Source organism: Dendrobates tinctorius, unplaced genomic scaffold (genome assembly GCF_039654945.1).
Source record: "Dendrobates tinctorius isolate UK_male_01 unplaced genomic scaffold, ASM3965494v1 ptg000158l, whole genome shotgun sequence".
In the NCBI taxonomy this organism is placed as follows: domain Eukaryota; kingdom Metazoa; phylum Chordata; class Amphibia; order Anura; family Dendrobatidae; genus Dendrobates; species Dendrobates tinctorius.
The window spans coordinates 14978575-15050663 of record NW_027361825.1 but is presented as its reverse complement, the minus strand read 5'-3'; the positions used below and the strand labels follow the sequence as shown (position 1 = coordinate 15050663).

The 72089-nt window shown below is 45.0% G+C and overlaps 3 protein-coding genes and 1 long non-coding RNA gene across 4 annotated transcripts in view; 3 read left to right on the top strand and 1 right to left on the bottom strand.

Moving 5' to 3' along the window:
• Positions 1-5404: 5404 nt before the first annotated feature.
• LOC141052198 (olfactory receptor 6Q1-like) lies at positions 5405-6346 on the top strand. The gene has a single exon (XM_073549416.1). It carries the CDS (start codon positions 5405-5407, stop codon positions 6344-6346), a length of 942 nt encoding a protein of 313 aa, XP_073405517.1.
• Positions 6347-30704: 24358 nt separating this feature from the next.
• Positions 30705-31631, top strand: LOC141051679 (olfactory receptor 8I2-like). The gene has a single exon (XM_073548675.1). It carries the CDS (start codon positions 30705-30707, stop codon positions 31629-31631), a length of 927 nt encoding a protein of 308 aa, XP_073404776.1.
• Positions 31632-41928: 10297 nt separating this feature from the next.
• Positions 41929-48923, top strand: LOC141051680 (uncharacterized). The gene is made up of 3 exons (XR_012220676.1): positions 41929-42756; positions 47970-48677; positions 48778-48923. It is a non-coding gene; the product is annotated as an uncharacterized lncRNA (long non-coding RNA).
• A 22734-nt stretch (positions 48924-71657) lies between these two features.
• Positions 71658-72089, bottom strand: part of LOC141052197 (uncharacterized) — a 9266-nt gene continuing 8834 nt past the window's right edge. The window contains exon 3 of the mRNA XM_073549415.1: positions 71658-72089. This exon is cut by the window's right edge and continues 658 nt beyond it. The gene's annotated coding sequence lies outside the window, so the exon portion shown is untranslated.

Sequence of the window (72089 nt, the reverse complement as noted above, 5' to 3'; positions counted from 1 at the left end):
TTTCCTTCTTTAGGCCTATGTATCTCTCCGGCTGTGATCGAGGGGTCTAGGTCATCGTAGGAACCCCCCACGGCTACTGCTAGTTGTGTTGATAGGTTCAGGGGTCTGCAATCTGATAGTTGCCAACTTCTCTGGTTTTCAGGACTTAGCTAGCATTTCTGTTTTTGCCTCCTACGGTGACTCAATCATAACAGCGTTGGCTGATATCTTACTTGCCGAGTAACACAGTGGTGTCACAAATCTTTTATAAACTTTATACCGCTTTTCATCAATTGTATTGTGTATTGGGTGTACACTCTGCACCCCATCTTGACTGAGAAAAAAACAGAAATGTAGAAATTTTTGCAAATTTATTAAAAAGGAAAACTGAAATATCACACGACCAAAAGTATTCAGACCCTTTGCTCACACACTCATATTTAAGTCACATGCTGTCCATTTCCTTGTGATACTCCTGGAGATGGTTCTACTCCTTCATTGGAGAACAGCTTTGTTGAACTAAAGTGGTAGGACTTGATTTGTAAAGGCACAAACCTGTATATATAAGACCTCACAGCTCACAGTGCATGTCAGACCAAAAGAGAATCATAAGGTCAAAGGAACTGGCCAAGGAGCTCAGAGACAGAATTGTGGCAAGGCACAAATCTGGCCAAGGTTACAAAAGAATTTCAGCAGTACTCAAGGTTCCTAAGAGCACAGTGACCTCCAAAATCCTTAAATGGAAGACGTTTGGGACCACCAGAAGTCTTCCTAGACCTGGCCGTCCAGCCAAACTGAGCAATCGTGGGAGAAGAGCCTCGGTGAGATAGGTAAAGAAGAACCCCAAGATCACTGTAGCTGTGCTTCAAAGATGCAGTAGGGAGATGGGAGAAAGTTCCACAAAGTCAACTATCACTGCAGCCCTCCACCAGTCGGGCTTTTATGGCAGAGTGGCCCGACGGAAGCCTCTCCTCAGTGCAAGACATATGAAAGCCCCCCATAGAGTTTGCTAAAAAACACAAGATGGACTCCCAGACTATGAAAAATAAGATTCTCTGGTCTGATGAGACAAAGAAAGAACTTTTTGGTGATAATTCTAAACAGGCACTGCTCATCACCTGCCCAATACTATCCCAACAGTGAAACATGGTGGTGGCAGCATCATGCTATGGGAGTGTTTTTCAGCTGCAGGGACAGGACGACTGGTTGCAATTGAAGGAAACATGAATGAGGCCAAGTACAGAGATATCCTGGATGAAAACCTCTTCCAGAGTGTTCTGTACCTCAGACTTGGCCGAAGGTTCACCTTCCAACAAGATAATGACCCTAAGCACACAGCTAAAATAACAAAGGAGTGGCTTCAGAACAACTTTGTGACCATTCTTGACTGGCCCAGCCAGAGCCCTGACCTAAACCCAATTGAGCATCTCTGGAGAGACCTGAAAATGGCTGTCCACCAACATTCACCATCCAAGCTGACAGAACTGGAGAGTATCTGCAAGGAAGAGAAGCCAAAATCCCCAAATCCAGGTGTGAAAAACTTGTTGCATCATTCCTAAGGAGACTCATGGCTGTACTAGCTCAAAAGGGTGCTTCTACTCAATACTGAGCAAAGGGTCTGAATACTTATGACCATGTGATATTTCAGTTTTTCTTTTTTAATCAATTTGAAAAAATTTCAACATTTCTGTTTTTTTTCAGTCAAGATGGGGTGCAGAGTGTACACTAATGAGGAAAAAAATGAACTTTTTTAAATTTACCAAATAGCTGCAATGAATCAAAGCGTGAAAAAATTAAAGGCTTCTGAATACTTTCCGTACCCACTGTTTATATCTATAGCCCCTTATGAATCTCTGTCAACGAATGTCTGAAGTACCAAACTTCCGACTAAATATATTCCATGATTGATCAGATCCAATGGGAAATAATAGCAATGGCACACTACCAATTATAAAGGCATTTGTTCTCTTTATATTCTATGATATTCCACCTGGAGCATTTCTCCTGAGTTTTACATATCTATAAATACTGATCAGTGGCAGTACTTTGGTGCACATTCTATTCTTGCTGTTACTTTAAGACTTGTACTGGTTCTCGCTAGCCATAGTTGGAAAAGCGTCAATCATCTGGCATTGTTCATCATCATCTAACTCCCAGGGATCTTCATCAATGCCCGGCCATACCAGGCTGAACATCACAACTGGCGTCACAAACCTTTTAATTATTTTTATTATTCCCACAATTGACAAAGACTGGAGCGCGCCCGGACTCGACCAGCACTCGGACTGCCATGACCCAGTACCATTACCACAGTGGCCTGGCCGGGTCGGCACACATTCAGAGGGGCAGAACATTCCTCAGGCGACCATTAATATTCTCATTGATAGCAGCCTAGACTGTAAGTGTGGGGATTTCTTCAAGTAGCACTCATGGCGGATAGTGAATAAATTAGTAGTTTGAAAATCATTAACACATACATCTATCCTGTGACTTACATAATTTTCCTTCTTGATGTTGAAATTTCAATGTTGAGGAGAATATTTCCAGACTGAGTGGGTGATTAATGATAGTTTCCCTGATAATATTGCTGAAGGTCTAGTGACTAACAGCAATATCCATTATATGTAGTCTAGGATGTTTATTGGATAATACATTGCAGTGTAAATGTTTGGGCACCCTGGTCAAAATTACTGTTATTGTAAACAGTTATGCAAGTTGAAGATGAAATGATCTCTAAAAGGGCTAAAGTTAAACATGACACATTTACTTTGTATTTTAGGCAAAAAATATATATACAAATATATATTTCCATCTTTTACATTTTAAAATTACAAAACGGAAAATGGACTGATGCAAAACTTTAAGCACCCTGCATGGCTAGTAGCCCGTTTGAAAGTATCACAGCTTGTAAATGCTTTTTGTAGCCAGCCAAGAGTCTTTCAATTCTTGTTTGAGGGATTTTCATCCATTCTTCCTTGGAAAATTCTTCCAGTTCTGTGAGATTCCTGGGTCATCTTGCATTCACTACTATTTTGCTGTCTAGCCTCAGATTTTCAACGATGTTCAGATCAGGGGACTGTGAGGGCCATTGTAAACCTCCAGCTTGTGCCTTTTGAGGTCATCTATTGTGGATTTTGACGTGTGTTTAGGATCATTATCCATTTGCAGAAGCCATCCTCTTAACAACTTCAGCTTTGTTAAATTTCATTGAATCCATTCTTCCTTCTACCCATGAAATGTTCCCCGTGCCATTGGCTGCAACACAATGCCAAAGCATGATTGATCCATCCCCATGCTTAATGGTTGGCGAGATGTTCTTTTCCTGAAATTCTATGCCCTTTTTTCTCCACACATACCTTTGATCATTGTGGCCAAAGAGTTCTATTTTAACCTCATCAGTTCACATGACTGGTTTCCAAAATGCATCAGCCTTATTTACATGTTCTTTTGAATACTTCTTATGCTGAATTTTATGGTGAGGACACAGGAGAGGTTTTATTTTTATGACTCTTCTATGAAGGCCATATTTGTGCAGATGTCTCTGAACACTAGAATAATGCTGCAGAATTCCAGAGTCTGCAAAATCTTTCTGAAGATCTTTTGCAGTCCAGCGGGGAGTTCTTATTTGCCTCTCTAGCAATCCTACGAGCCGCTCTCACTGAAATTATGTTTGAGCTTCCAGACTTTATCTTAACCTTAATTGTTCTTGTTAACTGCCATTTCTTAATTACATTTCAAACTAAGAAATAGGCAACTTGAAAACGCATTTTCATTTTCTGAGTGCTAGGCAGCTGCTTAGAAAAAAACATGGCTGCTGTTTTTTTTGCACAAAGTTACAGGAGGCTGGGGTTTTTTATTGCATCACCTGGCTTTGCATAACAATGATAGTGAGAAAGACAAACCCTAACAGAATAATTAAGGTCTGAAACCTTTGTCAAAATTATCTGAGTGCACAAATCTCCAAGGGTACCAAGACATTTGCATTGGCCCATTTTGCTTTTTGTAATTTTTAAAATGAAAAGAAAATAACAATTTTTTTGCCTAAAATACAAAGGAAATGTGTCATCTTTAACTTTAGGTCTTTTAGAGATCATGTCATCTTCAACTTGTTTAACTGTTCACAATAACAGTAAATTTGACCATCGGTGCCCAAACTTTTACGTGCCACTGTATACCAGAAAGTCAAGGGTGGGTTAAAGGTTTTCACCCAATCTGACCACTGCTCTAGGGATGTGAAGGGATTTATTGTATAAGTCCATCATGGTCTGATACTCAGCACGTCAGACAATGAGATATTATCAACTCCGGTGGTAGCCGGATGAAAACATTGTGCAGAAAGGAAGTAGCTCAGTGCCAAACACAGTGTAGTGGTCATGGTTGAGTACTGTATTCAATTCAGTAGGAGCCAAGTTGACATTTTTGGCAACAGCAGCTAAACATTGTGTGGAGCTGTTGTGTTCCAGTCCCATTCACTGTTTACATTCATGCTCAGGCATAACAGATAATAGCCGAGAAGTCGAGTTGTCTGATGTTTGCCCCTTACCGATACGGTATTGATAACCCATCATATATTAAATCTATTCATGCTCGCATACAATGTACTCATTTAGAATTAGGGTGTTTTTGACCATAGAAAGACTAATTATATTTGTGTAGGCACAAGATAAATAGCCTTTTAAATAATCACATAATTCAAACAGCAGCCAAGCCTAGTCTTGAGTCAGGACAGGTTGCAGACTGAAGAGACCTGTGTCTCAAGGACAGAAGAGCTGTCTCATAAGAAGACCTTCAAGAGCTTCCAGATAAGGGCTTTGACAGAAGAAGAAATCAATCTCTTCGGCTGACTGTGTACAAATAATTTTTTTCTTCAGTCTCAGTCCTCCATGCTGAGTCAACCAAAAAATGTTATTTCTTCTCCTGTCACAGCTCTTTACTGTCTGCTCACTAATATGTGTGCTTACCATGCAACTGCTCTACAGGTGAGGCACAGGAAGCTGTTTTTCTTCAAACTGCAGCTCACCCTGACACGTGATTATGATGGACTGCTGTTTGAATTATGTTATGAAGGTCATATTTTTAGTTTCTTGGAGAACACCTTTAAGAATTGAACCATTAAACACAGATTATCTATTTGAAATTTTTTAAACATCTGTGTCATTCTCTACCCTTTCAAATTCATCTAATGTCTTCGTTTTGTCTGTAAAGATCCTTTAAGTCATGACCTTACTTTGCTAATTTTGTTCTTATAACAAACAGATGATTCATGATCAATATAATACATCCAAAAATTTTAGAAAAAAATTTGAATTTTCTTTCCATACACATTTTTCTATTATTTTCAATGCTAAACATAGTTATTTATTTCCCATAAACTGAAGTCCTCAAGATAACATTTTCTACATCCATTTTTAAAGATTTATGTATAATGTTCAACAGAACCAAAGGGATTACATTCCTCCTTGCTGGATTTTCAAGTTGTCCTCATTGCCAGAAAACCAGCTTTTCTTTATTTCTTTTAGTTTACATCTTAACAGTCTTAGAGAACTTGGCAATTCTTGCACTGGTTTTGCAAGACCCCAAACTATGGAAACCAATGTATATTTTCTTAGGAAACCTTTCCTTCTTGGAAGTTTGGTATATCAGTACAACGCTCCCCAATTTGTTGGCCAACATCATGGCAGGAAATGAGGAGATATCCTATGTCGGCTGCGTCACTCAGCTTTTTATTTTCACGTTTTTGGGGGCTTCTGAATGTTATCTTCTTGCCGCTATGGCCTATGACCGTTATGTAGCTATCTGTAATCCTCTAAGATACACAATCATAATGCAAGATAAGTATGTTATATGTCTACTTATTGTTTCTTGGTTAACTGGACTCTTTACTCCAGTCCTTCCAGTCTTGTTCCTGACACAACTGGACTTCTGTGGGCCAAATCAAATTGACCATTACTTTTGTGATGCTTCTCCATTATTGAAATTGGCTTGTGGGAACGTTAAGTTGAAAGAAATTGTAGACCTTATTGTATCTGCGTTTGTTCTTATAAGCTCAATGTTAGTCATCTTCATCTCATACTTTTGCATAGCATGGACAGTTTTGAAGATGCCTTCTTCCAAAGGGCGTTACAAGGTGTTCTCCACGTGCACATCTCACTTGGCCGTAGTTTGTATCTACTACGGAAGCATGAGTTTTACATATATCCGAGTCAAATCAGCTTCTCCTTTTTCCACAAACAAGATTATATCTGTTTTATATTCCATTGTCACACCCATGCTCAATCCCATCATTTATACTCTTAGAAATAAGGATGTAAGGCAGGCATTACAAAAAATGTTTAAGAAACCAAAGGTGTCTAAGTTGGGCCTCTAAAATTGCCAATAGCCATCACTAGTAATGAGTGGATTGCTTGGGATTCAGCATTGCAGGCTTGACCTAATTTTTTCCCCAAAATGGATCTGAATGCCCTTATGATGCTCTTGAGTGTATTAAAAACCCAGAGCATAATAAATGTATGGTGTAAAAAACACAAAAACCCTAATAAGTCGCCGCTCACCTCTCCAACCACCCTGCTGGTAACTGTCCAGTCTTTTCTCTGGCATCATGTGCCGCATCTGCATCCTCATCAATATAGGGCTTTCCTATTCCTTAAAAAAGGTTAGTAATAGTATCATAACAAATTCTTTACATTTTTTAACATCTTTAGAAACACTGCAAAGCTCCATATTTCGACTCTGATCAGGGCAGGCCGTGAATCTGGAGCGCGTTACACTGTGGGTGAGATTGGCCCACAGTTTGTGTCCATCCAATGTATTACTTAATCAACAAATGGTCTGACTTTATAAGAAGAAATAAATCATCTAGTAATATAATTTCATATCTTCAGCACCAACCTTTTCCCTGCTTCACTTTCTTGCCTTTGCACCCTCTCAGTGTTAAGCAGAAAATGATGACACCTCATGTCCACATGATCATTTGGGGTTTATTCAATTCATGGAGGTGACACCTTGTTTTAGAACTTCCTTGACAAAACACAATTTATCGGACCCATAGTGTTTATGCAGCACAGAAAGGACCATTAATTCTAAAGCATGCAGTTTAATATAAAAGGTGCCAAAGGAGAAATTGGTAACCATATTGTAGTTTTTGGATTATAAAGCTCACTTTTTTTCACCAAAATTTTGTGGGAAAATGCTTACTGGGGGGTGGCTGCGGTGGGGCAGGGTCCAAGGAGGAAGGGTCAGGGTCGATGCTACAGGAAGCTAGCAGCGGCGGCAGAAGTGGGGCGATGCTGTGGGCCACATGCAGGGAGGGGGGGGTGTTCGGCGGTCCAAAGCTGCAGTGGGTGGGAGACTTTCAGAAAATGTCAGCAGAGTCCCCCACCGCCTCCAGCTTCCTGCTGCGACACTGCCTCCTGTGACCCCACTGAACTATTTTATTTAAAAAAATCTTCCTCTCCAATATTTGGGGTGCATCTTATAATCTGCAAAATATGGTATATGGCTGCCCTAGCAACAACAGCTGATGTCTGCGTTTTAGAGAAGCTAAACACCTGATGATCGGCTGATCAGAACATTAGCATCGTCTCGGAAAGACAAGCCCTTCACATGAACTATTCATGTAAAGAAATCTTGTTATGTATTGTTGTTGTGCATTTTTAATCTGTAAAATAAAACAAAATGATTTAAAAAAATAAACTGTAAAATTATAGCAAGAAAATGATATTTCTTTAAAGGTAATTTTTTTTCAAATCAGACTGTCCGGTGATCCCACCAATATCGGCCATATTTACGGTAGCTTAATGTGTATAGGGGCCTTAAAGGAGTTTAAATACGTAAAATTTTTACTAAAGAATGACCGACAATAGAACCTTTGTAATGACCAGATAGGAGTTTTGAATTTATTTTGAATCTGGTGATCACCACTGGTTGAATATCAACTTAAAAAAAACCCAATATAGTTTAATACACAGAACTGTGTAAATGTTTTGGGCAGGTGTGGAAACTGGGCTGCAATATAAGAATGCTTTTAAAACAAAGTGTTAATAGGTTATTTCTATCAATGAACAAAATGTAAAGTGAATGAATACAAGAGAAATCTAAATCACATGAATATTTAGTGACCGCCCATTGCCTTCAAAACAGCATCAAAGCATCAGTTCCTCTAGGAGCACTTGTACCTGCACACAGTTTTTGAAGGAACTTGGCAGAATAAACATCTTGGAGCACTAACAACCACTAATCGTCTGTTGAAGCCACTTGTGCAAATCCTTCTGTCACTTCACAGATTGGCTAATGTGAGATCAGGGCTCTGTGGGACCATATCATCATTTCCAGGACTCCTTGTTATTCTTTAAGCTGAAGATAGTTTTTAATTATGTTGACTCTATGTTTGAGGTCATTGTTTTGCTGCTGAACAAATTTTAAATCAATCAGACACCTCATTCATGGTATTGCATGATGATTCGGTCCCTACAGAGCTCTGATCTCAACATCCTCCAGTCTGTCTGGGATCACATGAAGAAACAGAAGGATTTGCTCAAGTAACATCCACAGAAGATCTGTGGTTAGTTCTCCAAGATCTTTGGAATAACCTTCTGCCGAGTTCCTTAAAAAATAGTTTGCATATATACCTAGAACTCATGCTGTTATGAAAGCAAATGTTGCTGTCATGAAATATTGCTTTGATTCTGATTTCTCTTTTGTTCATTCTCTTTGCATTTTGTTAGTTGATAATAAACTATTAACACTTCTACACTGCTCAAAAAAATAAAGGGAACACTTAAACAACAGAATATAACTCCAAGTAAATCAAACTTCTGTGAAATCAAACTGTCCACTTAGGAAGCAACACTGATTGAAAATCAATTTCACATGCTGTTGGGCTAATGGAATAGACAACAGATGGAAATTATTGGCAATTATCAAGACACAATAAAGGAGTGGTTCTGCAGGTGGGGACCACAGACCACATCTCAGTACCAATGCTTTCTGGTTGATATTTTGGTCACTTTTGAATGTTGGTTGTGCTTTCACACTCAAGGTAGCATGAAACGGACTCTACAACCCACACAAGTGGCTCAGGTAGTGCAGCTCATCCAGGATGGCGCATCAATGCGAGCTGTGGCAAGAAGGTTTGCTCTGTCTGTCAGCGTAGTGTCCAGAGGCTGGAGGCACTACCAGGAGACAGGCGAGTACACCAGGAGATATATGGGGGCCGTAGGAGGGCAACAACACAGCAGCAGGACTGCTACCTCAGCCTTTGTGCAAGGAAGAATAGGAGGAGCACTGCCAAAACCCTGCAAAATGACCTCCAGCAGGCCACAAATGTGCATGTGTCTGCACAAACGGTTAGAAACCGACTCCATGGGGATGGTCTGAGTGCCCGACGTCCACAGATGGAGGTTGTGCTCACAGCGCAACATCGTGCAGGATGCTTGGCATTTGCCACAGAACACACGAAAATACTTTATTTACACAAACACTCCCTGTTACGGTACTGCAGCACAGGACTTGGGTAGGAGGGGGAAAACTGACCCTGCACTGTGACTAGGCTGATACACTTCTACAAACCAGAAAAAAATACATGCATCAAAGAATTGGGATCACCACATTAATAATTTGATTCAAAAATATCAATTTTTATTGTAAACACCACATAGAGATTGTTAAAAACATTTAAAATCCCAAGCAAAAAAGGACAGAGGATTTGGGTCCAAAGAATATAAGAGTATAATACTCAGAAAAGATCCCACACAGTCTAATCTGATGGCACATGTGTCACACAATCAAATGATATAGAGTATATACCATATATGCATGCTGTTTGACAGACTAAATACAGATCCTGATGCACACCAAATTCAATAAGAATCCAATATCATATACACTTTAGAGCATTAGATATCTAGTTCCAATGGAACAACAAATCATTAAGGTGCAAAAAGGTAAGTGATCCAACAATAGTAAGTCATAAATACTCCAGAGGTCACACAACAGTTCTCTATACTTTACCCCACTACTGCTAGGTCAGTCATCACTAAGTCAGATACACAATAGAGTAGGTGAGACATGAGCCAGACTGTGTGGGTGCTAAGACCCACGCGTATCGACACTGCTGACCTTGAGGAAGACACATTAGGTGTCGATACGCATGGGTTTTAGCACCCACACAGTCTGGCTCATGTCTTGCAAAGTTCCTTGCCCGTGAAAACCTCAAAAAGAGGAAAAATCCTCCAAAAAATTCAGATACAAACCAGACAGGCCTAAATGCATCTGCACTAATACAGGGTGCAGCGGACCCAAGTAAAATGGCAGCTGCACAGGTGCATAAATACCAAATGAAACAGCCAGCCTACAATCAGGGATTGGCCGTGTGGTACACCAGTGCATAGAAAATAATCCACATATGGCAGTGTTCACACAGGGAATGCAGGGCTTCTGGTTCACAGCCTCTTAGTAACACCATATAGGGGGGCTGCCCAGTGCCAACTAGAATGCATCCTGTGTGAACAGAGGCCACAAGTTTGCAGAACCATTTGGGCCCAACTGCACCCTGACAGAAATATAAAAAGTGCACAAAAAACATATCAATATATGTAAGGAATTGGTTGATATTAAGGCCTTAATACGGAAGCTGGCAAACTAACGTCAAAGTTCCTTACACTTGCCAGTCCTACTCTAACATGAAAACCTCAGAGAGGAAAAAATCCTCCAAAAAATTCTGAAACAAACCAGACAGGCCTAAATTCATCTGCACTAATACAGGGTGCAGCGGACCCAAGTAAATTGGCAGCTGCACAGGTGCATAAATACCAAATAAAACAGCCAGCCTACAATCAGGGATTGGCCGTGTGGTACACCAGTGCAGAGAAAATAATCCACATATGGCAGGTTTGTTTCAGAATTTTTTGGAGGATTTTTTCCTCTTTTTGAGGTTTTCATGTTAGAGTAGGACTGGCAAGTGTAAGGAACTTTGACGTTAGTTTGCCAGCTTCCGTATAAAGGCCTTAATATCAACCAATTCCTTACATATATTGATATGTTTTTTGTGCACTTTTTATATTTCTTTCAGGGTGCAGTTGGGCCCAAATGGTTCTGCAAACTTGTAGCCTCTGTTCACACGGGATGCATTCTAGTTGGCACTGGGCAGCCCCCCTATATGGTGTTACTAAGAGGCTGTGAACCAGAAGCCCTGCATTCCCTGTGTGAACACTGCCATATGTGAATTATTTTCTCTACACTGGTGTACCACATGGCCAATCCCTGATTGTAGGCTGGCTGTTCCATTTGGTATTTATGCAACTGTGCAGCTGCCATTTTACTTGGGTCCGCTGCACCCTGTTTTAGTGCAGATGCATTTAGGCCTGTCTGGTTTGTTTCAAAGTTTCTTGCCCACCAAGATCTGGTTACAAAGGGACTTGTAAAGTTCACTGACAAACCCAAGAACTATCTGTCATGGCGAGCCTCATTCCGGAACGCTATTCATGGTCTGGACCTTTCTTGTGGTAACAAGTTAGATCTCCTGGTGAAGTGGCTCGGAAGTGAGTCAGTCGAGCATGCCAAAAGACTGTGAGACATTAATGTAAAGCATCCTCGCACAGCCCTACATAAGGTGTGGGAAGGACTCGATGAATGCTATGGGGCAGTAGAAGTCATAGAGAATGCTTTATATAAAAGAATTGAGGATTTTCCTAAGACAGGACCTAAAGGTTATCTAAAGCTTAGAGAACTGAGAGATTTGTTGAATGAGTTGCAGGTTGCTCAGCAGGAAGGAGACTTGCCCGGATTGGCATTCTTAGATACCGCTAGGGGTGTCAATCTGATAGTACAGAAACTTCCTTACAACCTACAAGAAAAGTGGATTACATGTGCTTCAGAGTATAAACACAATCATAATGTATCATTTCCTCCTTTCACTGTATTTGTTGATTTTGTCACCAAACAATCTAGGATTAGAAAAGACCCTAGTTTTGATTTTACTCTGTCGTGTTCCACTGCCACTGGTGTCAAACCCGGTAAGACACCCGTGGCAGTCCACATAGCTAACATTGATTCCACAGGCCCTCCTCACAAGGTGAATAAACCCCCTCCAGATGAGAGCAAACCTTAGGATGTCTGTAATGGACCCGTCCCGTGTGACGCGACCCGCTGGCCGGTAACTGAAACAACACGACGCAGCACGTGAAGCTGTCCTGTGTGACACGGCCCACAGGCCGGTAACTGTAAACAACAAGACAAGGGGGAGGGACATCAGTTACATCGGTGGGCCCTGCGATAGGGAAAGAGGACGTGGAGACCTGCTGCACTCCTCTGAGTCAGTGTCCCTAGGGCTCCTAACGTTCCCTATGCCGGTTCCGCACCGGGCGCCGCTCAGGATACCTGTCGCCCTAGCACACCCTACACCTATCCCTTGCTAGGGAGCTGGGTGGCGCAGGTGCAGGCCCCACTGCTGTACTAATACACACGAAGGGAAAACACAAACAGGGGAACACCACTTAGCTTTATTCTATTGCTCTGGCTCCTGGCAACAGAGTCCACCACCAGAATGCAGCTCACCTCCTGAATCGCTGCCACTAAAGCTCTGTCAGAGCTACAAGGAAATCCCCTATGACTCCTTCCACACCAGGGCTCTGACCGTGCTGCAAGGAACATTCTCCAGCTCCTTCCTCCTCCAAGGATGGTTGAAATGAATACTATCACCAATGCTGATTGCAACACCTGTGACTCTTTTATAGCAGAGCCAGCAATCACACCTGCAATCTAATCATGTGCACTTAACTAAAGAAACAGAGTGCAATGACGCTCACCACCACCGGGGGGAAAATTTAGAACAAAAGACAACACAGTGCAATAATCCCAATGGCCACCGGGGGGCAAAAACCAAACCTAAGCACAGAAAAAAAAGGTTACCTGTGCTTTTATCTGTCCTGATCCCGCATGGATTATGACAATGTCAGTAAATATTGTCCTCTACACAAGAAACCACATCCTCTACTAAAATGCAGAGCCTTCAGGGAGAAGTCTTTAGAGGATCGCAAAGGTTTCCTCAAGGAGAACAACATCTGCTTCAAATGTTGTGCCGCAACCTCTCACTTCGCCAGGAACTGTGAAGCTAGCGTGAAATGTGCAGAATGCAGCAGCATGGATCACAATACAGCCTTGCACCCTGGATCACCTCCATGAGTGTTGTCGCAAACAGAGGAGCACAATGGAAAGCAGAAGGACACTGACGAAGACACCGCGGATGTCAGCTCTAAATGTACTGAGATCTGTAGAGGACTCACAGGAGGAAGGTCCTGTTCAAAAATCTGCCTTGTCCGAGTTTATCCTGCAGGCCGCAAGGACAAAGTCTTCAAAATTTATGCAATCCTGGATGACTAAAGTAACAGGTCTCTAGCCAGATCCATCTTCTTTGACAACTTCAGCATTGTAGGTCCTGGTTCTCCCTACATCCTGAGAACATGTTCAGGTACCGTTGAGACGGCGGGGAGAAAAGCAACCGGATACAAATTTGAGTCCATAGATGGCCAGACCTGCCTATCACTACCGACCATCCTGGAGTGCAACCAGATTCCTGACAACAGGTCAGAAATACCTTCATGGGAGGTGGTGACATATCACCCCCATCTAAAGCATATAGCCCACCTGATACCTGAACTAGATCCAGGAACCCCAATAGCTCTACTTCTGGGAAGAGATATACTACAAGTCCACAAGGCGAGAGAATGTATAAACGGCTCCAGGAATGCTCCATACGCACAGAGGCACAACCTTGGGTGGGTCATCATAAGGGACGTCTGCCTAGGAGGAGCACTCAAGCCGGCCTCAGTCGACAGCATGCTTACCAATACTCTTGAAAATGGACGTCCGTCTTTCTTCCACCCATGTAAGAGTAGCTTCCTGGTAAAAGAGTTGCCACACAATGCTCCTCTACCTTGTCCATTAGCTGATCCTTCCTGTGAAGACCACTCATGTGACGGCGACCAAGATCACGTAGGGTGCACAGTTTTCCACAGAACAAGAGAGGACAACAAGGTAGTAATGTCCATAGAAGACAGACTGTATTTGGACATCATGGATCGAGAGATGGTAAGAGATGAGTCAAAGAGTTGGATGGCCCCTCTACCATTTAAACCCCAGAGGCAACGCTTACCCACCAGTCAGAAGTCTTGTAAAGGTTGACACCATTGCAAACACGCATTTACCACTCCGACCCTAGAAAATGCCAAAAACACGATAATTCGTACCATACAACGCGAGGGTTACGCCAAAGAAATAGACAACCTCAACAAAGGTCAACCCATTTCTAGAGACAGTGTCTTGAAAAAGCTTGATCCAATAATTGACCAAAACGAGCTGATACGAATTGGAGGTCGTCTTCATGAAGCCAAGGTGGAATTCGTGGAAAAACACCCTTTAATAATTCCTGGCTATCATCATGTGACTACTCGTACAGCACCATCATGTTTTGGTGAAACATCAGGGCCGATTGTTTACCGAAGGTAAACTACAAACTGCTGGACTATGGATAGTCGGAGCAAAGAGATGTGTGAGTAAACTCATCTTCAACTTGTCGCAAATGGGTCGTGGCTGGGTCTTCCTGCAAGACAATGACCCAAAACATATAGCCAAGGCAACAAATGAGTGGCTCAAAAAGCACATTAAGGTCATGGAGTGACCTAGCCAGTCTCCAGACCTTAATCCCATAGAAAACTTATGGAGGGAGATGAAGCTCCGAGTTACCAAGCGACAGCCTCAAAATCTTAATGATTTAGAGAAGATCTGCAAAGAGGAGTGGACCAAAATTCCTCCTGGCATGTGCGCAAACCTCATCATCAACTACAAAAAAGTCTGATTGTTGTGCTTGCCTACAAGGGTTTTGCCACCAAGTATTAAGTCTTGTTTGTCAGAGGGATCAAATACTTATTTTTCACTCCAAAATGCAAATTAATTTATATAATTTATATAATGTGATTTTCTGGATTTTATTTTTGATATTCTATCTCTCTATGTTAAAACTAACCTACCGTTAAAATTATAGACTGTTCATGTCTTTGTCAGTGGGCAAACTTACAAAAGCAGCAAGGGATCAAATACTTAATTCCCCCACTGTAGCACTCCCTTAAATATGTAAGCTTAGCTTCATTGGAAAGTCAGCATTTTAAGCCTAAAAGGTTTTTGCAGAAATTAAAAAATGAAAGATGGTAGCAAGAGATGATAAAAGGAGCTGTGCAGTTAGGCTCCAATGTGTAATAATCAACTCTTCCTTGGCAGAACTTGCCTACTTTATCCAACTCATATTTAGATAGAAGTGGGACAGGTGTTCATAAATATGGAGCACAGTTTGAAGTTGGTCATTTTCAATGTACAATGGATATGAAGTCTACACACCTGTTAAAATGCCACAATTCTGTCATGTAAAAAAAAATCCTACCAAGAAGAATCATTTTAGAACTTTTCCATCTTTAAAGTCACCTATATAATCTGTGCAAAACTATTGGGAAACAAATAATTTTGAGGGGGAAATTAAAAATAACAAAACTAAAATAATGTGGTTGCATAAGTATGGTTGTGTACAGAATAGTACAGCTTACAACATAGCAAAAGGATCTCAATGTTGAAAGTTATCAGTAAGGAAACATTCCAAAGACATTAGATTTACCATTGACCACTGAAGAGGTCATCAAGAAATTGGCGATAAATTGGCAAAATAGTGACAATACCTTGATCTGGACTTCCTTTAAAAATTTATGAAAAGACATGAAGAAAATTGTCCGGGAGGCTATCAAGAGGCCTATAGTATCACTAAAGTAGCTGCAGAAATTCCTTGAATTTACTCATGTGCACTGCATGTGACAATAATCTGCAGTATTTTTCATATGTCTGGCATGTGGGGTAGATGGAAGCCTTTATAGGAAAGAAAAACACCCAAACACGGCTATGCTTTAACAAAACTCACATCAAGTCTGACAAAAGCATATGGGAAAACATGTGGTCTGATAAGACCAAGGTAGAACTTTTTTCCCATAATTCCAAAAGGTGAAAAGCCGACAATGCATATTACCTTAAGAACACCATACCCACAGTGAAGCATGGTGGAGGAATTATGAAAATTTCCAAATATCAGTTAATTTCAAAGAAAATTTTCAGGCCCCTGCTAAAAAGATGAAGATGAATTTCACCTTTCATTATGATAACACCCTTTACCAACCTCCAAATCAACAAAAGAATGGCTTCACCAGAAGATGATCAATATTTTGGAATATCCCAGCCAGACCCCAGACCTTAATACAATTGAAATCTGTGAGTGACCTAAAGAAGGAAATATACAAAAGAAATGCCCAAAAATCTGACCAATGTGGAGCTACTGAAAAGAAAAGCAGCCGAAGATTGCCATCTTTAGATGTGCCATGATTTTAGACTATGACCTAAACAAGACTAAATGCTGTCCTAAATTCAAAGGGGACTTTAACAATGGGCAGCATTAAAGGTAAAACAAGTTCTGAAAGGATTCTCCTTGGTACAATTTTTATTTGGCAAAAATCTTGCATTTTAACAGGGGTATGTGGACTTTTTGTGTACCCACTGTACTTTGAAAAATCTTTCACGGACATTCCCATATGGCAACAGCTGGAAGATATTATTATAGTGAATAGGCCACTGCTGAGGGCTAATATGTGGTACCACTGACAGATAACTATGGCATTGCCCCTCTAATAAGACAGCTATGTTGCCCAATCATACACAATCCTCTTGATAGGAAAAATACTAAAAAATTGTACTAACATTTCCAAGTCCGTGACAAATAACGATTACATTATGTTGCAAAAGATTGTTTCTCGCCCAGGGTTTTGGCCCCCTGAGTCACCGTTCCCTATGAGAGACTTCTCTGAAAATACCCAAATAGCATAAATAATGGAGGCAACCTTGTAGAGAGGATCCTGGCACTGGCAAAGCAGGTAACATCTTCACATCTACTATGACAAATTGTTATATAAAATGTTATATTATCTTGCTAATCACTAAATATTGAGACCACACTGCTATACAACTAAATGAGCGGCTTCTGAATCATTTTAGTTTTGCACATTATTTTTTAATTTTTATTTTATAGGTATAGGAATCAATGGCACTCAAATATTGCTGATGTACTTGCTGTAAATGTAAAATACAGTATATGGGATCATCTAGGGAACTAATTCATAATTATAACAGATACGAGGAGATATTCTTTTTTTTTTTTTACAAACAGACAATTCGAATTCACCCAAAACCTAATTCTACTGAATTGCTTTAAAAAAAAGTTTAAAAAGTAGAAGGTTGTATGTTAGCCTTAAAGTTTCTCTTTGTCGTTACTTTGACTGTAAGAAGAGACTCCAAGATGACAATCAGTAACAATGTATTGATCTTGTCCGAATAGATGAAACATTCAAAACGTCACTTTATTAACAATTCTTTGTACAATCTATATATATAATTGTCTTATAATGTCTGTCTGTAACCGAAATCCTGCGTCGCTGATTGGTCGCGGCAGTTAGGCTGTGACCAATCAGCGACAGTCGCTTAGTCGTCGCAGCAACATGGCCGCATCGCTTATTGTACAGGCACATTACAGGCGTTAAAGGCATCACTGCTGCGTCACTCATTACACAGGCACAGTCCTATACATATACAATACATTAGGTAAGAGCAGAACAGTGACTGCAGCTCTGGTTGTAACAGGAGTACATTAGGTAACAGCAGAACAGTGACTGCAGGTCTGAGTGTAACTTGCGTACAATACATTTGGTATGAGCAGAAAAGTGACTTCAGCTCTGGGTGTAACTGGAGTACAGTACATTAGGTAAGATCTGAACAGTGACTGCAGCTCTGGGTGTAACTGAACTACAATACATTAGGTAAAAGCAGAACAGTGACTGCAGCTCTGGGAGTAACTGGAGTACAATACATTAGGTAACAGTAGAACAGTGACTGCAGCTCTGGGTGTAACTTGTGTACCATACATTAGGTAAGAGCAGAAAAATGACTGCAGCTCTGGCTGTAACAGGAGTATAATACATTAGGTAAGAGAAGAATGGTGACTGCAGCTCTAGGTGTAACAGGACTACAATACATTAGGTAAAAGCAGAACAGTGACTGCAGCTCTGGGAGTAACTGGAGTACAATACATTAGGTAACAGCAGATCAGTGACTGCAGATCTGGGTGTAACTGGAGTACAATACATTAGGCAACAGCAGAACAGTGACTGCAGCTCTGGGTGTAACTGGAGTACACTACATTAGGTAATAGCAGAACAGAGACTGCAGCTCTGGGTGTAACAGGAGTACATTAGGTAACAGCAGAACAGTGACCGCAGACCTGGGTGTAACTGGAGTACACTACATTAGGTAACAGCAGAACAGTGACTGCAGCTCTGGGTGTAACAGGAGTTCATTAGGTAACAGGAGAACAGTGACTGCAGATCTGAGTGTAACTGGAGTACAATACATTAGGTAACAGCTGAACAGTGACTGCAGCTCTGGCTGTAACAGGAGTATAATACATTAGGTAAGAGCAGAATGGTGACTGCAGTGCTGGATGTAACTGGACTACAATACATTAGGTAAAAGCAGAACAGTGACTGCAGCTCTGGGAGTAACAGGAGTACATTAGGTAACAGCAGAACAGTGACTGGAGATTTGGGTGTAACTGGAGTACAATACATTAGGTAACAGTAGAACAGTGACTGCAGCTCTGGGTGTAACTTGCGTACAATACATTAGGTAAGAGCAGAAAAGTGACTGCAGCTCTGGGTGTAACTGGACCACAAAACATTAGGTAAAAGCAGAACAGTGACTGCAGATATGGGTGTAACTTGCGTACCATACATTAGGTAAGAGCAGAAAGGTGACTGCAGCTCTGGCTGTAACAGGAGTATAATACATTAGGTAAGAGCAGAACGGTGACTGCAGCTCTGAGTGTAACTGGACTACAATACATTAGGTAAAAGCAGAACAGTGACTGCAGCTCTGGGAGTAACTGGAGTACAATACATTAGGTAACAGCAGAACAGTGACTGCAGATCTGGGTGTAACTGGAGTACAATACATTAGGCAGCAGAACAGTGACTGCAGCTCTGGGTGTAACTGGAGTACACTACATTAGGTAACAGCAGAACAGAGACTGCAGCTCTGGGTGTAACAGGAGTACATTAGGTAACAGCAGAACAGTGACTGCAGATCTGGGTGTAATTGGAGTACAATACATTAGGTAACAGCAGAACAGTGACTGCAGATCTGGGTGTAACTGGAGTACACTACATTAGGTAACAGCAGAACAGTGACTGCAGCTCTTGGTGTAACAGGAGTACATTAAGTAACAGGAGAACAGTGACTGCAGATATGGGTGTAACTGGAGTACAATACATTAGGTAACAGCCGAACAGTGACTGCAGCTCTGGGTGTAACTTGAGTACAATACATTTGGTAATATCTGAACAGTGACTGCAGCTCTGGCTGTAACAGGAGTATAATACATTAGGTAAGAGCAGAATGGTGACTGCAGCTCTGGGTGTAACTGGAGTACAATACATTAGGTAACAGCAGAACAGTGGCTGCAGCTCTGGCTATGACTGGAGTACAATATATTTGGTAACAGCAGAACAGTGACAGCAGCTCCAGGTGTAACAGGAGTATAATACACTAGATGGTGGCCTGATTCTATCGCATTGGGTATTTTAGAGTCTCTGTTAAAATAAAAATAGTTACATACTCACCTTCCGACGGTCCCCGGACTCTGTCCCTCCTCTCACCACGCGCCCGGCATCTTCCGGTTCCAGTAATGCTTAGCTTCTCGCAAGAGCACGACGTCATCAGCGGTGTTTCGCGCAAAGCATTACTGGAACCGGGAGTGTGGAGAGGAGAGAAAGAGTTCGGGGGCCGTCAGAAGGTGAGTATATAACTATTTTTTATTTTAACAGAGACTCTAGAATACCCGGTGCAATGGAAACTGGCCACCATCTAGTGTAATATAAAACCTCTAGAGAATTAATGCAAACATTCGTGTCTCATTCCAATAAAATATAACTGCTAAATAAATCAAAGTGATACTTTTGTAAAGCTGTTTCCCAATTACATGCCATGTTGTATAACAGTGACTTCACTGGCTGATTGGCGAACCACAGATGGAGATGGGAGGAAAGGTCCCGGCCCAGGAGATAATACATAGAGCCAACATATTCCGCAGCACTTTACAATTACTAAGCATTAAGTTTCATTTTTTAATTTTGTTTTGAACTATGAAGCTTTTAAGAAAAGTGATATTGAGTCCACTTTACCTATCAAAGAAAATGCACCCAACATGTATTTCGTGTCAAGTTTCATCAGGGGGTGTATAGAAAACATTTTTTATTCATTTTGAGCCTTGCATGTTTTCATGTAGATATTCTTAATAAGTATGACGTTTCATTTTTTCATTTTGTTTTGCACTGTGAAGCTATTTAGAAAAACAGGTTCTCCAGTTGTGGACAATCCCTTTAAGAGGCGTTTCATTTATGTATGAACTACACGGATTATGCAACAAGTCTTTTGTGTAAGGGCTCATTCCCACTTGCAATGAAATCGGATGAATGCAATCCAATAAAAAATCGAATTGAATTAGGACCAATGTTATTCTATGATTGTGTGTTCAAGTACGTTTTTTTTTCTCCAGCTCGAATCGGATCTTGATCTTTTTTTTTTTTTTTTTTGAGAAAGAAAGTGCTTTCTTTCTTTCTCAGGATGTACCAAACTGTAGATTTTGCCACTCCTAATGTTGTAGCAATTTCTCAGATGGGTTTTTTTCTGTTTTTGCAGCTTAAGGATGGCTTGTTTCACCTGCATGGAGAGCTCCTTTGACCACTTGTTTCCTTCACAGCAAAACCTTCCAAATGCAAGCACCACACCTCAAATCAACTCCAGGCCTTTTATCTGCTTAATTGAGAATGACATAACTAAGGGATTTCCCACACCTGTCCATGAAATAGCCTTGGAGTCAATTGTCCAATTACTTTTGGTCCCTTTAAAAACAGGGTGGCACATGTTAAGGAGCTGAAACTCCTAAACCCGTCATCCAATTTTAATGTGGATACCCTCAAATGAAAGCTGAAAGTCTGACCTTCAACTGCATCTGAATTGTTTTGTTTAAAATTCATTGTGGTAATGTCTAGAACCAAAACTAGAAAAATGTTGTCTCTGTCCAAATATATATGGACCTAACGGTATATATATATACATATATATATATACAGTGGGGCAAAAAAGTATTTAGTCAGTCAGCAATAGTGCAAGTTCCACCACTTAAAAAGATGAGAGGCGTCTGTAATTTACATCATAGGTAGACCTCAACTATGGGAGACAAACTGAGAAAAAAAAATCCAGAAAATCACATTGTCTGTTTTTTTTTTCATTTTATTTGCATATTATGGTGGAAAATAAGTATTTGGTCAGAAACAAGCAATCAAGATTTCTGGCTCTCACAGACCTGTAACTTCTTCTTTAAGAGTCTCCTCTTTCCTCCACTCATTACCTGTAGTAATGGCACCTGTTTAAACTTGTTATCAGTATAAAAAGACACCTGTGCACACCCTCAAACAGTCTGACTCCAAACTCCACTATGGTGAAGACCAAAGAGCTGTCAAAGGACACCAGAAACAAAATTGTAGCCCTGCACCAGGCTGGGAAGACTGAATCTGCAATAGCCAACCAGCTTGGAGTGAAGAAATCAACTGTGGGAGCAATAATTAGAAAATGGAAGACATACAAGACCACTGATAATCTCCCTCGATCTGGTGCTCCACGCAAAATCCCACCCCGTGGGGTCAGAATGATCACAAGAACGGTGAGCAAAAATCCCAGAACCACGCGGGGGGACCTAGTGAATGAACTGCAGAGAGCTGGGACCAATGTAACAAGGCCTACCATAAGTAACACACTACGCCACCATGGACTCAGATCCTGCAGTGCCAGACGTGTCCCACTGCATAAGCCTGTACATGTCCGGGCCCGTCTGAAGTTTGCTAGAGAGCATTTGGATGATCCAGAGGAGTTTTGGGAGAATGTCCTATGGTCTGATGAAACCAAACTGGAACTGTTTGGTAGAAACACAACTTGTCGTGTTTGGAGGAAAAAGAATACTGAGTTGCATCCATCAAACACCATACCTACTGTAAAGCATGGTGGTGGAAACATCATGCTTTGGGGCTGTTTCTCTGCAAAGGGGCCAGGACGACTGATCCGGGTACATGAAAGAATGAATGGGGCCATGTATCGTGAGATTTTGAGTGCAAACCTCCTTCCATCAGCAAGGGCATAGAAGATGAAACGTGGCTGGGTCTTTCAACATGACAATGATCCAAAGCACACCGCCAGGGCAATGAAGGAGTGGCTTCGTAAGAAGCATTTCAAGGTCCTGGAGTGGCCTAGCCAGTCTCCAGATCTCAACCCTATAGAAAACCTTTGGAGGGAGTTGAAAGTCCGTGTTGCCAAGCGAAAAGCCAAAAACATCACTGCTCTAGAGGAGATCTGCATGGAGGAATGGGCCAACATACCAACAACAGTGTGTGGCAACCTTGTGAAGACTTACAGAAAACGTTTGACCTCTGTCATTGCCAAGAAAGGATATATCACAAAGTACTGAGATGAAATTTTGTTTCTGACCAAATACTTATTTTCCACCATAATATGCAAATAAAATGAAAAAAAAACAGACAATGTGATTTTCTGGATTTTTTTTTCTCAGTTTGTCTCCCATAGTTGAGGTCTACCTATGATGTAAATTACAGACGCCTCTCATCTTTTTAAGTGGTGGAACTTGCACTATTGCTGACTGACTAAATACTTTTTTGCCCCACTGTATATGTGTGTTCTGAAGAATATTTCCTTTGAAAAGGATGTGTAAATGACATAGTGAATCGCTCCAGGTTAGAATCGCATTGCAATCAGATAGCAATCGCACTGCGTTCTGATGTAAATCGGATGCTAGGTGTGAAAAATCAGATTGTACTCCCAGAAAAAAAGCATGACACTTGCATTACATTCGACCGACTCTCCTGCATCAAAATCAGACCAACTTTAAAATCGCTAGCGCCTCTAAAATGAAAAATTCTGCAACTCTGCAATAACTTCTAATCTATAATTTTCCACTGTTTTGATATAACCACAGCAATGCAGATAATTCATTTCCTTGGTAAAATAGCAAACAAACCCGGTGTAATCTAATCCTGCAGTTATACTTCCATTTATCTGTTGTCTTTAGGTTAACAGATGTTTAGAAGTATCTATGTTTTTTTCGGACACAGCAGCAATACAGAGGAAGCTTTCTCAGGCATAAAATACATTTATGTTTTGCTTTAGGCTATGTGCATACGTTGCGGTTCTGCTGCGGATCCGCAGCGTTTCTGCAGCTGCGGGTCCACAGCAGATGTAGGTGCGTTGTACAGTACCATTCTTTTCAATGGTAAACTGAAAAACGCTGTGCACATGCTGCAGAATTTTCCACGCGGATTTGCTGCGGGTTCAAATGCGCAGCATGTCAATTCTTTGTGCGGAATCCGCAGCGGTTTCAAACCTTCTCCATTGTAGAGGTGTGAAACTGCAGGCTAATCCGCAGGTAAACTGCAGGTCTTTTGACCTGTGGATTTACCCGTGGATTTTTCCAAATCCGCGCTGAAAAATCTGCAGCACCTAAAACTACGTGTGCACATAGCCTTATAGGCTGTGCTCTATTGGCCTTCATCTGCACCTGCTCCATCTGGCTGCATGGGAGCGATGCAGTCATGCTTCAGGTATGGATTGCATTTGATATGGTCTTGCTTTTAAAACATTTAGGAGGCCGCAATGGCACAGTGAATAAATACAAATGTAGAGTAGGACCCCCCATATGAGATTGCCTTGGCGGGGTGGCTCAATATATTGATCAATATTCTGCTAAATGTCTCATTTTGAATGCAGTAAGATATGTGCATATGCACCTCATGTTATGCGTTCTGACCACTGGCAGTGCTGGCTCTTCTCTCTTTTTATTGCAAATTGGTTTTGTGGCTGACCACCACTGTTGCCGTGCACGCTGGGTCATGTTCGCCATCTTTTCTGTGTTTATTGTGATTGATCTAGGCTGCTGTGCACACTCACAGCAGCCCCGCCCTGCCCCAGGCTTTATTTATTTTTGCATCCATGTCTGAGCCTGCATTGCCCTTCATCTGTGTTTGCTGGTCAGGCAATGTGTGGAGGTCAAACCTGAGATGTCTGTGTTCAGACCTGGTTGGCCTTTATCTGCACCTGCTCCATCTGGCTGCACGGGAGTGATGCAGATATGCTTCAGGTATGGATTGCATTTGATATGGTCTTGCTTTTAAAACATTTAGGAGGCCGCAATGGCACAGTGAATAAATAAAAATGTAGAGTAGGACCCCCCATATGAGATTGCCTTGGCGGGGTGGCTCAATATATTGATCAATATTCTGCTAAATGTCTCATTTTGAATGCAGTAAGATATGTGCATATGCACCTCATGTTATGCGTTCTGACCACTGGCAGTGCTGGCTCTTCTCTTTTTTTATTGCTCTATTGAGATGTTACAATACTATGTTTCAGGGCAGGTGCAGACGGCGGAATTCCATGTCCGAATGCGATCTGAGAAAACATCAGATTGAACGCAAGCCAATGTTAGTCTATGGGGCCGTACACATGTCCGCTGAAAGTCCGAGTTTAATAATGATATTTGGATCGCACTTGGCCATGCAAGTCAATAAATCAGTGGAAAAAAATTGGACTGAACTTGGATGACGTCTGAGTACAGTCCAATTTCTATACACTGACAAAATGGAGAAGAAATGTTGTTCACTATCTTCTTTTCATCTGAGAGAATCGGATCAAACTCTGATCAGTGTAATTTGCATAACCGGCCCAATTCGCTCTGATGAGCGATTTTAATATCGTATGCACCTGCCCTCAGAAATAAATCTGGGTGAATAGATTGTGCTCTATTCCCAAGTCCCAATACTAAATTTAATAAATGATTATATTTGAATTGATAAACGTGTTTGCATACTGTGATATGACAATTCTGGGCTTCATAAATGTATGTCTATGTAATTCTAGGCTATGTTTTATAAATTTATATGTGTATATTTTAAGGCTGTGTTGTATTGTGAGGTCACAATTATGTGTTTTAGAAAAAACTGGGTGCACATTTTATAGGCTGTGTTCTATAAAGATGTAATTATTGACTCACTCCAATAAAGCAATTTCCCAAGATAAACTGTGCCTATCCAAATATTCTAAATTATGTGAGAAAAGGGCCTGAAAATTGTCCATAAAAGTTATTTTATGTCAATTGCACACATTGACTTTGAAGCAATTACACACAATTATTAAAACCGATGCAATTACTGTCTGTATTAATTCAGCATGTCTTAAGATTTACGTATTTCGTCCACAGGAGTAGTTTTGTCTTCTGCCCCCATGAACCAGGTTGTATTTTAACTCCAAGTAGCTACTCATGCTATAATGCCTCCAATAAATCATTGTACTTTCTTTCTAAAACTGTGCCAGAACTTAAACAGCTTCCTTTTTTCGTAATGGAACTGAGCTGCAATACGAGACAGAACGCACCGGCAGGAGTGACGCTGTTTGGGGAGAAGGTAGCCATGCTTTTCTAATCCCATACTGCCATTTCAATTTTACTTGACCCCAAAAATTAAACTGCAACCTTATGGCTACACATAGTGTGGTGCAGTGACCACTATGTCCGCTAGGGGGCGCTGTGTGGGTGTCCCAGGACGGGCCTACAGTCATATCCATTGTGGTAATGGGTATAGGATGCTGAAGGATCGTTATGTATCTCAAGGTGGCCTTGAGATGAAGGCTTGCTTATGTGCTGATCAGCAGAGGCACTGCTGAGCTGCTGTTACACTGTGTCAGCGAGAGATATCTACAAATCCACCCAGGGGTGTGTTTAAGAGTGTCATAATAAAGTATGTGTATGAATGCTTGAAGGACCTGTGATGAGGTCATAGCCATGTGACCCACTGGGCGTGGCTACGGACCATATAAGGTAACCAGGGTAGGTCACATGAAGAGAGAGAGCGCATGGATCTGATTGGGCTATGTGGAATGTCCCGGCAGGCCTATGTGGAGTAAGGTGGGCTACCTCCCTGAAGACCACGTGCTGATGCTGCTGACCCGGGGAGGCCTATGTATATTGGCTGTATGTGAGGAGGGATAAGCCTCCTGTGTTTTGCTGAGGATCCAAGACTGAGCCTGAAATCATGGACACTTATGCTTGCTTTTGCAAGGCTAAAGGCTATTCCTTGTGTTATGTGCTGCTTTATGGGTTATGACGCAATAAACCCTGTGAACTTTTAAAAGGAACGTGCCTCCTGGTTGTCTCCCGTTGCACCTAAGCGAGTAGAATCCCTACAATTGGTGACAGACGGCGGGCAGTGGTTCCAAGAAGCACATGTTGCCGGACTGGCAGCTCTGAGCCAGGAGAACAGATGGTCTGGAAAATCGTGAGTAATACTGACCGAGGTCAAAGAAAGTGACTGTATTGATATTTGTGGGATACTTCTGAGGAGAAGAGGCATCCAGGAACCTGCGCGGCCAGCAGGTGATGGTCGTGAAAACCGTGTTGTACTGACCGGGGTCAGTGAGAAAGAGACTGGTGATTGCTATAGGGTGCCTCTGTGGAGAAGAGGTATCCGAGGACCTGTGGGGCTGACACAGGTAACAGACAGGAATCTGTGTTGTACTGACCTGGGTCAGTGGGAAAGACTGTACCTGGAGGGTTCAGTGAGCAAAGTCCTGGAGGGTCAGTGTTGGGAGGATCTAGGAGAAGAATCGTCTCCCTGGAGCACGTAGTATGACCTTGGACCTGGTGAGGCATGAGTGTTGGGCAGTCTCAGGCGGAGATGGATGTCCTGAAGAGCACCTGCTGAGCCCCTGGACCTGGTGAGGCCGGTCTGTTGGGAAACCCTGGGAGGAGGGTCGGCTCCCTGGATAGCACCCGGTGCGCCCTGTGTGTTGGACGGTCTCAGGCGGAGATGGTACGTCCTGAATAGCACACAGACAGGACACGTGAGTTTTTTTGTGGTGTGGGTTTTTTTTTCTCAACTCAGCCTGCGGTGGCTCAGTGGGAATCAAGAAGGTGACAAGCGGCTTCCTGTAACTCGGCGGGGTTACAAAGAGGACAAGCAGCTTCCAGTAACTCGGCGGGGTTACGAAGGGGACAAGCGGCTTCCTGTAACTCGGTGGGGTTACAAAGAGGACACCAGCTGCTGTGTGTGAACTGCAACTGGTGGTGGTGGTGATTTGTGACAGCAGGAGCTGTGGCAGTGCCAGAAGGAACTGGTGTGGTGTCGTGCTTAAAGGGCCTGTACCAGCCCAAAAAGACATAAACTGTACTGTGTGAACTGTGGCATAAGAAGTTCTGCATAATGGTCATGGGGAAATCCCGAAAGGGGGCGGTGGCCCAAATCGGGGTGGTGACCCAAAAGGGGTGGGGTCCCAAAAGGGGCGGTGACCCAAATTGGAGTGGTAACCCAAAATGGGGGTGGAGTCCCAAAAGGGGGTGGTGACCCAAATTGGGGTGGTAGCCCAAAAGGGGTGGAGTCCCAGGAGGGGGCGGCAATGCGAATTGGGGTGGTTCAGGAAATGGCAGCACTGGTTGCCTCAGTAGGTATGTCTGGGGAACCACAGTGTGTGTATGAGTTTTGAGGAGTGCGGCATGTATTTTCCTGATAACGACGGGCCACAGGTGTGTACCGTGATGCTGCACCGGGAAGGAGTCCCTGGTAGGCTGGACTCAGAGTCAGGTGACTCTGACAGGAACTCCTCTCGTTTTATCTCTGACCGAGAAAAACGTCAGGGTTCACTGCGACCATGGGGTCATTGTGAATTATACGGTGGATAGAGTTATGATTGAGATGACAAAGGGGAAGTGTCAAGGTGGTAGTATGCCACCAAAGTTAGTGCATACCTTTGAGAGGGGCTGAGACATTGTCATGTTTGATGACGTATGGTCGGACGATGAAGACGTTTCGACTGTGGGGCCAGCGGACACTGAGACGGTGACGCCTCCTGACATTGACAGGTCAGAGGTAGAAATGACCGGAAGAAGTACATCTGCCCAACTTACAGACCTGACGTCTCGTGACATGACGGATGGTGGGCTGGGAGATGAGACTGACGGGACTGACCCAGTGGTACCCTTTGATATAATTAAAGAGGTAGTGGTGAGACATGTGCTGGACAAAAGAGAACAGGATCGTGAGATACAGCTGATAAAGGAGACAGTGGAAGAACATGTCGAATGGGAAAGAGTCCTAAGGCAAGCAACTGAGCACAGAGTGGATGAACTGGAGAAGGAAGTCTCTGAGCTCAGAGGTCACCTGTCAGCGTGTCAAACTATGAACAAAGCTATAGTGAAGGATATGGAGGTGCTCAGAGAGGCCCAAGAGAAGCATCAACAGGAGATTCTCCGGAGAGAGGATGAGCGTCGCTACCTGGCAGAGGAGGGGGATAAAGTTCTCCAAGAACTCAGAGGAGTAGTAAAAGGTCTTCTGCGGGAGAAGAGCTGGGACGAAGCTGTAAAGCGGCCTTGTCCAAGTGATAACAAGGCAGAACTGCCAAAGTCCATCTTGGAAAAGGGTCCTGAAGACTGTAGATCTCAGGAAGATGGTGAGTCAAGAGCTGCACAAGACAGTCACCCGGTCGTGGCAGATATCTTGAGGGAAGTGTCCGTGGTAAACACAGAGCCGTCTGTCCAGAATGAGAGCAAGTCCACGACCTTCAAGTGCATGATGGAGGTACCCAAAGACGTGCGAGAAGCATGTGCCAGCGAGGGTGTGCATGAGACCTTTAAAAGGACAGTAAAGGCCTATAGCGTGAACTGGGCACCAGAGACAGACCAGTTGGTGATACTGGCAGAAACAGAAGACACAGAGAGAAGGGTGGCTGTCCTGAAGGAGATGCACCTACAATGTCTCCGCACGAAACAGATGCTTGTGAAGCGTAATAGGAAAGCCGCTCGACATCTGGAGCTTGCGAGGGAAGCTCAAAGTTGGCTGGGCTTTGTGGAAGACATAATTCCGGTACCCAGAAATCTTGTGGGGAAAGTCGTTGGCAGATGTGGAAAGGCGATGCAGGAGATGGTAAATCGATCCAGTGTGAGGAGAGTGAGGATCCCACCTGCTGGGGAAATCCAAGTAGCTGTAGAAGATGACATGGTTCCAGTCATTGTGGTTGGCTCGATGGAAAGCATTGGGAAGTTTCGCATGTTCCTGGAATATTCGGTAGCGTACCTGAAGGAGATAGAGCAGCTAAGACAGGATCGACTGCAGATGAATAAGCAGATACAGAATGTCAGGTGGCATCCACCTCCAACCCAAGGTGTAAGGACCCAAAGGGATCCTCCAAATAATGAAAGGACAGGTAGTCGAAGGCAAGAACGTCGAGAGTCCGCAAGTGGCAGTTCTAATCTTAGTAGCATAGGCACGTGACCCGGTGGTGGACGTAGCGACAGAGGGTCAGACTCGGACAAGCCAGTTGGCCCAACTGGACGTGGGACTCGTGACCGTACGAACCGGGAGAGCCAACCAGTGAGAGAAAGGTCGGGTGACGGAGCGCACTGCAGACAGGTGGAGACAAAAGAGTGTCTGGTCACGCTGACGGATGTTGACTGGAAGGCCAAAGCCCAAGGCCGAGATACTGACCGCTGTGGGCAGGGGAGGCCTAACATAAATATGATGCAGTATGACTACCGAAACAGACAGAGATGGTCCTCTTGACTTGTAGGGCAAGGTGACATGGGTGCCCAGTCTCGAGATCCCTGGGTGATGTCATGTGTTCAACCCCACAAGTTTGAACAGTGGGGGGAGGTATGTGGTGCAGTGACCACTATGTCCGCTATGGGGCTCTGTGTGGGTGTCCCAGAATGGGCCTACAGTCAAATCCATTGTGGTAATGGGTATAGGATGCTGAAGGATCGTTATGTATCTCAAGGTAGGTGGCCTTGAGATGAAGGCTTGCTTATGTGCTGATCAGCAGAGGCACTGCTGAGCTGTTGTTACACTGTGTCAGCGAGAGATATCTACAAATCCACCCAGGGGTGTGTTTAAGAGTGTCATAATAAAGTATGTGTATGAATGCTTGAAGGACCTGTGATGAGGTCAAAGCCATGTGACCTGCTGGGCGTGGCTACGGACCATATAAGGTAACCAGGGTAGGTCACATGAAGAGAGAGCACATGGATCTGATTGGGCCATGTGGAAGGTCCCGGCAGGCCTATGTGGAGGAAGGTGTGCTACCTCTCTGAAAACCACGTGCTGAGGCTGCTGACCCGGGGAGGCCTATGTATATTGGCTGTATGTGAGGAGGGATAAGCCTCCTGTGTTTTGCTGAGGCTCCAGGACTGAGCCAAAAATCATGGACACTTATGCTTGCTTTCGCCTGAGCTAAAGGCTATTCCTTGTGTTATGTGCTGCTTTATTGGTTATAACTTATGAAGCAATAAACCCTGTGAACTTTTAAAAGGAACGTGCCTCCTGGTTGTCTCACGTCGCACCTAAGCGAGTAGAATCCCTACAATAGCTAGAAGAGGAAGCTAATTGAGAGGTGTGAGGAACACATCAACTCTTTTAGGATTTTGTGGTTTTTATTATAGTGTTGAGGGGCACTCATTGTTTTTATCACTCTTTTCTTCAGCAGGCCATATGATGGAAGACAAGAACAGTACTTGGGTTGACTTTTTCATCATGAAAGGTATTAGTGATTTGCCTCATCTGCAGACGCCCATCTTCCTCTTGGTTTTGTTAATATATGTCTCTATTTTTACTGGAAATTCAGTCATTTTACTGCTAATCTTCAAAGACCACCAGTTGCAGACTCCAATGTATTACTTCTTGTCTCACCTTTCCGTCATGGACATATTTTACAGTACAGTCACTATGCATAAGACACTGATCACATACATAACTGGGGATAATACTCTTTCATTCTCGGCTTGTATAACCCAGATGTATTTCTATGTAGCACTCCTCTGCTGTGAGTTTTTGCTCTTGACTGTTATGAGTTACGATCGATACGTTGCGGTTTGTAACCCTCTGCGGTACGTTATAATCATGAACAGTAGAGTCTGTTCTGCGCTTGCTTCAGTCTGTTGGGTCATTGGATTTTCTGAAGTTGTTCCAGCAGTCTTCATTATCTATGAAATCCATTGCTTTAAAACCAACAAGATCAACCACTTCTTTTGTGAGCTTATGGTCATCATGAAGCTCTTTTGCTACAAAGCCTACAAAATGGAACACTTAATTAACACAGAGTCGTTCTTTGTTGCTTTCTTGCCTTTCACACTCACCATTACTTCTTATTTCTTCATCATCAGGGCTATTCTACGGATCCACTCTAGCGCTGGTAGACGTAAAACCTTCTATACATGTTCTTCTCATGTGACAGTCGTTTCCTTTCTTTATACGACAATAGTCTGTGTCTACTTGAGACCTACCTCATCGTACTCTCTGGAGTCAGAAAAGATTTATACTCTATTTTATACTTCATTAACACCCTTGATAAATCCTTTAATCTATAGCCTCAAAAACAAAGATGTGAAAACGGCCTTCAAGAGGCTGATCAATAAATAAAGTATTAGCTAATAAGGCTATGATCTTTTGGTAATTTCTCTGTTCACATTAAATTGTTTAGATGATTTTCCATATTTTTTGTTGATATTTTTTAATTATAAATATAATATTTGGGTATACAGTGACTGGCTCTGTACATCCTTCTCATTCCCATCTACAACCATAGTTCTCCATAGTCACTCTGTTCCCCCTATAGTCACATAATCTGTGTAAATCCATTGAGAGACCAACGATTTTGAGGGTAAAAATAAAGATAACATGAATAAAATAATATGCTTGCATAAGTGTAAACGCTCTGATAGTTGGGGATGTGGTTGTATTCAGAATAGCACAGCTTACAACACAGCAAAGGGATCTCATTGTTGAAAATTATCAGTCAAGAAAAGGGTATGCAAAGTTTAAAAGGTATTAGATGTACCATGGACACTGAAGACATCATCAAAAAGTGTATCTTAAATTTGGCACAACATTGACATTACCTAGAAGTGGACGTCCCTAAAAAATTGATGAAAAGACAGAGAAAATTGGCTGGGAGGCCAAAGCAACAGTAAATTAACTGCCGGAATTTCTGGCAAATACTGGATGTGTACTGCATGTGACAACAATTTCCTGCATTCTTCAAATTTCTGGCCTATGAGTAGGGTGGTAATAAGGAAGCCTATTCTTACAGAGGAAAACATCCAAGCCTTGCTAAATTTTGCAAAAACTTGCATCAAATCTAACAAAAACAGGTAATGATCCGATGAGGCCAAAGATAATGTTTGACGCAAAGCCAACATCATTGTGTATCATCTAAAGAACATCATACCCATAGTAAAGAATGATGGAGGCAGCATTATTCTTTGGGGCTATTGTTCACCAGCTGTAACTGGGGCTTTTGTCAAGGTAGATTGAATTATGAACATTTGCAAATACATGTCAATTTCCAACAAAATCGTCAGGCCTCTGCTAAAAGGCTGAAGAGGAATTTCACCTTTTAGCATGATAATGTCCCTAAGTGACCTCCAAATCAACAAAAGAATGGCTTCAACAGAAGAAGATCAAAGATTTGAAACAGCCCAGAAAGAGCCTAGACACAAATCCAAATGATAATCTGTGATTGACCTGAAGAGGGTGATGTACACAGGAGATGCCAACACACTCTTACAGATGTGGAGCTACTGCAAAAAAGACTGAGCAAAGATTGCCAACTGAAGATGTGCTGTGCTGATAGACTCATAACCAAAAAAATAAATGTTATCATAAATTCAAAGTCTACTTTGTCAAAGTATTTGTTTAAGAGTGTGAATATTTATTCAATCACATGTTAGTTCTGTATTCTTTTTCCACTCCAAAAGATATCAGTTTATTTTTCAATTGATTTGTACAGATTATTAGGGACATTAAATGTGGAAAAAGATTTGAAATAAGTTTTCTTGGTATGATTGTTTTACATGACAAAATCATGGCATTTATCAGTGATGGGTTGACTTTTTATATCCTATTCACACCATAAACATGACATAAAAACATTGAGAAATGTTTCAGATACATTTCTATATGGCTCTATGTTGGAAAGCAAACAAATTCAGATGTTGCCCATTACCCACCATAGATCCCATAGAGGTGAACAGATCTGTTTCAGTGGTGAATAAGCTACTGCTGAGACTAACACATGACAAAAAAGGATATCTCATAAATATCTAACAGGTTCTGGTGCCATAAAAGGAACATGTACCTGCCAGACGTGTATGCAATATCCGTTAGAGTTATGCTTTCCAATATTGCTGTACATTTACTGTATGGGCAAATGTTGGAAAGGCTTTGCCCCTTCTCAACATTTGATGTAAGTTTGTGTCTTGGTCAGAAAGGGGTTCCCGTAAAATGACGTAAACTTACGTTATGGCAATCATGTGTACTCAGGAGCAGTGCCCGCATGATCGCCGTCAAGAGCTCAGCTTAAGTCATGCCTTGTCTGCCACAGCCAGGAGCGGTGCCCGCACCACCCCAAGCCATTTAACCCCTTAGATCAATCACCCCAATAGAAGTGTGGGAAAGGAAGAGAGCTCCCTCTCCATTGAGATCGGCATCCCTGCAATGTCATCGCGAGGGCCGGATTGTTGCTATGGCTACGCGAGGTCATCATGACGACCTCCAGGTCTGCCAGGTACAGTGGCCTTTTTAGAACAGGCTAGCAGCATGGTCTTAGAGGCTTTTATCAGTGCTGCACTGACAGATGTAATGCATTGCGATGCATCATACCTGTGATCAAAGTAATAAAAGTTAAAGTCCTATAGAGGAATCCTGGAGTGCCAAGTCATAATATGCCTTTTGACGTTCTCCCAACAAATATGGCACCAGTACCTCCGCCCACTGCTCTGGTGGAAGTTTCTACCATTCAGCCACCCTCATGAAAACAGTCAGAAAAGCTTCCACATCATCCCCTAGGGTCATATTGGCATTGCTCATCTTACCGCTTTCCGGACGTACGAGTCATCACCTGGAGCTAGGGAGAAGACCGCCAGCCTCCCATAAACCACCTCTGCACGGAGTTCCATTTGCCTCTTTAGCACCTCCTGTTGCTGTCGCTGCTGTTGTTGGAGCTGTTGTGCCAACTGTTTGTTTATTTGTTTCTTTTTGTGCCATTTGCTGCTGTTAACTGGCCAGCTGTTGTTGAACCTGGACCAAATGCTTCACAAGCTCATCCATGCTGCCAGACAGGGCTGCCACTAGGAATTTCAGGGCCTCATACTGGCAAAATTTTCCGGCTCCCTTGAGACTCTGCCCAGACTCCACCCCAGCTCCGCCTCCATACCTCCAACCTTCCACTTTCCCACCGTCCACTCTTGGAAAAACTTATCTTCTGCACCATGTTCTCACCAATCTGATATTAACAGTTCCCATCAAACACTAGATCACATACATTGCAAGCAGCTTTTGTTTTGGCCAAAGGAATTTTTAAGCCACCACCACAACAAGGAAGACTCTAACCTATTAAATATTTCTTAAAATATCCAATACTCTTTTTAGGTATATTTTTATTTATTTTTCTTTAAGGGAATGAATCACATATATTTTTTAGAATAACCATAAATAACACATACAAGAGACAAATATCATCACACCATGACCAGACCACATAATACCACCACATAGTGACCAAATAATACCATACAGGGAACAAATACTGCCACACCATGACCAGACCATATATTACCACCACATAGTGACTGAATACTACAATACTGATCATTAATAAAAAAAAATAATACTAATGCCATTATACACAGGAGTTCTGCATATAGTGTCAGTATACAGGTAATACAGTGATCACCAGTGTTGACATTATACACAGGAGCTCTGTATATAATGTTAGAGTACAGGAAATACAATGATCAAAGGTGACATTATACACAGGAGCTCGGTATATAGTGTCAGTGTACAGGTAATACAGTGATCACCAGTGACATTAGGCACCAAGGTTCTCCCACTGCACAGGGGGAAATCTCAAGCCATGTCCTCTGCGGTCTCCCATTCCTCTATGGCCACAGAGGTTCCTGCTCAGAAGAGACATTGGTCCCAGTATCTTGCCCAGGTTAATGTTAGGCGTCTGCTTGCTACTCCAGGCTCAGCTATTGTACCATGCATGAGTCAGCGGCGAGCAGACGCTCCTGGGACTAAGCCCTGCTTTTCTCCTACTGAGCATGCCCATGGGACGACCTCTCATCGGAGGTCGGAAGTAACATACTCAGGTCCTATTGCAGCTCAGATTGGGCCATCTGAAAGGTCCCGGAAGGCTGCGTCTATAAAAGGATTGCACGACCACACAGCCGTGCGCTAATGTAGAAAAAGATTAGACCATATGGAGTGAGTGTTGTATGCATGTATGAATTTCTCTGGTGAATGACTCATTATGAAACCCCTACCCTTGGTATGCATGTGTTGTGTAGCCTAGCCTGTTAGCGCCCAGGCTGAGGTCCGGTGCACATAGTCTTCACTCCTCGGTGGTCAGCGTTCATTTGAGGCGCCCGCAGGTGCGACGCCGCACGCTCAGTAGGTCTAGAGCAGGGTTTCCCAACTCCAGTTCTCAAGGGCCACCAACAGGTCATGTTTTCAGGATTTCCTTAGTATTGCCCAGGTGATAATTGCATCACCTGTGCAATACAAGGGAAATCCTGAAAACATGTCCTGTTGGTGGGCCTTGAGGACTGGAGTTGGGGAACCCTGGTCTAGAGGGACTCAGAACTCGTGTCCTTGGGGCTGAGTTCTGTGACCATATACTGAGCGCTTTCTTGCCGAGTGCTGTATGTTTTAACAGGCTCCGACATTTATGTTCCACGGTACTGCGGCTTTGTGACGTAACAGTGTCCGCTCCTGTTCACACCGGGTGATGTTAACCCGCATTAACCCGCGTGTGACCTTTTGTATACTGCTATATACATCTGCCATTACTAAGCAGCAGTTTACCACCTCTGCATGGTGGACCCCAGGCTGCAAGCGCACCTTACTATCATTTTATTATTTGGTGTGTTTTGCCAGCCCTAGCATACACAGATTTGTATATCATGTATAGTGTCAGTGTACAGGTAACACACTGACTCACCAGTGACATCTCTAGCTGAAGTCGTTCATCTTTGTTTTTCTTTTTCTTGCAGCACAGACCGCCATCATTTTTTCCATCCAGGACCTATCTCTGCATAAAATAACACATAGTTACTTAGAGCAGGGGTCCCCAACCACCGGTCCGCGGTCCAGGACCGGGCCGCTGTGGTTCTTATGCCGGTCCGCGGCGCTACAGCAGACCAGCACTAAACACTGACATTGTTCTCTGCGCCGGCTCAGTGAACACTGCAGGTGCCTGCCCTGGTGGTTCATTATCACCAGGCGGGACGTGTGTACGCGCATGCAGCGTTCATCATCTGAATGCTGTGACGCATGTGTGTGGCTGCAGCCGGGAACACGTTGACCCTGTTATGTGTCAGCGCTGTCTGTGGGCAGGGAGCAAGCCCTCTGCTTTCCCGCCCGTGGCCATAGTAACACTGCAGCCGTGGCCCGACTGAAGCAGCAGGGAATGAAGAGAGGTAATTTTTTTTGTATATACACTCACTGGCCACTTTATTAGGTACACCATGCTAGTAATGGGTTGGACCCCCTTTTGCCTTCAGAACTGCCTCAATTCTTCGTGGCAGAGATTCAACAAGGTGCTGGAAGCATTCCTCAGAGATTTTGGACCATATTGACATGATGGCATCACACAGTTGGCGCAGATTTGTCGGCTGCACATCCCTGATGCGAATATCCCGTTCCACCACATCCCAAAGATGCTCTATTGGATTGAGATCTGGTGACTGAGGAGGCCATTTGAGTACAGTGAACTCATTGTCATGTTCAAGAAACCAATCTGAGATGATTCGAGCTTTATGACATGGCGCATTATCCTGCTGAAAGTAGCCATCAGATGCCTGTTCTTAGCTGAGAGGAGTGGTACCCAGTGTGGTCTTCTGCTGCTGTAGCCCATCTGCCTCAAAGTTCGACGCACTGTGCGTTCAGAGATGCTCTTCTGCCTACCTTGGTTGTAACGGGTGGCAATTTGAGTCACTGTTGCCTTTCTATCAGCTCGAACCAGTCTGCCCATTCTCCTCTGACCTCTGGCATCAACAAGGCATTTCCGGCCACAGAACTGCCGCTCACTGGATTTTTTTTCTTTTTCGGACCATTCTCTGTAAACCCTAGAGATGGTTGTGCGTGAAAATCCCAGTAGATCAGCAGTTTCTGAAATACTCAGACCAGCCCTTCTGGCACCAACAATCTTGCCACGTTCAAAGGCACTCAAATCACCTTTCTTCCCCATACTGATGCTCGGTTTGAACTGCAGGAGATTGTCTTGACCATGTCTACATGCCTAAATGCACTGAGTTGCCGCCATGTGATTGGCTGATTAGAAATTAAGTCTTAACACACAGTTGGACAGGTGTACCTAATAAAGTGGCCAGTGAGTGTATGTACATGTGTGTGTGTGTGTGTGTGTGTTTATGTATGTGTGTGTATCTATATGTGTGCATCTGTGTGTATGTATGTGTGTGTATGTTTGTATCTGTGTATGTGTGTTTATCTGTGAATCTGTGCATGTGTGTGTGTGTGTGTGTGTGTGTGTGTGTGTGTGTGTGTGTGTTTGTATCTGTGTATGTGTATCTGTGTATGTGTGTGTATCTGTGCATGTATATATCTGTGTGTGTATGTTTGTATCTGTGTATGTGTGTTTATCTGTGTATGTATCTGTGCATGTGTGTGAGTATGTGTGTGTATGTGTGTTTATCTGCGTGTGTATCTGTGAATGTATGTATGTGTGTATCTGTGTGTAAGTGTATATGTATATATACTGTAAATATATGTATGTGTGTATATGTATGTATATATAGTGTATATATATATATATATATATATGCCCCACCTCCACCCCGCTGGTCCATGCAAGAATGATCTTGCTGGAAGCCGGTCCCTGGTGCAAAAAAGGTTGGGGACCACTGACCTAGAGCACTGCTTCCAGAGCACATTCCCCACTTTTTCCCTTTCTTCTACATTACACAGCTGAATACAAACGTGCACCCGCCATTAATATATAATTAGTTATTATGCAATCCACCATTCCAAAATTAAATTATAATCTACCACTGCGCCCCCACCAACCATTTTCCCACTTAATAAATATATACACTAATTATCCCCTGTACTCTTTCCTCCAATTCATTACCTGTCACTGCATTCTCTTTGACTCCCACTATGTGCCTCCCGCTCCACCAATTCATTATATTTACATGCTCCTTCCATCCCAATTCATTGTCATGTCTTCTCTCTACCACCCCCACCCTCTATTCATTATCATCTGCTCTCCCCACATATTCAATACATCATTTACTCCCACCACCCTCAAAATTCACCATTATTTGCTCTCCCCCAGGTCCGAATTTGTTCTCCTCATCCTCCACTTTCAATTCAATTGCTGTCTCCTGTCCCTCACCCTCAATTCATCATTTGCTGCCCCCATCCGCCTCTCAAGTCATTTGCTGTCCCTCTCCCATTCACTTCATGATTTGCAGTCCCCCTTCCACCCACACTTCATCATTCTCTGTCCTTGTCCCCCTCACTTCATTTGCAGTCCCGTTTTACCCCGTTATCCCCCATCATCATGTGCAGCCCCACTCCGTTCATCATATGCAGTCCCCCATCCCTCATTTCATCATGTGCAGCCCCCCGTCCTCTCCCTCACATAATTTGCAGCACCTCCTCCATCATTTGCAGCCCCCTTAATCATTTGTAATCCCCTCCATCATGTGCAGACCCCTTCACCATTTGCAGCCCCCTCCATCATGTGCAACCACCTTCATCATGTGGAGTCCCCCTCCATCTTTTCCAGGCCCCCTTCATCATGTGCAGCCCCCTTCATCATTTGCAGCAGCCCTTTCACCATTTGGAGTCCCCCTCCATCATTTGCAGCCCGCTTCACCATGTGCAGCCCCCTTCATCATGTGCAGTCCCCCTCCATCATTTGCAGGCCTCCATCATGTTTAGTCCCCCTCCATCATTTCCAGGCCCTCTTCATCATGTGCAGCCCCCCTCCATCGTTTGCAGGCCCCTTTCATCATGTGCAGCCCCTTCTCCATCATATGCAGTCCCCTCTTCATCATGTGCAGTCCCCCCTCCATCATTTGCAAAACCCCTTCATCATGTGCAGCCCCTCTCCATCATGTGCAGCCCCCCTTCATGTGCAGTCCCCCTCCACCTTTTCCCCTTCACGATTGTCTGCCCCCTCCATCATTTTCAGCCCCCTTCATCATTTGCAGCCCCTCCATCATTTGGAGGCCCCCTCCACCATTTGCTGCCCCCTTCACCATTTGCAGCCCCCTCCATCATGTGCAACCCCCTTCATCATGTGGAGTCCCCCTCCATCTTTTCCAGGCCCCCTTCATCATTTGCAACAGCCCTTTCACCATTTGGAGTCCCCCTCCATCATTTGCAGCCACCTTCACCATGTGCAGCCCCCTTCATCATGTGCAGTCCCCCTCCATCATTTGCAGGCCTCCATCATGTTCAGTCCCCTCCATCATTTCCAGGCCCTCTTCATCATGTGCAGCCCCCTCCATCGTTTGCAGGCCCCTTTCATCATGTGCAGCCCATTCTCCATCATGTGCAGTCCCCTCTTCATCATGTGCAGTCCCCTCTTCATCATGTGCAGTCCCCCTCCATCATTTGCAAAACCCTATCATCATGTGCAGCCCCTCTCCATCATGTGCAGCCCCCCTTCATGTGCAGTCCCCCTCCACCTTTTCCCCTTCACGATTGTCTGCCCCCTCCATCATTTGCAGCCCCCTTCATCATTTGCAGCAGCCCTTTCACCATTTGGAGTCCCCCTCCATCATTTGCAGTCCCCTTCACCATACCATGTGCAGCCCCCTTCATCATGTGCAGTCCCCCTCCATCATTTGCAGGCCTCCTTCATCATGTGCAGTCCCCCTCCATAATTTCCAGGCCCCCTTCATCATGTGCAGCCCCCTTCATCATCTGCAGCAGCCCTTTCACCATTTGGAGTCCCCCTCCATCATTTGCAGCCCCCTTCATCATGTGCAGTCCCCCTCCATCATTTGAAGGCCTCCTTCATCATGTGCAGCCCCCTTCATCATGTGCAGCCCCCCTCCATCGTTTGCAGGCCCCTTTCATCATGTGCAGCCCCATCTCCATCATGTGCAGTCCCCTCTTCATCATGTGCAGTCCCCCCTCCATCATTTGCAAAACCCCTTCATCATGTGCAGCCCCTCTCCATCATGTGCAGTCCCCCTCCACCTTTTCCCCTTCACGATTGTCTGCCCCTCCATCATTTTCAGCCCCCTCCATCATTTTCAGCCCCCTTCATCATTTGCAGCCCCCATCAGCATTTGGAGCCCCCCTCCATCATTTGCAGCTCCCTCCATCATTTGCAGCCCCCTTCACCATTTGCAGCCCCCTTCACCATTTGCAGCCCCCTTCACCATTTGCAGCCCCCTTCACCATTTGCAGCCCCCTTCACCATTTGCAGCCCCCTTCACCATGTGCAGTCCCCCTCCATCATTTCCAGGCCCCCTTCATCATGTGCAGCCACCTTCATCATTTGCAGCCCCCTTCACCATGTGCAGCCCCCTTTATCATGTGCAGTCCCCTTCCATCATTTGCAGGCCTCCTTCATCATTTCCAGGCCCCCGTCATCATGTGCAGCCCCCCTCCATCGTTTGCAGGCCTCTTTCATCATGTGCAGCCCCTTCTCCATCATATGCAGTCCCCTCTTCATCATGTGCAGTCCCCTCTCCATCATTTGCAAAACCTCTCCATCATGTGCAGTCCCCCTCCACCTTTTCCCCTTCACGATTGTCTGCCCCCTCCATCATTTGCAGCCCCCTTCATCATTTGCAGCAGCCCTTTCACCATTTGGAGTCCCCCTTCATCATGTGCAGCCCCCTTCATCATGTGCAGTCCCCCTCCATCATTTGCAGGCCTCCTTCATCATTTGCAGTCCCCCTCCATCATTTCCAGGCCCCCTTCATCATGTGCAGCCCCCTTCATCATTTGCAGCAGCCCTTTCACCATTTGGAGTCCCCCTCCATCATTTGCAGCCCCCTTCATCATGTGCAGCCCCCCTCCATCGTTTGCAGGCCCCTTTCATCATGTGCAGCCCCTTCTCCATCATATGCAGTCCCCTCTTCATCATGTGCAGTCCCCCCTCCATCATTTGCAAAACCCTTCATCATGTGCAGCCCCCCTTCATGTGCAGTAACCCTCCACCTTTTCCCCTTCACGATTGTCTGCCCCCTCCATCATTTTTAGCCCCCTCCATCATTTGCAGCCCCCATCAGCATTTGGAGCCCCCCTCCATCATTTGCAGCCACCTTCACCATTTGCAGCCCCCTCCATCATGCGCAATCCCCTTCATCATGTGCAGTCCCCCTCCATCATTTGCAGGCCTCCTTAATCATGTGCAGTCCCCTTCCATCATTTCCAGGCCCCCTTCATCATGTGCAGCCCCCCCCATCGTTTGCAGGCCCCTTTCATCATGTGCAGCCCCTTCTCCATCATATGCAGTCCCCTCTCCATCATTTGCAAAACCCTTCATCATGTGCAGCCCCTCTCCATCATGTGCAGTCCCCCTCCACCTTTTCCCCTTCATGATTGTCTGCCCCCTCCATCATTTGCAGCCCCCTTCATCATTTGCAGCAGCCCTTTCACCATTTGGAGTCCCCCTCCATCATTTGCAGTCCCCTTCATGTGCAGCCCCCTTCATCATGTGCAGCCCCCTTCATCATGTGCAGTCCCCCTCCATCATTTGCAGGCCTCCTTCATCATGTGCAGTCCCCCTCCATCATTTCCAGGCCCCCTTCATCATGTGCAGCCCCCTTCATCATTGGCAGCAGCCCTTTCACCATTTGGAGTCCCCCTCCATCATTTGCTGCCCCCTTCATCATGTGCAGCCCCCCTCCATCGTTTGCAGGCCCCTTTCATCATGTGAAGCCCCTTCTCCATCATTTGCAGTCCCCCTCCATCATGTGCAGCCCCCCTTCATGTGCAGTCCCCCTCCACCTTTTCCCCTTCACGATTGTCTGCCCCTCCATCATTTGCAGCCCCCTTCATCATTTGCAGCCCCCTTCACCATTTGCAGCCACCTTCACCATTTGCAGCCCCCTCCATCATGTGCAATCCCCTTCATCATGTGCAGTCCCCCTCCATCATTTGCAGGCCTCCTTAATCATGTGCTGTCCCCTTCCATCATTTCCAGGCCCCCTTCATCATGTGCAGCCCCCCCTCCATCATATGCAGTCCCCTCTTCATCATGTGCAGTCCCCCCTCCATCATTTGCAAAATCCCTTCATCATGTGCAGCCCCTCTCCAAGATGTGCAGCCCCTTCCATCATGTGCAGCCCCTTCCATCATGTGCAGCCCCTTCCATCATGTGCAGGCCCGCTCCATCATGTGCAGGCCCTCCCCCATCATGTGCAGCCCCCCTTCAACATGTGCAGCCCTCCTCCATCGGTGATCTTGGGTCCCTGCCCACATTCGAAACACCATGTATGAGGAGTTGAATCACTCAGCTGCTTGCAAAGGTAAACACTGGAATACTTCTTAGGTAAGTCACCTGCTTTTTTATTTTGAGACAGCATAAATCGTAGTACGATTAAGTAAAATAAACGTGGCTTTTCTGGAATAATGGCAAAATGAAAGTCAAAAGCATAGCAAAGTCCTTATCTCAGAGGGGTTTGCCCGCTCAGGCAACCCTGGCTGATTAACTCCTTCACACATAGCATGCTGAAGAGAAACTTATGGGTTTCGCAATCACAGAAGAAAGCAATCTCCGTGATGCATATCTCCTCTCACATACAGTGCCAGTGACCTGTGACAATACAGACCGACAGGCATATAACTGCACAACTCCCCTGCATATTATAAAATTACAGCCTGTGGAGCTTATTGGACAGCTTTTTAGGATTAAATAAATGAATGATTGAATGAAGAAAACTGACGTGGGGTCTCCCCAATTTTTGTAAAGGTAAAGCAGATAGCTGATATTAGTCTGGTAAGGTCCATGGTTATTGAGCCATTCCTAGCCTAAAAATTCCAGCCCTCAGCCACCCCAGAAGTGGCGCATCACATTAAATGCGCTTTATAGAATCATAGAATCGTAGAGTTGGAAGGGACCTCCTGGGCCATCTGGTCCAACCCCCTGCTCAAAGCAGGATTCGCTAAATCATCCCAGTCAGATGTCTGTCCAGCCTCTGTTTGAAGACTTCCATTGAAGGAGAACTCACCACTTCTCGTGGCAGCCTGTTCCACTCATTGATCACTCTAACTGTCAAAAAGTTTTTTCTAATATCTAATCTGTGTCTCCTCCCATTCAGTTTCATCCCATTGCTTCTAGTCTTTCCTTGTGCAAATGAGAATAAAGTTGATCCTTCTACAATGTGACAGCCCTTTAGATATTTGTAGACAGCTATTAAGTCTCCTCTCAGTCTTCTCTTTTGCAAACTAAACATTCCCAAATCCTGCAACCTTTCCTCAGAAGACAGGGTTTGCAGACCGGTCACCATTCTGGTCGCTCTTTTCTGAACTTGCTCCAGTTTGTTGATGTCTTCTTTAAAATGTGGTGCCCAAAACTGGACACAATATTCCAGATGAGGTCTGACCAAAGTGGAGTAGAGGGAAATAATGACTTCACGTGATCTAGACTGTATGCTTCTGTTAATACATCCTAGAATTGCATTTGCCTTTTTTGCTGCTGCATCACACTGTTGACTCATATTCGGTCTGTGATCTATTAGTATACCCAAATCTTTTTCACATGTGCTGTTGCATAGGCCTATTCCTCCCATTCTGTATATGCTTTTTTCATTTTTATTGCCCAGATGTAGTACTTTGCATTTTTCCCTGTTAAAAACCATTCTGTTAGTTGCTGCCCATTTCTCCAGTTTATTTATATCTTTTTGAATCCTCTCTCTCTCTTCTCTAGTATTAGCTATCCCTCCTAGCTTTGTGCCATCAGCAAATTTAATCAGTTTACCCTCAATTCCTTCATCTAAATCGTTGATAAAGATGTTGAACAATACAGGGCCCAGGACAGAGCCCTGTGGTACCCCACTTGAGACATTCTTCCAATTGGATGTGCAGCCATTTACAACCACTCTTTGGGTCCGATCACTAAGCCAGTTATGAATCCAGCTAACAGTTGCCTTGTCCATTCCATACTTAGTCATTTTTTCAATAAGGATTGTATGAGATACTTTGTCAAATGCTTTGCTGAAGTCAAGATATACTATATCTACAGCATTTCCTTGATCCACCCAATCAGTGATTCCGTCATAGAAGGAAATTAAGTTAGTCTGACATGACTTATTAGTTACAAACCCATGCTGACTCTGTTTAATCACTTCATTCTTATCCAGGTACTGACATACATGTTGTTTAATAATTTGTTCAAAGATCTTTCCTGGTCTAGAAGTCAGACTCACCAGCCTTTAGTTGCCTGGGTCCACCTTCTTCCCCTTTTTGAAGATAGGAACAACATTTGCTCTTCTCCAGTCTTCTGGGACTTCTCCTGTTCTCCAAGAATTTTCAAAGATTATGGAGAGGGGTTCAAAAATTTCTTCTGCTATCTCCTTCAGTACTCTGGGGTGTAATTCATCTGGACCTGGAGACTTGAATTCATTTAGGTTAGCTAAGTGTTTCCTCACTATCTTTCTGTTTATAGATATCCTGGATTCTTCTATTCCCTTAATAGGACAGTGAAGAACAGTTGATGTTACATTTCCTTTCTGAGAGAAAACAGATGCAAAATAGGAATTTAAAAGTTCGGCCTTCTCAACATCCTGTCTTACCATTTCATCATTTTCATCCTGTAAAAATCCTATAGCATCTTTGACTTTTCTTTTACTTTTGACATATCCCCAAAATCCTTTATTATTGCTTTTGACATCTCTTGCAAGCCTCAATTCATTGTCAGCTTTAGCTAATCTGATTCGTGCCCTGCAGGTTCTGCAGACAGCATTATATTTTTCTTTAGATATGCCTCCCTCTTTCCATTTTATAAACATTTTTTTCTTCCTTTTTAGCATGTGCTTAAGTTCTGTGTTCATCCATCCTGGTTTCCTTAAATGCTTCCTATTCTTCCCTCTTTTCGGAATTGTTAACAATTGTGCTTTGAGAATTTCATTTTTCAAGATTTCCCATCCTTCCTGGACATTTTTGTCTTTAAGGATATCCAGCCATTGGATCCCTCCAATTCTCTTTCTGAATCCCTTAAAATCTGCCTTTCTGAAATCTAACCTTGACGTCTGAGTCTTCACAGGTCTTCCTCCTCTAGTTATCCAAAATTCTAAAATAGCATGGTCGCTACCTCCTAGGGTCCCAGCCACTTTTACCTCCTCAACCATTTCCTCCCTGTTTATAAGGATTAGATCCAAGGTAGCAGTTCCCCTTGTTTTCTCTCCTACCTTTTGGAAGATAAAGTTGTCAGCAAGAGAGGATAAGAATTTTCTTGACCTGTTAGTTTTGCCTGATAGAGATTCCCAACAAATGTCTGGATAGTTGAAATCTCCCATGACAACTATGTCATATTTTTTGGAGAACTTGGCCATTTGATGCATAAAGAGTTCATCCATCTCTTCAGCTTGCACAGGCGGCCTGTAGTAAATGCCTACAATGGTGTCCTTTCCATTGTTCTGTCCTTGTATTCTTACCCAAACAGTTTCCACAGAACTCCCAGTCTCTGAAGCTTCAATCTCTGTGCAGATATACGCGTTTCTAACATACAATGCAACACCTCCTCCTCGTTTATCAAGTCTGTTTCTTGCAAATAAGTTGTATCCTTCTAGTCTTGTATTCCAATCATGTGTATCGTCCCACCAAGTTTCAGTGATTCCAATGACATCATATTTCTTTTCCTGTGTTAGTAGTTCCAATTCTCCTTGTTTGTTGCCCATGCTTTGTGCATTAGTATAGAAACATTTTAGTTTGTGATTGGTTTCTCTTTCTCCAATATTTTTATTAATTAGATTCTTTTGTCTTTGTTCTTCCTTTCCACTTCTAATAGAAGAGTTCTCAATAGCATTTGTCAAGTGTATGGCTTTTTCTGGTCTTTTGCTTCCCTTCCCATGTTGTTCTAGTTTAAAGCTCTCCTTACAAGTGTAGCAAGGCGACTTCCAAATACATGTTTTCCAGTCTTCGTAAGGTGCACCCCATCTCTAGCAAGTAGTCCATCGTAAAGGTAATTGACTCCGTGATCCATAAATCCAAATCGTTGCTGATGGCACCCTCGATGTAGCCAGCTGTTCACCTGCAGAATCTTATTCCACCTCCTTGTTCCATGGCCATTCCACCTTTTGTTCTTCATGATGCCCTGGCAATCAGGATAATGGGGCATGGGGTTCATGTCAGCTGTGAATTGTACAAAAACATAGACAACATCAAGCCCAGGAGTTAATATTAGAGAGGTGTCTATCAGACACCACCATTAATAGCCCAGTAAAAAAAGAAAAACACACACACACAAAAATATTGAAACAAAGACTTCCCAACACTATCCGTTGTGCACCGATTTATTAAAAAAGTTCCCATGAAGGTCTGACATCGAATCTGACGTAGTCCAGAACCCAGATTGACCAAAAACATATCATGAGCAGTGATGTTACTGATATCACATTCATCACCAGTCCTCAGAGGGAGGCATGATCTGGCATATTATGCAAATATATATCTATATGTCTGTCCGTATGTGTATATCTGTCTGTATTGCTATATGTCTGTTTATCTACAGTGGGGAAAATAAATATTCATTACACTGCCGATTTTTCAAATTTTCCCACCTTCAAAGAATGGAGAGGTCTGGAATTTTTATTGTACACTTCAACTGTGAGAGACAGAATCTAAAAATGAAATCCAGAAAATCACATTGTATGACTATTGCATGAAATAAGTATTTCATACAGTTGAAAAAACAGAACTTAATATTTGGCACAAAAACCTTTGTTTGCAATTACAGAGGTCAGACGTTACCTGTAGTTCTTGACCAAGTTTGCACACACTGCAGCAGGGATTTTGGCCCCCTCCTCCATACAGATCTTCTACAGATCTTTCAGGTTTCTGAGCTGTTCCTGAGCAACATTTAGTTTCAGCTCCGTTCAAAGATTTTCTATTTGGTCCAGGTCTTGAGACTGGCTAAACCACTGCAGGACTGCTGCAGACCCCGGGTTGTCATGACAACCCATCAGCAATACTCAGTTATGTGACACAGGAGCCCATGGGCGGGATTAGTGATTGGGTTAAGTGCCACTGTCAGATATTGAAAGCGGCATTTACAGGTTTACAGCCACGGGTGGATAACGATTCCACCCACGGCTGTTAGGGGCACATATCAGCTGACATGTGTCGGGAAAGATGTGGGTTCCATGCAGAAGCCCACATCAAAGAGGGATACCCAAAGTGTGCTGTACATATACGGTGCATGTAGTGATAGGGTTAAAGACACCTATAATCTGTACAAAACTATTGGGAAACTAATAATTTGATAGGGAATCTTCTTTCTATATATTGTCATGGAATTCTCTTGACTGCTTACTGCTTGCCTAATTGTGTTTTTTTTGCATAGTTTTGTCCCTATTTCATGCATATTTTATACTATTCTTTTAGTATGTATCACAATAAAGTTTTGTAATTTTATTATTTGGCATAAAGCTTCTTTTGTCTTTTGGATGTATTGTTGAATATTGAAGCTGCCTCTAGGCATTTATTCTTTTTGAGATTGCTTAAATTTCTGTACCTAGTTTACAGTTTGTTTTTCTATTTTGCCAGATGAATATAAAAGCAAGAGATAAAAATTGGCTCTCTTGCACTGATTCTGCTTTTAATGGGGACACTGTGCAATCGATTTCTACAGAAAATGGGCAGAAATTGGAATTTAAAAGCTCCATTAAATTTTTTCTAAAAAAGAGAACTAAAACATGGTGGAACAAAGCCTCTATAGAAAGCTGTTTAGCAAAAAGCCTCATTCCAAGAGGTCTACGGGTACGCATCATGCTTTCCTTCCCAGTTGAGGACGCATTATTCAAGACTAGGTGGGAAGAAGCCTGCACTACATGCTCTAAATCTCTGAGTTACTTATTGGAAATAACAAAAAAAAGTCTTGACTATTTAGAATGAAACTGAGACTACACAACAGAAATTACAGGACACGTTGTCCTCCGCTGAAATGGAAGGTCTGAATAAGGAAATTGAGGCTCAATTCCTAACTTGGGAGAAAGAAATTAAGGAAACTAAGGCCAAAAAATTCAATAGAGATCTTAATGATTTAAAAAAAAGTACAATCTATAAAAGGCATTCTGGGCCTGTTAATGAATCCAGTATATCTGGTTCTTCCTCATATTCATCCTTATCATTCAGAGAAGGTGATGATACTCAAAAGTGCATGTATAATTTAACAAGGAACAACTACATAAGAAAACAGATACACCAAGGAGATTTAACAGGAATACTGAACGTTCTGCTTCCTCAAAATTGCAGGTGATCAATCTTTCCAACATCGAACTCACCACACCACAGTTGGAAGTTTTAAGTTTGGGGTTATCCTTCTCATCCGCCTCTCCCTTTGATTCCTTTGCAGCCACCAAGACCTCCAACTCTTCGCTCGCAAACTAGTTTTAAAAAAGCTACATGAAAAATCTAGTATTGGAGACAACTGGACGGAGAAAGAATTAAAAGCCATTTCTACTTTGGAAGAATTAAAGGATGAATCGCAACAGGATGAAAATTTGGGTAAATTCAATCCACCTATCCCTTAGAAATTTCCACCCTTGCAACTATATCCCAGCATTGAGCTATTTGTAAAACTTGTCACCAAAGAGTTTGAACAAAGTACACACAAAATAGCTAGAGATAATCTTACCCCATCCCAGCGAGTAGCTCTAAAAGAGTTGAAAAATATAGAAGGGGCAGTAATAAAACCTGCTGATAAAGGGGTAATGTGGCATGTCAAAATGTATGAGAAAGACTTTCGGGCAGCTTAGCCTGGTTTCACATTAGCGTTTTATCGCGCAGCGCATCGTGCGCTATCGGGCGCACGCGCAATGTTCCCCTATCTTTAACATGGTGGTTGCAGGGTCTTGCGATTGTACGCGCTCATCAGCGTTTAGTGTGCGCTGCGCATTTTACAGGTGTGCACCCAGACGCGCCGTACGCTACATGCTGCATTTTTTGTTCCACCTACATCGTTAAAAAAAATTGCGCACGCACGTGTGCGCACCCAAAAATAGCATTAAAGTCTATGGGGTCACTGACATGCGCTTGGATGCGCGCACGTCAGCACTTTGTGCGGCACGCGATATGAGTAAACAATGTCTAGACACTTGTCTAAACCCCCCCTAAACAAGCAACATTGTTTGAGAGGAGTCTAGATAAAAGAAGGTGTCTTCAGGGTCAGACCAATACTCTACAGACAGCCTTGCAGAGACCAGACAAGAACATAGAAGAGCTTTCCTACTGTGGATTCAAGCTTCAGAAGCCAAAATGTGAGTATTCTTCAACTTAATGTCTGTGTGTCCTGTACAATTTTATAATGTACTAATGTATTTTTTGTTTAAATTTAAGCATGTCTTCTTCTGGATCGGTCTATTCGCCATCTCGGCAAGAACTGGCCCAAGCTGATCGTGAGGTGAGGATGTTGCTGCCTTTGGGTAAGTTTAGCTGCCTCTAGAAATGTGTTATAATTTTTTTTTTCTCTTGTACAGACATCAGACACGGCCAGTGAAGGTGAAGTGCGGGAGGATTCTGAGCGGGAGCAGCGTAGTCAAGTCGTGGCAAGGAGACGCAATATTAGTATATAATCTGTCCTTTTTTTTTTTTTCTGTCCTTATTTTCATCTTTTATCTTGCTTCCTCTCTGTTTCTTTTTCTATCTTTTTCATTCTCCAAAATTACAAACATTCTAATAGTTTTTTTTTTCTACATTCCACAACGGGATGACGAAGAAGTGTACATAGACAACGAGCACTTGATCCGCCTTGTTGAGGCGTATCCCGTTGTGGGACAGCCGTGACCAGCAGTACAAAGACACAGTGGTGACTCGGCAGCTCTGGAATGAGGTGGCCGCAGCGATGATGGATGTCTGGGACAGCGCCTCTCCAACTTCAAAAAGGGCGTTCAGTAAGTATAAAGATGCTCTGAGATATTGCATTGATTTTTGGTCCAGATGGTGCTGATGTGTTTGTGGCAAGATATATTCTTGCATCAAACACACCAATGCCTTGTGGAAAACAGTGATTGCTTTTTGTTTTGAACTGCTGTCTTGAAGCTGCATTGATTTATGGTCCTGATGGTACTGATGTGTTTGTGGCAAGATGTATTCTTGCATCAAACACACCAATGCCTTGTGGAAAACAGTGATTGCTTTTTGTTTTGACCTACTGTTTGGAAGCTGCATTGATTTATGGTCCTGTTGGTGCTGGTATGTTTGTGGCAAGATATATTCTTGCATCAAATACACCAATGCCTTGTGGAAAACAGTGATTGCTTTTTGTTTTGAACTACTGTCTGGAAGTTGCATTGATTTATGGTCCTGATGGTGCTGGTGTGTTTGTGGCAAGATATATTCTTGCATCCAACACACCAATGCCTTGTGGAAAACAGTGATTGCTTTTTCAACTGCTGTCTTGATCCTGTTTTCACTCTTGCTCCGGATGATACTGTTGTTTTGGCTGCTACATATATTCTAGCAGGAAACAGTGAAATAACAGTGTCCTCAGGATCAACAGTGACTGCATTGTGTCTACAATTTATTTTGGCTGCAGCATAATGACTGTTTGCAAAGTTCTATCAGGTGTGTGTGCTGATAATTATGTTGCCTTCAGTGCATTGTCTAACGTTTTTTATTTTTTTTCCCAACAGTGAACAAAATCCGCACACGTTGGCGCTCGATGAAGGACCGTTTCAACACTGATGTTCGTGCTGAGGGACAGGTTCGGAATGGTTCAGCGGCAAGGCGCAGAAGAAAGTACCGCTATTATCGAGAGTTGGCTTTCCTGAGACCGGTCCTTGCCAGCAGAGCGTAAGGTTTTTATTTTGTTGTTTGTTTTTTATTACTATGTGCTTTTCTATTCCACAGCTGATGCTTCTTTGTTAATGCACGATACTAATGTTTTCCCTTTCTTTCCACAGCATTTGGAGCAGCACCCTGCAACCTGTCCCGGGAGCGATTCTTCATCGATCGACCTCGGACCCGTCCCAGCCATCCGACAGCCAGGAAGCATCTTGCAGGTCAGCAACACAGACAGCTGGTGACCAGGAAGCTGGTCCATCAGGTGTTCCCCTGTCCCAGGTCTCTGTCACTGGTTATGCGGGCACTACCCGCCAGCGGCAGAGGGCCTTGGACAGGCCTGTCATGCCCGAGTTCATGCACTTGAGTGAGGCCTTTCAGGGCAGCCTCAAGGCGCTGTCCGCCAGAATGGAAAGCGGTTTTTCCCTGATGGAACGTGGTTTTAACCACATGGAACACCACTTCCACTCTGTTGACCAGCGCCTTGACCATCTGGAGGCCGACCTCAACAGACCAGTGCACCATTTTTTCAGTAAAATTGAACAGGGCATGGTAGAACACCTTAGTCCTGAGCAACAGCTGAGTGTGTTACAGGCCTGCAACACTGCTTACTTGCAGGCTATGCAGCCGAATCGGTATGTGCAGTAGTCAATGGTGTCATTTCCAACAGTTCCACCGCTGACTCGCTACACCTCCCTACCGACTTCTGCTGCATACCACTGCACGGCCACCTGCATTCCCAGCGAAGCCGGACACCACTACACCACCCCAAGTCTGAGTGCTGCTGGACACTCCTCCGCCACCACCACTATGTCAAGCACTGCTCCTGTATGGAGCACCGCCACAGCACCACCAGCATGGAGCCAAACCACCACAGTACCTGCTTGGGCCACCGACACCACCAGTCAGCATCAAAAGAGCACCGCCAGCACTCCTCAGCAAAAGAGCACCGCCAGCACTCCTCAGCAAAAGAGCACCGCCAGCACTCCTCAGCAAAAGAGCACCGCCAGCACTCCTCAGCAAAAGAGCACCGCCAGCACTCCTCAGCAAAAGAGCACCGCCAGCACTCCTCAGCAAAAGAGCACCGCCAGCACTCCTCAGCAAAAGAGCACCGCCAGCACTCCTCAGCAAAAGAGCACCGCCAGCACTCCTCAGCAAAAGAGCACCGCCAGCACTCCTCAGCAAAAGAGCACCGCCAGCACTCCTCAGCAAAAGAGCACCGCCAGCACTCCTCAGCAAAAGAGCACCGCCAGCACTCCTCAGCAAAAGAGCACCGCCAGCACTCCTCAGCAAAAGAGCACCGCCAGCACTCCTCAGCAAAAGAGCACCGCCAGCACTCCTCAGCAAAAGAGCACCGCCAGCACTCCTCAGCAAAAGAGCACCACCAGCACTCCTCAGCAAAAGAGCACCGCCAGCACTCCTCAGCAAAAGAGCACCGCCAGCACTCCTCTGCCAAAAAGCACCACCAGCGCTCCTCTGCCAAAAAGCACCACCAGCGCTCCTCTGCCAAAGAGCACCACCAGCAATCCTCATCAAAAGAGCACCACCAGCACTCATCAAAGGAGCACCACCAGCACTCCTAATCCAAAGAGCACCGCCACCAATTCTCCTCATAGTCCTGCCTGAACTTCTGCTCAGATCCCAGACAGGCAGCCTCCGTCTAAGAGCACCGACATGACAACATCTCCAAGGATCACCGCCACTTCTTTGAGCACCGACCTAACTTTGTCCCCTTCTAGGAGCACCGCCACTGCCACCACAGAGCAGCAAATTGGTGACCCGCATTCCATCTTTTACAAGGCAACGCCACGGTCCACCATCACCAAGCGGTCGAGCAAAGTACGGCGGTCATGCGGTGCAAGTTGGTCCAGGCAGGATACTCCTGCACCAAAAAAAACAAAAACAAAAACTTTGTTCATCCATCCACCCTCTCCTCCTAATGTGTCTCAACCTGCCTCCATGTCCATTCCAGAGCTCCCTTCCCCCAGTACTTTTGTCGCCCCTTCTCCTAGAACCCCTTCCTCAACTTCCAGCCGTTCCTCATCTCTCCACACCCCAAAGTATCCCAATCTTCCCCCAAACGTCATTGCTAATAAAACTTTTTTTATTTTAGTTTTTGTGAAAAAATAAATGTGCAATTGTGCTTTTAAAATATTTGGATTGGTTACTGTGTCAATCGCCGAGTACACACACTGCCCCGTACACACACTGCGCCGTACACTTAGCGTTTTTGCCACCAGATATCTCCATTACTGAGACATGTTTCTTGTGTCAGTCTTGGAGATATGTGTTGTCAACTAAACCAATCTACATGACTTGTCTTTTCCACAGCAGTCTCTACATTCTTGTAATATGGCACAGAGTAGATCCAGCAGGGTTCCCCAACTCCAGTCCTCATGGGATACCAACAGATCATGTTGTATGGAATCCTTTTTTTTTTTTTGGCTCTTGTGAAGCAGTTATCAACTGAGCTATGGATTTCATTACAACATGATCTGTGGGTGGACCTTGAGGACTGAAGTTGGGGAACCCTGCTGGATCCAGTCTGTGCAATATTACACAAATGTAGAGAGTGATGTGGAAAAGACAAGTCAGAATTTGTCCTATACTCACACAAGAAACATCAGTAATGGAGATATCTGGTGTATTGCACACACTGAATTGACCAGTCTTCAAGGCCAACAAACAAATCATGTTTTAAATAATTCCATTACTCTGGTGATAACAGTATCACCTGAGGGAAAAAAAATTACATCCTTATAACATGATCTGTTGGTGGACATTTAGGAATAGATTTTGGAAACCCTGGCATAGAGGATGGTGTTGAGTGCAAGGCATATCTATTGTTACCTTGCATTTTTTGTACCGTCCTCATTTAACTATTATAGAAAAGGCAAGGAACTATAGATATACCTTGTAATTAACCACATACTCTTATTACGTGTGTGTTGAAGAAACTGATTAATGATTGTGAAAATAAATGTTATATATGCTTCACAAATACCCTGACCTTGGATCATTATAACACCTGGGCAGGTGAATACACATGAGTTTGAACCTGCAGCGTTGCTTAACTCTCCATATATTTTGCAGATGATTATAGTGATGCTGCAGTTTAATCTGTATTGTAATGCCCATTTGTGTTTTATTATCTCCACAATCGCTGTTAATTGAACACAGACTATAGAGATTATAAAGGTAATACAACTTGTGTGTATGTATAATTACCTACTCAGGAGTATTAGTGAATTCATGATGCACAAAACCCAGCATCATAAATTCACTGATACACCTGGCTACTTGCTAATGGTATTGGGAGTGTAAAAACAGAGAATGCACTCAGTACTAGAGTTGAGCGATACCAGCCGATACTTGAAAATATCGGATCGGAATGGATCGGCCGATCTTAAAAAAAAGTATCGGTATCGCCGATTCCGATACCGGGAACCAATGCAAGTCAATGGGGCCAAAATATCGGAATTAAAAAAAAACCTTTCTTTCCTTGTAGGTTAATTCTACATGAAGAAAAACAACTAAGAATAATGTAGAATGTATTGTGGGAGGTGGAGGAGACATTAAAGCCATAGAGGTTTAGCCCAATCAAATGGAATAGCAGGAATTAAACTTTTTTTTTTAAAGATGTTAGGAGTTACAAAGATATTGACTATGTTAGCCTCATTTATATTTTGCCAGACATGTATGTCTTCTTCTTCTACTTCCTTTTTTTACATTCTTCTTCTTCTTCTTCTACTTCCTTTTTTTACATTCTTCTTCTTCTTCTTCTACTTCCTTTTTTTACATTCTTCTTCTTATTCCTTTTTTTACATTCTTCTTCTTCTTCTTCTACTTCCTTTTTTTACATTCTTCTTCTTCTTCTTCTTCTTCTTCTTCTTCTTCTTCTTCTTCTTCTTCCTTTTCTTACATTCTTCATATTCTTCTTATTCAACAATTATTATTCTACATATTCAGCTTCTTCATCTTCTTCCTATTCTTCTTCATCATATTCTTGTTTGTGTCAGGCATTCCTGTAGTTGTTATCTAGAAAAGTTAGAAGTTTACACCTTCCGTTCTGCCTGTCACAAAAGATTTACAACAGGATTTGTCCGCGTTCAGTTTGGCCTGCAGAAGCAGGCCTTTTCCAGGGGCACCACGAGGAGGAACGGACTCACCCCCATACACTGCTTAGTCTTCTTCTGCTTATAAATAAGATAATATCATTTGCTCAGAGTATTAGTCTTATGCTTAATGTTCTTCTGCTTTGTTTTTTTTATGCTTCTTTGTCTTCTCTCTCTTGTTGTTCTGCATCTTGGTGGTTGTCTTCCTGTTCTTTGTCCTCTTGAACCAGCTGACGGTACTGGCACCCGGAGGGGCAGCAGAAGGAACAAGAGCCAATGGCACTACCGAGGACCAGCTGACGGTGCTGGAACCCGGTTACTAAGCAGGAGGTACCTGTGCTACAAAGCACTACCAAGGACCAGCAGACGTTGCCGGAACTCGGATACCGAGATGGAGGCACCTAGGCCAAACGCTCTGACGAGAACCAGCTGACGGTGCTGGAACCCGGAGGGGTAGCATAAGCTGCAAGAGCAAATGGAAATAGCGAGGACCAGCTGACAGTGCTGGCACCCGGAGGGGCAGCAGAAGGAATAAGAGCCAATGGCACAACCGAGGACCAGCTGACGGTGCTGGAACCCGGTTACTAAGCAGGAGGTACCTGTGCTACAAAGCACTACCAAGGACCAGCAGACGTTGCCGGAACTCGGATACCGAGATGGAGGCACCTAGGCCAAAGGCTCTGACGAGAACCAGCTGACGGTGCTGGAACCCGGAGGGGTAGCATAAGCTGCAAGAGCAAATGGAAATAGCGAGGACCAGCTGACAGTGCTGGCACCCGGAGGGGCAGCAGAAGGAATAAGAGCCAATGGCACAACCGAGGACCAGCTGACGGTGCTGGAACCCGGTTACTAAGCAGGAGGTACCTGTGCTACAAAGCACTACCAAGGACCAGCAGACGTTGCTGGAACTCGGATACCGAGATGGAGGCACCTAGGCCAAAGGCTCTGATGAGAACCAGCTGACGGTGCTGGAACCCGGAGGGGTATCAGAAGTTACCCCTGAAAAGCAAAGTTGGCATGCCGCAAGCTGGCCGCAGTTACCGAATCACACAGTCCTACAGGGGGTGCTTGTCCTACTGGCACTATGGAACAAACCTTTCTTACCAGAACCCGCAGTCCACATAGGAAGCACCTAAACTGCTGGCACCCTAGCCTCGGCTAACCCAACCGCAACACGACATGGCAACTTGGGGTGGCAAACTGACATTGACACTTCCCGGAAACAGCAGGCAGGGCTGGAACCAAGCTGGGCAGGAGGGAGTACCCGTGCCAAAGTCAGTTATGAGCAGCAACTGGCGATGTTGGAGCCCAGGACAAGCACTTAGCAGGCTGAGGCCTGATGTGCTGTCAATTGGGAGGCAGCAGGACAGATTGCCATCAAAACAGCAGGGGAACAGCTGACGTTACTGAACCCCACAAACACAGGAGCTAGTGTTTTACTCTGTGAAGACGGCACTTCCGAGCAACAACTGGCTGTGTTGAAGCCCAGGGACAAGCACGGAGCAGGCTTAGGCTGCATTGAAGAAATTTTAAGATCGGTTGTAGACTACTAATTTGAACCAAGCTCCACTTAGGCCTGTGGATTCACTGATTTTCGTATTTCCCCTGTCCTCCAACCCCGCCAGTTACAGCTCCGAAGTGGCGTCTGCACAATCCACACTTGTTCCTGTGTTACAGGTGTTCAGTCCGGTCAGTTAATCCCCTGATGTGTGTCCGGCAATGTCGCCTGCTCTGTCCACATTCCGATAATGGGAATGTGGACAGAGCAGGCGACATTGCCGGACACACATCAGGGGATTAACTGATCGGACTGAACACCTGTAACACAGGAACAAGTGTGGATTGTGCAGACGCCACTTCGGAGCTGTAACTGGCAGGGTTGGAGGACAGGGGAAATACGAGAGACAGTGGAGCCACAGGCCTAATTGGAGCACGGTTAAAAATCAGTAGTGGTACGACTGTGTAGGCAGCAGGAGACTTTGCCATCCACACAGCAGGGGATCAGCTGACATTACTGAACCCCACTGAGACACGGGAGCAAGTATCTCTTTCCGTGTGGACGGCACTTCCGAACTACAACTGGCTGTGTTGAAGCCCAGGAAATAGGAGGGTGTAGGCAGAGGCCTACTGTATTTTGAATGAGTTTACAGCAGGAGAGACTGCCATCCACACAGCAGGGGATCAGCTGACGTTACTGAACCCCACTGAGACACGGGAGCAAGTATCTCTTTCCGTGTGGACGGCACTTCCGAACTACAACTGGCTGTGTTGAAGCCCAGGAAATAGGAGGGTGTAGGCAGAGGCCTACTGAATTTTGAATGAGGTGACAGCAGGAGAGACTGCCATCCACACAGCAGGGGATCAGCTGACGTTACTGAACCCCACTGAGACACGGGAGCAAGTGTCTCTTTCCGTGTGGACGGCACTTCCGAACTACAACTGGCTGTGTTGAAGCCCAGGAAATAGGAGGGTGTAGGCAGAGGCCTACTGTATTTTGAATGAGTTTACAGCAGGAGAGACTGCCATCCACACAGCAGGGGATCAGCTGACGTTACTGAACCCCACTGAGACACGGGAGCAAGTATCTCTTTCCGTGTGGACGGCACTTCCGAACTACAACTGGCTGTGTTGAAGCCCAGGAAATAGGAGGGTGTAGGCAGAGGCCTACTGAATTTTGAATGAGGTGACAGCAGGAGAGACTGCCATCCACACAGCAGGGGATCAGCTGACGTTACTGAACCCCACTGAGACACGGGAGCAAGTATCTCTTTCCGTGTGGACGGCACTTCCGAACTACAACTGGCTGTGTTGAAGCCCAGGAAATAGGAGGGTGTAGGCAGAGGCCTACTGTATTTTGAATGAGTTTACAGCAGGAGAGACTGCCATCCACACAGCAGGGGATCAGCTGACGTTACTGAACCCCACTGAGACACGGGAGCAAGTATCTCTTTCCGTGTGGACGGCACTTCCGAACTACAACTGGCTGTGTTGAAGCCCAGGAAATAGGAGGGTGTAGGCAGAGGCCTACTGAATTTTGAATGAGGTGACAGCAGGAGAGACTGCCATCCACACAGCAGGGGATCAGCTGACGTTACTGAACCCCACTGAGACACGGGAGCAAGTATCTCTTTCCGTGTGGACGGCACTTCCGAACTACAACTGGCTGTGTTGAAGCCCAGGAAATAGGAGGGTGTAGGCAGAGGCCTACTGTCTTTGTAATGCGGAGACAGCAGGAGAGACTGCCATCTCCACAGCAGGGGAACAGCTGGCAGTGCTGAACCCCACTAACACTTGAACGAATGTGTTTGGCTCTGTGGAGACGACACTTCTGAACACCAACTGACGCTGTTGGAGCCCAGGATTAGGCGAGGAGCAGGCTGGGGCCTACTGGATTTTGGCAGGTGAAGGCAGCAGGAGACTTGCCATCTCCACAGCAGGGGAACAGCTGGCAGTGCTGAACCCCACTAACACTTGAACGAATGTGTTTGGTTCTGTGGAGACGACACTTCTGAACACCAACTGACGCTGTTGGAGCCCAGGATTAGGCGAGGAGCAGGCTGGGGCCTAATGGTTTTTGGCAGGTGAATGCAGCAGGAGACTTGCCATCTCCACAGCAGGGGAACAGCTGGCAGTGCTAAACCCCACTAACACTTGAACGAACGTGTTTGGCTCTGTGGAGACGACACTTCTGAACACCAACTGACGCTGTTGGAGCCCAGGATTAGGCGAGGAGCAGGCTGGGGCCTACTGGATTTTGGCAGGTGAAGGCAGCAGGAGACTTGCCATCTCCACAGCAGGGGAACAGCTGGCAGTGCTGAACCCCACTAACACTTGAACGAATGTGTTTGGCTCTGTGGAGACGACACTTCTGAACACCAACTGACGCTGTTGGAGCCCAGGATTAGGCGAGGAGCAGGCTGGGGCCTACTGGATTTTGGCAGGTGAAGGCAGCAGGAGACTTGCCATCTCCACAGCAGGGGAACAGCTGGCAGTGCTGAACCCCACTAACACTTGAACGAACGTGTTTGGTTCTGTGGAGACGACACTTCTGAACACCAACTGACGCTGTTGGAGCCCAGGATTAGGCGAGGAGCAGGCTGGGGCCTACTGGATTTTGGCAGGTGAAGGCAGCAGGAGACTTGCCATCTCCACAGCAGGGGAACAGCTGGCAGTGCTGAACCCCACTAACACTTGAACGAATGTGTTTGGTTCTGTGGAGACGACACTTCTGAACACCAACTGACGCTGTTGGAGCCCAGGATTAGGCGAGGAGCAGGCTGGGGCCTACTGGATTTTGGCAGGTGAAGGCAGCAGGAGACTTGCCATCTCCACAGCAGGGGAACAGCTGGCAGTGCTGAACCCCACTAACACTTGAACGAATGTGTTTGGTTCTGTGGAGACGACACTTCTGAACACCAACTGACGCTGTTGGAGCCCAGGATTAGGCGAGGAGCAGGCTGGGGCCTACTGGATTTTGGCAGGTGAATGCAGCAGGAGACTTGCCATCTCCACAGCAGGGGAACAGCTGGCAGTGCTGAACCCCACTAACACTTGAACGAACGTGTTTGGCTCTGTGGAGACGACACTTCTGAACACCAACTGACGCTGTTGGAGCCCAGGATTAGGCGAGGAGCAGGCTGGGGCCTACTGGATTTTGGCAGGTGAAGGCAGCAGGAGACTTGCCATCTCCACAGCAGGGGAACAGCTGGCAGTGCTGAACCCCACTAACACTTGAACGAATGTGTTTGGCTCTGTGGAGACGACACTTCTGAACACCAACTGACGCTGTTGGAGCCCAGGATTAGGCGAGGAGCAGGCTGGGGCCTACTGGATTTTGGCAGGTGAATGCAGCAGGAGACTTGCCATCTCCACAGCAGGGGAACAGCTGGCAGTGCTGAACCCCACTAACACTTGAACGAACGTGTTTGGCTCTGTGGAGACGACACTTCTGAACACCAACTGACGCTGTTGGAGCCCAGGATTAGGCGAGGAGCAGGCTGGGGCCTACTGGATTTTGGCAGGTGAAGGCAGCAGGAGACTTGCCATCTCCACAGCAGGGGAACAGCTGGCAGTGCTGAACCCCACTAACACTTGAACGAATGTGTTTGGCTCTGTGGAGACGACACTTCTGAACACCAACTGACGCTGTTGGAGCCCAGGATTAGGCGAGGAGCAGGCTGGGGCCTACTGGATTTTGGCAGGTGAAGGCAGCAGGAGACTTGCCATCTCCACAGCAGGGGAACAGCTGGCAGTGCTGAACCCCACTAACACTTGAACGAACGTGTTTGGTTCTGTGGAGACGACACTTCTGAACACCAACTGACGCTGTTGGAGCCCAGGATTAGGCGAGGAGCAGGCTGGGGCCTACTGGATTTTGGCAGGTGAAGGCAGCAGGAGACTTGCCATCTCCACAGCAGGGGAACAGCTGGCAGTGCTGAACCCCACTAACACTTGAACGAATGTGTTTGGTTCTGTGGAGACGACACTTCTGAACACCAACTGACGCTGTTGGAGCCCAGGATTAGGCGAGGAGCAGGCTGGGGCCTACTGGATTTTGGCAGGTGAAGGCAGCAGGAGACTTGCCATCTCCACAGCAGGGGAACAGCTGGCAGTGCTGAACCCCACTAACACTTGAACGAATGTGTTTGGTTCTGTGGAGACGACACTTCTGAACACCAACTGACGCTGTTGGAGCCCAGGATTAGGCGAGGAGCAGGCTGGGGCCTACTGGATTTTGGCAGGTGAATGCAGCAGGAGACTTGCCATCTCCACAGCAGGGGAACAGCTGGCAGTGCTGAACCCCACTAACACTTGAACGAACGTGTTTGGCTCTGTGGAGACGACACTTCTGAACACCAACTGACGCTGTTGGAGCCCAGGATTAGGCGAGGAGCAGGCTGGGGCCTACTGGATTTTGGCAGGTGAAGGCAGCAGGAGACTTGCCATCTCCACAGCAGGGGAACAGCTGGCAGTGCTGAACCCCACTAACACTTGAACGAATGTGTTTGGCTCTGTGGAGACGACACTTCTGAACACCAACTGACGCTGTTGGAGCCCAGGATTAGGCGAGGAGCAGGCTGGGGCCTACTGGATTTTGGCAGGTGAATGCAGCAGGAGACTTGCCATCTCCACAGCAGGGGAACAGCTGGCAGTGCTGAACCCCACTAACACTTGAACGAACGTGTTTGGCTCTGTGGAGACGACACTTCTGAACACCAACTGACGCTGTTGGAGCCCAGGATTAGGCGAGGAGCAGGCTGGGGCCTACTGGATTTTGGCAGGTGAAGGCAGCAGGAGACTTGCCATCTCCACAGCAGGGGAACAGCTGGCAGTGCTGAACCCCACTAACACTTGAACGAATGTGTTTGGCTCTGTGGAGACGACACTTCTGAACACCAACTGACGCTGTTGGAGCCCAGGATTAGGCGAGGAGCAGGCTGGGGCCTACTGGATTTTGGCAGGTGAAGGCAGCAGGAGACTTGCCATCTCCACAGCAGGGGAACAGCTGGCAGTGCTGAACCCCACTAACACTTGAACGAATGTGTTTGGCTCTGTGGAGACGACACTTCTGAACACCAACTGACGCTGTTGGTGCCCAGGATTACGCATGCCGCATGCAGAGGCCAATGGGCAGCGGTTTTTATGGAGGTTGTGGACTACTACTGATTCTAACCATGCTCCACTTAGGCCTCTGGCTCCACTGTCTCTACTATTTACCCTGGCCTCCAACCCCGCCAGCTACATCTCTGAAGTGGCGTCAGCACAATCTACACTTGTTCCTGTGTTACTGGTGCTCAGTCCCATCAGTTGATCCCCTGATGTTTGTCCGGCAAGTTCGCCAGCTCTGTCCTCATTCCCACTACTGGTTATGGGAATGTGGACAGAGCAGGAGACCTTGCCGGACACACATCAGGGGATAAACTGATGGGACTGAGCCACAGGAACACAGGAACAAGTGTAGATTGTGCTGACGCCACTTCAGAGATGTAGATGGCGGGGTTGGAGGTCAGGGGAAATAGTAGAGACAGTGGAGCCAGAGACCTAAGTTGGGCACGGTTAAAAATCAGTAGTGGTTTGAATGTTGATGGAGCTGGTGACTCTGCCGTCCACACAGCAGGGGATCAGCTGGCATTACTGAACCCCAGTAACACAGGAGCTAGTGTGTTTCTCTGTGCAGACGACACATCTGAGCGACAACTGGCTGTGTTGAAGCACAGGGATTATAGTTCAGGTGGTAGAAAAATGAACACACCAGCAGACCTGGATACAGTTGCCAACCACTAATTTAGTCTGTAAGAGGAATGGCAAAGTCTTTGGAGATCCAGGCCTTGTTCATTTTCAGAAAAGTCAGCCGGTCAACATTATCGGAAGATAGTCGCGTGCGACGGTCTGTTAGTACACCACCTGCGGCACTAAAGACACGTTCCGATAATACACTGGCAGCAGGGCAAGCCAGCACCTCCAATGCATACTGGCTAAGCTCTGGCCATGTATCCAGCTTAGAGACCCAAAACTTGAAGGGGGAAGAGCCATCTGGGAGTACAGCGACAGGGCAAGACATGTAGTCTGACACCATCTGACGGAAGCGTTGCCTCCTGCTGACTCGAGGCGTCGCTGATGGTGTAGACAATTGTGGTGGACACACAAAACTTTGCCACATTTGGGCCATAGTGGTCTTGCCTTGTGCTGCGGCACTGCCTCTGCTCCCTCTTTGTGCAGAGTTTCCTCCACTGCCTCGACGCACAGAGCTGCTTTGTAAAGCACTTGCAACAATGCTGTCGGGTGGAATGGAAAACATTATGGACTGCACCAGTGACTCTTCGTACTCCCGCATTTTACGCTCCCGGTTCAACGTTGGTATGAGCCTTTGTACGCTGTCCCGGTAGCGAGGATCTAGGAGGGTGTACACCCAATAATCAGCCGAGACGAGAATGTGGGCGATGCGGCGGTCGTTTCTCAGGCACTGCAGCATGAAATCAACCATGTGCTGCAGACTCCCAACTGCCAAAGAACCGCTGTCCCCTGTTTGAGGCGTGACCTCGACCTGCTCTGCATCACCCCACCCTCGCTGTACATACTGAGTAGAGGTTTGTGTACCTCCCTCCTCTGGAGAGATGTCTTCCTCCTCCATCGACTCCTCCTCATCCTCCTCACAAAGTGTCCCCTGCCTAGGCCTTTGTGAGGAAACACGTAGCGCAGACTGTCCAGAAGCAGATGGCATTTGGGACTCCTCATCCTCCACCTCTTCTGAAACCTCATCCCTTAGTGCTTGCAGTGTTTGTTGAAGCAGGCAGATAAGGGGGACAGTCATGCTGACTAGTGCATCATCTGCACTCGCCATCCGCGTGGATTCATCGAAGGCACGCAAAACGAGGCAGATGTCCTTCATAGAGGCCCACTCAATGGTGCTGAAGTGTGAACGGCGCACAGTGCGACTTGTTTGCGCCTGATGCAGCTGGTACTCCATGACTGCTGCCTGCTGCTCACACAACCGCTCCAACATATGTAACGTTGAATTCCACCGGGTGGGTAGGTCACATATGATGCGATGTTCTGGAAGGCCAAATCGTCGCTGCAGAGCAGCGAGGCGCGATCTTGCCGTGCTGGAACGTCGCAAGTGAGCGCACTCTATGCGGACCTTGTGCAACAGTGCATCAAGATCCGGATAGTCCCTCAGAAAGCTCTGCACGACCAAGTTAAGAACATGTGCCAGACATGGGATGTGTGTGAGGTTGCCTAGGCCAAGAGCTGCCACCAGATTTCGGCCATTGTCACACACTACCAAGCCCGGCTGGAGATTCGCTGGCCCAAACCACACATCGCTCTCCAGCTTGATAGCATTCCAGAGCTCCTGCGCTGTGTGGCTTCGATTCCCCAAAGAAATTAATTTGAGTACAGCCTGTTGACGTTTGGCCACGGCTGTGCTCATATCGGTCGTAACAGGCTCCTGCTCTGCTGTTTCTGAGGAACTTGAGTAGGAGGAGGAGTCTATGTGTACAGACTGGAGTCCTGCAATCCGTGGCGTTGGAAGAACACGTACAGCGCCACTCTCCAGATCCGTACCCGGCTCCACAACATTGACCCAGTGGGCAGTGAGGGAAAGGTATCGTCCCTGTCCATGGTTACTGGTCCACGCATCGGTGGTCAGGTGGACCTTGCTACTAACGGCGTTTAGTAGCGCATGTTTTATTTTGCCCTCAACATGTTTCTGCAGGGCAGGGACGGCTCGCCTGCTGAAATAAAAGCGGCTGGGCACGTTGTATTGGGGGACTGCCAATGCCATTAAGTCCCGGAAGGTGTCAGTGTCCACCAGCCTGAATGACAGCATTTCAACTGCCAGAAGTTTGGCAATGCCAGCATTCAGAGACTGTGCTCGGGGATGGTTTGCCGAGTAAGGGCGCCTTTTATCCCATGCCTGTGCTACCGATGGCTGTGATGGATGGGAACGTGCTGTTATGGGTGGAATCTGACAGGGTCTCCGGACAACAGTGGCAGAGGTTCTTCCTTGGCGATCCTGTGAGGAAGCCGAACCAGCAGTGTGTGAGCTGGAGGAAGAGGGCCCAACACGAACTGAAGAGGTGGTAGGTGGTGCTGTACGTTGGCCTACGTCTTGAGGGTGTCTCTGCAACTCCAACTCGTGCTTGGTGCGCACATGTTTCCACATATTTGTGGTATTGAGGTTGCTGACATTTCTCCCTCTTTTGACTCTCTGATGACACAGCTTGCATTTGACAAAGCAAATGTCATCTGCAACTGTGTCAAAAAAGGACCACGCACTGCAACTCTTGTGAGCGCCCGGTTTGCCTTTGGAAGGAGGAATGCTCCTAACGGGTGCCGAAGTGGAGGGTACAGGCAACCAAGTCTTCCCCCTCCCTCTGCCTCCTGTTTTGGCCGGTAGGGGAATCTCTTCCTCCGAGCTGCTCCCACCACCTTCCTGTTGCTCACGCCATGATGGGTCAAGGACCTCATCATCTTCCCTCCCCTCTTCAAACAGCTGCTTCTCCGGGGTTGTCTCGCCAGCACCGTACGCACCAGAAAGTGGCAACTGAGTCTCGTCATCATCTGATGCGTACTGAGGTGTGCTGACCATAGGCACTGGCCCACTCGCCTCTTCAGATTCAGAGGGACAAAGAAGTTGCGCATCACTGCATACTCCCTCTTCTTCACATTCAGGAATGCTGCTTGGCTGGCCCCCTCTTTCCAAGCCAACAGATTCCGAGAACAGAAGTAGAGATTGTGATGGCTCCTGTCCATGTCTCTCTGACTGCCTGGGCACTTTGGCAGGTGGTGAAGAGACAGATGGTTGCTCTTCGGTGCTCTGACCCTGAGAGGATGCGGAAGTAATTGAAGTCGATGCGTTAGCTGCCATCCATCCGACAACGGCTTCAATTTGTTCCTCCCGCAGCAGTGGGGTACGTTGAGGTCCTACAAAGCTGCGCATAAAGGACTGTTGCCTGCTAAAACTGGGGGATGCTGATCCACTGGTGCCCGCAGCAGGCCCAGAATCCCCACGTCCTCTACCTGTAGAATCCCCACGTCCTCTCCCTGCAGAATCCCCACGTCCTCTCCCTGCTGAAACTCCACGCCCACGCCCCCGCGCCTTACTCCCTGCCTTCTTCATCTTGCAAGACTGCTTAAGATAGGCAAAAAAGGACAAAGGGGGGCCTTAGTGTGCTTATTCCTGAACAGCTGGTTACAGGTACAAGAAACACTAATTTTATGAAGTGTGTGTGTGTGGACTAGACTTTAATAGGAGCTGATGTGGCCTACACAAGTTCAAAATGTAGTGTTTGGTGAACTTTTTATGTGGTTTCTTTGTTTGAAACAAACTCAAAGTATGAGAACAAAGAATTGAAACTGATAGTATCACCAACTTTTTGGAGCTATTACAATGCAGGCAGGTAACCTACAATGCAAAAGATGAGGCTCCAAAAAAATTGGGTAATACTAATCTGGCTGCGCCGGCAGGGCACAAGCCAGAAAAAAAGGCTCCTCTATCTACTCCTATATAGTGTTTGCAACCAACCAATGTTGATGGATACGGATGGATGCACACTAATAGGAGAAGAAAAAATGAGCTGCACTCAAAGACAAATATGTGTGAGGCAGTGACGCACGTTGAGCGTCCTACAACCAGACGTAGCTGCAGGACACTCTACTCAGCGTGAGCTGCACTCACACACAGTCAGAGACCTCTCAGACAGCCGTCAACAGTGCAGCTAAGTGGGCACTGGCACTGACAGGCTGCAGAAAGGCTCCGCTGTGTACTCCTATATAGTGTTTGCAACCACCGTAGATGGAGACGGATGGATGCACACTAATAGAAGAAAAAATGAGCTGCACTCAAATAAAAATATGTGTGAGGCAGTGACGCACGCTGAGCATCCTACAGCCAGACGTAGCTGCAGGACACACTACTCAGCGTGAGCTGCACTCACACACAGTCAGAGACCTCTCAGACAGCCGTGAACAGTGCAGCAAAGTGGACACTAGCACTGAAAGGCTGCAGAAAGGCTCCGCTGTCTACTACTAGTGTTTGCAACCAACGTATATGGATACGGATGGAAGCACACTAGATTGAAATTATTTAAAAAATGCAGCTCAAAAAATAAAAGATGTATGAGGCAGCAGTGATCACACTGGGTGGCCTACAGCCTGACGTGGCTGCAGGACCCACTCCACAGCGTGAGCTGCACTCACACAGCCCTTGCAGACAGCTGTGAAAACAGCGCTGCTAGGGAAAAGCAAGCTACAGTGGTGGTTTATGTAGCCTGGATAAAGCACAATATTGTTTTTAGAATCGCTATTTCTAACTGTCCCTCACAGTCTTCTACAGCAGCCTGTCCCTAACTGAATTCACAGCAGAGTGACCAGAAATGGCGGCTGCGGTGGCTTTTATAGTGCATCATGACATCATTTCGGCAGCCAATCACAGCCATGCCAATAGTTAACATGCCTACATGCCTAACAGGATGTGCCCACACTTCGGAGGATTCCCATTGGCTTAATCAAAGCAAGCAGGCTCATAGCATGATGGGAACTTCCTATTCCGATCCCGGAATCCGATATGAAAAAAGTATCGGAATTAAGTATCGGAATTCCGATACCGCTGATATCGGCCGATACCCGATACTTGCGGTATCGGAATGCTCAACACTACTCAGTACAGGTATCAAAATAGTTTTTTTATTAACATACCAACAACAGGTATCAAAACAGTTTTTTTTATTAACATACCAACAAGAAAGACTGCCAACTCTAAATGTGCCATGCTTTCAGACTTGCAACCTAAAAAAAACTAAAAGCAGTCAAAATTTCAAAGGGGACATCAACAATGGGCAACTTTAAAGGTAAACAAGTTCTGAAATGCCGTAATTCTCCTTGGTACAATTTTTACATGGCAAAAATCTTGCATTGTAACAGGTGTGTGGACGTTGTATACCCACTGCATTTACACCATACAAGTGGCATAAATACTTTGAAAAATCTTCCACAGACATTTACATATGGCTCGATATTGAAAAGCAAGCAAATTCCTAGGTTGCCCTTTACCCATCACAGGTCCCATAACAGTGGGAAGATGCTATTATGATGAATAAGCCACTGCTGAGGGCTAATATGTGGTACCACTGACAGATAACTATGTCACTGCTCCTCTAATAAGACAGGTATGTTGTCCAATCCTACACAATCTTCTTGATAGTACAACTTTTTAGTATTTTTCCTAACATTTCCAAGTTTGTGCCAAAAACTGATTACACCATGTTGCAAAAGATTGCTTCTCGCCCAGGGTTTTGGCCCCCTGAGTCACCGCTCCCTATGAGAGACTTCTCTGAAAATACCCAAATAGCATAAATAATGGAGGCAACCTTGTAGAGCAGATCCTGGCACTGGCAGAGCAGGTAACATCTTCACATTTACTACGACAAATTGTTATATATAACATATTATCTTGCTAATCACTAAATATTAAGACCACACTGCTATGCAACTAAATGAGCAGCTTCTGAAACATTTTAGTTTTGCACATTATTTTTGAAATTTTGTTTTATAGGTATAGGAATCAATGGCACTCAAATATTGCTGATGTGCTTGCTGTAAATGTAAAATATATGGGGTCATCCAGGGAATTAATGCATAATTAAAACAGATACGAGGAGAAGGTTGTATGTTAGCCTTAGGCTACTTTCACACATCAGTTTTTCGCCGTCAGGCCGGGGTCACACTGGTGAATAAAACGGACGAATGCAATGCGCTAAAAAATCGCGTTGCATTCGAACCCATGTTATTCTATGGGGCAGCTCACATCATGCGATTTTTTTTTTTTTTTTTGTTTTGTTTTGTTTTTTTTTTTATCGCATCCGATCCTCTGACCGAGACAATCGCAGCATGCTGCGATTGTCACCGATTTTCGGATCGGATTCGACAATACAAGTCTATGGGGGCGAGAAAAAATAGGACTAAAAACGGACCCGATATTGTGAGTTGCGATAAAATCGCACCCGGTGTCCTTTAGCAAAAGCCGGCAATTCTTTATTCCAATACAGTAAAATCACAGAAACCAGTTAAATAAAGAAAGAATGATTATATCTAGACACTATATTATATATATATATATATATATATATATATTATTTTATTTATTTATTTTTTTTTTTACATGTCACAGAGACACATTTGTACATGTATTTCTAATTCATTCAGTTCATCAAAGCAGAATGGCCGCAGAAACATTTGCCGGCTTTTGGATATTTATTCTCCTGCCCGACATGAAATGACACATGGTTTACATATAGTTAACCATTTCATTTCATGTTTTTTTATGGTATGTCTATCACTATTAATTTGATGAGTGTTTGTGGGTTAAATTTTGGAGTTGTAGGGGTTAATTTAAGGGGTTAATTCGTTGTATGAAATTACGGGGACTCCCTGCAGCCTCAGTGACGTCAGCAGGAGTCCCCGCAATTTAATATTATACATATATATGTGTCTAGATCTATTAATTCGTTTGTGTGGGGAAACCTGTCATTAGGCTCCATTATTTGTCCATTTTGCTATCCTGCGAGAAAATCTCGCCAGACGGATGTCAAAAGGATGCTTACATGCGATTAAAATTGCATCAATGAAGAAAAATCGCATCAAAAACGCATAACTGGTTAAGATACCTTTGTGCAATTTCGGACCGTTAAAATGGGACCGATTTTTTTTTTTTTTTTTTTTTTTTTTTTTTTTTTTTTTTTTTTATTATTCGTTGTGTGACTCCAGCCTCAGGTGCGATCCGGCATCGTGCCGGAGCGCCGGATCCGGCAAATGTTATGTAAAACCGGATGTGACGGATCCGGTTTTCTGCCGGATCCGTTTTGGTCATCAGACCAAAACCGGATCCGTCTCATCAGTTTCATCCGTTTTCCGCCGGATTACGCCGGATCCGGTTTTTAAAAACGCCCCTTGGGGGCTTCGAAACGGGATTGGCTGCTGAAATCTATATATACCATGTTCCTACAGCCCATCTTTGAAAGGTTGTAGAGGAGAAACTGCATGTTGGAGAGAAGAGCAAGTGACTGGCGAAGATGGATGTTGTGATTGCAAATATTTTGAAGAATGTGATGGATTTTACAGCAGAGGCGAACCGTTTGAGGGTGATTGTTCTGGAAAAGGAGAGAGCAAGACAGCAGGGCATCAGGCATCAGCGACGCCGTTTGTGGATCCACCCCATCACAGCCAAGAGAATGACGCGTGGGGTCTATTCTACACTCTGCATGGACCTTAGACGAAACCCGGAGAAATTTTTTGCATATGTTCGGATGAAAATGGAGAATTTTGATTACTTGGTGGAGCGCATTGCACACCTCATAAGAAAATCGGACACCTATTGCCGCTTCTCCGTTTCACCCGAAGAGCGTCTGATGGTGACTTTAAGGTAAGCCACATTTATTGGATATGCTCGCATCAGAGCACACTTTCACTGCAATCTTGTTGGTGGTAGTTTGTATCTCCAAGTGTTAAAGCTGAGCTTTGGTATGTAATGCTGTGATTTTTAACTAATTTATTGTTTTTTACTTCCCCACAGATTTCTTGCAACTGGAGAATCCCTTTCGTCACTGCATTTCCAGTACAGACTCGGGATTTCAACCATATCTGGAATAGTGAAGTACACATGCCGTGCACTGTGGGACTCCTTAGTTGAAGAGTTTTTACCAGAGCCCACAACAGAGAGGTGGATTGAAATTTCTGAAAAGTTTCTACAGATATGTCAGTTTCCGAACTGCTTGGGCGCTGTGGACGGGAAACATATCCGCATTGTAAAGCCATCGGGATCGGAATATTTCAATTACAAGAAATATTTCTCCATTGTCCTCATGGCCATCGATGACGCGGAATACAAATTTATTGCTGTTGATATTGGGGCCTATGGCTGCTCCAATGACTCTCAAGCTTTCAAACTGTCTGCCATGGGGCGTAAACTGTATGGAAACACCTTCCAGTTCCCATCCCCTAGACTGCTGCCGCAAACATCTGGTCCACCTATGCCTTTTGTCTGTGTAGGGGATGAAGCATTACAGCTGTCAGAACACCTTTTGAAACCCTACTGTAGCAGAGGATTGACAAGAACAAAATGCATTTTTAATTACCTGCTAACAAGAGCAAGAAGAATGGTGGAATGCTCCTTTGGTATTCTGACAGCCAAATGGCGTGTCCTATTGACTGCGATCAACCTCAAGACAGAAACTGTGGACGAGGTGATCAAAGCTTGCGTGGTACTCCACAATTTTGTTTTGTGCAAGGAACCCATTTCCATTGAGGACACCGCTGAAGAAACCACCTTGCAAGATTACCAGAACATTACCAATAGAAGTTCTATGACGGTGTCACGAATGAGGGACAATTTTGCAGAATACTTTGTCACCTCAAGGCAGAATAGACTGGCAGGATGACAGAATTTGATAAATTTCTGCCGTTAGCCAAAGTTGTGTACCTTCTGTACCAACAGTATATACCTTTTCCAAACAAAGTTGGCTATCTTGTCGTCTATCTTGTCGTGGTTTAACTATTTTTACCTTGACCACAGTTGTGTTTTAGGCAAAGTCTTTCACCTTTTACCAAAAGTTGTGTACATTGTTAGGAAATCCCCAACAAGATACACAACTATTGGTAAAATGTGAAATACTTTGTCTAAAACACAACCAGGAACACAACTGTGGCCAAAAGGTAAAATTTATTTACCTTTTACCCACAGTTATGTACCTTGTTTTGTATACCTTTTTACCTTTTGTATACCCTGTACTTAACCTTTTTTATGCCATATTTTGCCGCAGAAATAAAAGACAGACAACCAGTGTAAACCAATACTTTAACTTTTATTGAAAAAAAATTTTTTTTAATAAACTGTTTAATTGTTAAAAACATTTTCTCTTTTTTATTTGAATACACACATTTATAAATTAGTGTAGTGTGGGGTGGAAATACTGCTGGAGGGGCTGCGGGACACTTCGACACTGGGAGTGTGGAGAGAGGACTGGGATCGTGGTGGGGAAGGAACAGTTAGAGGTGAAGGGGTGGAAAAAGCAAGAGAATGGGTGGACATGTGGGTGGCAGAACAGGTGGTGGGTGGTTGAGTGGAGGGTTGGGCTGGGAATGGAGTAGCAGATGATGTGGTTGCGAAGTGGTAGGGGGAATGAGTTTGGTACTGGGAAGTAGTTTGGTACGGGGCAGGTTGCTGGAAGTGGGGAGTTTGCTGGTACTGGGGAGTTTGCTGGTACTAGGTAGGTGG

Coding starts and splice junctions, on each gene's coding strand:
- LOC141052198 (XM_073549416.1), top strand. CDS start 5,405: ATGTTCAACAGAACCAAAGGGATTACATTCCTCCTTGCTGGATTTTCA.
- LOC141051679 (XM_073548675.1), top strand. CDS start 30,705: ATGATGGAAGACAAGAACAGTACTTGGGTTGACTTTTTCATCATGAAA.